General features: G+C 45.7%; 4 non-coding genes across 4 annotated transcripts; 3 read left to right on the top strand and 1 right to left on the bottom strand.

The window, feature by feature from the left end:
- The first annotated feature begins 26,582 nt into the window (after positions 1 to 26,582).
- On the top strand, positions 26,583 to 26,654 carry trnam-cau (transfer RNA methionine (anticodon CAU)). Its single transcript has one exon. It is a non-coding gene; the product is annotated as a tRNA-Met (tRNA).
- Positions 26,655 to 34,656: 8,002 nt separating this feature from the next.
- trnas-aga (transfer RNA serine (anticodon AGA)) lies at positions 34,657 to 34,738 on the top strand. The gene has a single exon. It is a non-coding gene; the product is annotated as a tRNA-Ser (tRNA).
- Positions 34,739 to 44,825: 10,087 nt separating this feature from the next.
- On the bottom strand, positions 44,826 to 44,897 carry trnaq-cug (transfer RNA glutamine (anticodon CUG)). The gene has a single exon. It is a non-coding gene; the product is annotated as a tRNA-Gln (tRNA).
- Positions 44,898 to 65,816: 20,919 nt separating this feature from the next.
- Positions 65,817 to 65,890, top strand: trnan-guu (transfer RNA asparagine (anticodon GUU)). Its single transcript has one exon. It is a non-coding gene; the product is annotated as a tRNA-Asn (tRNA).
- The last annotated feature ends 6,199 nt before the right edge of the window (positions 65,891 to 72,089 follow it).

Below are 72,089 nucleotides of genomic sequence, written 5' to 3'. Positions count from 1 at the left end.
GGTGCCCTGACTGAAGGTTAGTGTTCCAAAAGCCTCTTCACCACCCTGTCCATCTGGAACCTGTTTTTTGTCTCTGTAACCTGGGTTACTGAATGTTAAGTCATGTTTGACAAACATACCAGAGATTTGAGACTTTACAGGGGAAGTTGGAGAAGTTGTGATTTTGGATTGTCAGGACCCATTTGCCAAGGAGCCACATGAAAAGCTAGTGCACAAGACTAGAGCTCAGTACTGGGATGGAAGTGAGTTAATATCGACAGAAGACTGGTTATCATACTGAGACAATGTAACAGGTCTGTTTCAAGCTGGGATGACATAATTACTGGAGTGTCCCGGCAACCTGTTCTGGACCCTCAATATTTACTATTGATATTAATGACCTGGAGTAAGTGCAGAGAATGAGGAATCCATGATTGTCAATGAAGGGGAATGTGGTACGGGCATGCTCTGACTGGAGATTTGGTCTCTACAGCAGGATCTGGGGAAGCTGGTGAATCGGATACTTGGTAAATGGCGATTAATGTGTTAAGTGTGATGAAATGTGGTAGGAGGAATCAAAATTCACTACTATTCATATGGAGGAAAATTGTAAATGAAAGCAATAGAGGGGTCGAGGTGTGCCTGCACAGCAAAATAGAGAGGGATGCAGTGAGGAGTTCATAAGAACATATATGACCAAGGTTCAGAGGTGAATGGTTCATTGATATTTATTGCTGGGGTGTTGGTGCAGAGAAACAGAAGTGTTGTTACAGTGACAGACAAACGCAGAATGATGGATTTTGAGATGTTATAGCAGGTCAGGACACACACAATGAATGGCCGGATCCTGAAGAGTGTTAATGAAAAGATAAATCTGAGGCTCAGGTAAATAGTTCCCTGAAACTGCCAACACAGGTAGACGAGGTTGGGACGAAGGTGCACGACATGCTTACCTTCATTGGCAAAGGCTCTGATAGGAGTTGGGACATCACATTACTGTTGTGCAAATCAATAATTACACCACACCCGGAGTACCCTGTGGAGTTCTGGTCACCGCGAGAGGAAGATTGTGATTAAGCAGGAAAGATGCAGAAACGATTCACAGGAATGTTTCCTGGACTGGGGTCTTGAGTTACAAGGGAAGATCAGACTGACTGGGATTGTTATCCCTGGAGTGAAGGAGGCTGAGGGGAGACCTGAGGGAAGTTAATAAAGCTATGAGTGGTGTAGACAAGGTAGACAGTCGGAATCACGTCCCCAGGGTAGAAATATCAAATATGAGAAGGCACAGCTTTAAAATGCCAGGGTGGGAATTTAATGGTGGATTTCAGGGCAGGTAAGATTTCTGCTTCTGTACAAAGAGTGGTCAGGGATGGGTCTGGGCTGTCATGGGGGCTGGTGGAAGCAGATATGATAATTACAGGATAAGCCATGAATATTCAGAGAATTGAAGCACATGAATTATATGCAGGCAGAAGTGATTTAGTTTCATTTGGCATTGTGTTCAGCACAGACATCATGGGAAGAAGGGCCTGTTCCTGTGCTGTACTGTTCTGTGTTCTCGGTGAGCCTCAGTGACGGGGGAGTCTTTAGCCGGGGTCACAGACAGGTGTGCAGACAGCAAGGAGAGAGACTGCAGGTTGGCGCATTACGTCGATCGTACCAAAGCCAAGGATGAAATTGAACAAGTACAGGCCATTCTGAAAGGGCAGGGTGAGCAGTCAGAGGCCGTGTCCATGTTGGTTCTAACAAGAGACAAAGTCCTGCAAAGAGACTTAGGGAGTTGGGGAGAAAAGTAGAGACTGTTGGGGGGATTGGGGGTTTAATCCCAGTGTCATCTGCTAGTAAGGGAAGAAGTAAAAAGGTGCTACAGTTATATGTGTTGCTAACAAGCTGCTGCAGGACGGAGGGTTTTAATTAAATGGATCATTGATTTTTTTTACAGGAGAGATGACGGGAAGAGTGAAAGGTCAGTAGTGGCATTGACGGATGTGGATTAGCACAGCAATTAAGTCCAAATAGAGAAATTACAGTGTCTCAGTAGCACTACAGGTCCACAAATAAACAAATATTAGTAAGAGAAAGAATAAAAAGTTACCACGAACAGTCTGACATGAATGGCGTCATCAATTCGCCGGCTATAGGTTGACTCATTACAGATCCAAGGGTCAGATCAACTTCATACAGCGCTACTTGGAGCAGCACAGTGATGTTAGTCTGTTACTGAAGATGCTCCTCTGTTCAGCCAAGGAGGCATGCAGAGGGTGAGAAACATTGTCCAGAATTGTCAGGATTTTCCGTAGGGTCCTTTGTTCAACCACGGCCTCCAGTGTTTCTAGATTCACTCCAAAAACAGAGTCAGCTTTTCTAATCAGTTTATTCTCAGATGGCATCACCCGTATTGATGCCACTGGCCCAGTACACCACTGCATAGTTAGGCCAAGTTAATGTGCACAGTGGCACCAAGGGGCTGAAGTGTGTTTGTATCAGTGCCGTGTGTGGGACAGTTAATGCAGACGTATTTAGAGCCTGGATTAGTACATGGCACAGTGATTCAGCCATTACAGAGAAGGACAGGAGTGGTTGTTAAACATTCCAGGATTCAGATTCAGACAGTCCAGAGCGAGGTGAATGAGGTTTGGGGATCTATACTGCTGATCGGCCAGAGCGTCACAAACTCAAGGTCATCCCGGAGGCTCATCCAATGAGACAATGTGGGTGGAACACAGGAATGAGAAAGGTGCAATCACTGTGATGGGATTATACTGTAGGGCTACCAATAACCAGTAGGAGCGAGGAACAGATATTTTGGTAGGTTATGGACTGATGTAAAAACAACAGTGTATCTATAATGAATAATCTCCCCAGAGTGACTGGGATTCCCTTACCACCTGAGACCTGGATGCGGCATTATTTATTAACAGTTTTCAGCAAGGTTTCCTGAAAATGTAGACGATCCAACAGGGAGGGACACTTTCTTGACTTCGCCTTGGGAAATATGGGACTCACCAGATTGTGGCAGGAACAGCCAGTGTTCAAACAGGAATTAGATAGGTCCTTCAGGGGAAATAACCTGCAGAGCTGTGGGGACAGAGTGGGGAATGGGACTGTGGAAATGTTGCAGCAGCAGCTGGTATAAAAGCGATAGTCAAATAGTACAGATCATCCCAGGATGATCCTGTGACCTGTAATAATCTGAAAAAAATATTCTAGTCTCCAGTGAATCTTCTAAGCTCCTGGTTGGACAAGATCAATTGTGTAATAAGGACACACTTCTGTAAAAACACTGAAACCATATTCCAAGCACACTGAGCTGCCAGAGCAGAACACCGACCAGTGAGGACATAGACCAGTACTCTACTACAGAATTCCCGGAATTTTTCCCGGAATACTTCCCGGAACTCTACTACAGAATTCAAAGCTGAAAGTAAATGTAATATCAAAATACATTTCTGTCATCATGTGCAACCCCGGGATTTACTTTCTTCTAGGCACACTGCTGGATTGTTAGAGCTCTTGGGGAGGGTATAAACTAATTTGGCAGGGGCGTGAGAACTGGCCTGAAAGGACTCAGGATAGTACAGATGGTAAAGAAAGTAAAGATAGCATGCAGTCACACTATCAGGAAGAGCGAACAGATGGTAGGACGTAACTGCAGTCAGCAGAGTGATGCAGAATCAATAAGGGTAGTAAATCCAATACTTGAAGTGTTATACCTCAATGCACAGAGTATAAAAATAAGGTAGAAAATCTTATTGCCCTTTTACGGATTGTCATGTATAATGTGATCATCATGGAATCACGGCTGAAAAATATTTATAGATTGGGAGGTAAATACGCAGGTTAGACATATCTGAGGGACAGGAAAGTAGACGATAGGGATAGCATGGCTCTGCTGGTAAAGAATGGTATCAAATCAGTAGAAAGATGTGCCATGGGATCGGAAGATGTTGAATCATTGTGAGTAGAGTTAAAAAATACTGCTTGTGTGAAAGGACGTTGCTGCAGTTATAAGCAGGCCGTCAACAGTTGTTTGGACGTGGACCACAGATTACAACAGGAAATAGAAAAGGCATGTCAAAAGGGCAATGCAATTGGAGATTTCATGGGAGTCATGGGAGATTTCGACATCCAGGTCAATTGGGAGAATCACGGTGGAAATAGATCTCCAGAGAGTGAGTTTGGTGAATGCTTAAGAGATGGCTTTTTAGAACAGTTTGTCGTTGAGCCTGCTAGGGCATCAGCTGTACAGAGTTCTGTGTTACTTAATGAAAAGAAGGCAATTAGAGATCGCAAAGTAAAAGAACCCTTAGGAGGCAGTGATCACTGTATCATTAAGTTCAACTTAAAATTGGGTAGTGAGAGAATACATTCTGACATAACAGTGTTTCAGTGGAGTAAAGGTAGTAACAGTGGTATGAGAGAGGATTTGGCTAAAGTAAATTCGAAGGTGATGCTGGGAGAGATGACAGCAGAGCAGCAATGTTGAGAGTTTCTGAGAAAAATGAGGGAGGTACAGGATAAATGTATTCCAGAAACAAATAAATACTCAAATGGCAAAATAGTACAACTGTGGCTGAGATGGAAGTCAAAGCTAATGTAAAACCAAAAGACATGCAACAAAGAAATAAATACTCAGAATACAGAGGATCGAGAAGCTTCTAACACCTTACAGAGAGCAACCTAAAGAGGATAAAGATTAAATATACAAGCAAGCTAGCAAATATTATTAAAGTGGATAGTTTAAGCTTTTTCAAGTATGTAAAATATAAAGGAGAGATGAGTGCATATTGGTATGCTAGAAAGTCAGGCCAGAGAAATAATAATGGTATCTGGGGGTGGGAGGGGTGGGGGGTTGAGAGATGGCAGATGATCTAAATCAGGGTTTTGTATCAGTGGAAGTTCCTAGCAGTGTGCCAGTCGTTGAATGGTGTGCGGAAAAGGCGCTCAAAAAGCTGAAAGACCTGAGGGTATAGAAGTCACCTGGACCAGATCAACTGCACCCTAGGGTTCTGACAGGGGTAGCGGTAGAGATTGTGGTGACATTAGTAATGATCTTTCAAAACCTATTGGACTCTGGCATGGTGCTAGGGGACTGGAAAATTGCAAATGTCACTCGTCTCTGTAAGAAAGGAGGGAGGCAGCAGAAAGGATATGATACAGCAGGTAGCCTGACCTGAGTGGTTCCGAAGACATTGGAGTTAATTGTTAAGTATGAGGTTATGCGGTATTGGAACAACAGGACAAGAAAGGACAAAGTCAGCATGGTTTCCTTCAGGGGAAGTCTTGCCTGATGAACCTGTTGGAATTCTTTGAAGAGATTACTTGCTGGATAGATAAAGGGGATGCAGCAGATATCATATATTTGGACTTTCCAAAGGCCTTGACAAGGTGCCACACATGAGGAAGCTTACCAAGCTAATAGCCCATGGTATTACAGGAAAGTTACTGACGTGGTTAGAGCATTGGCTGATAGGTAGAAGGCAGCAAGTCACCAAGTGGGAAAAATCGGATCCTTTCTGGTTGGCTGCCAGTGAGTAGTGGTGTTCCGCAGGGGTCGGTGTAGCGACCACTTCTTTTTATGCTGTATATCAATTATTTAAATTATTTAACTTTGTTACAAGTTTGCAAATGACAAGATGGGCAGGTACTCTTCAGGAAACAGGAAGGCTGCAGCAGTACCTAGACATCTTAGGAGAATGGTGACAAATTAGGCGAATTGGCAAGACAATGGCAAATGAAATACACTGTTGGAAAATGCATGTTTGTGAACACTAGTAGTAAAAATAAATGTGCAGATATTTTCCAAATAGGGAGAAAATCCAAAAATCTGAGATGCAAAGGGACTTGGAAGTCTTTGTGCAGACCAACCTAAAGATAACTTGCAGGTAGAGTTGGAGGTGAGGAAGGAAAAAGCAATGTTAGCATTCACATCAAGCGGTTAGAATACAAGAGCAGGGATGTGATGCTGAGACTTTATAAGGCATTGGTGGGGCCTCACCCTGTGCATTTTGAAGAGTTTAGGGCTCCTCATCTAAGAAAAGATGTGCTGACGTTGGAAAGGTTCCAGAAGAGGTTCAGAAGGATGATTCTGGGAAAGAAACATGAACAGGAACATTTGATAGCTCTGGGTCTGTATTCATTGGAATTTCAAAGGATTGTGGGGGGGGGATATCATTTCGAATCGTGAAAGGCCTGGACTGAGTAGATGTGGAAAGGATGTTTCCTTAAGGTGGGGGAGTCTAGGAATAGAAGGCACAAACTCAGGATAGAGGGGTGTCCATTTAAAACAGAACTGGAGAGAAGTTCTTTAGCCAGAGTATGCTGAATTAGTTCAACTTATAACCACAGAGAGCTGTGGAGGCCACGTCCTTGGGTGTAATTAAGGCAGAGCTTGATAGGTTCATGATTGTACATGTCATCATAGGTTATTAGAAGTCCGAGGAGTGGGGCTGCATAGAGAAAAAAAGGGTTAGACATGATTGAATGGCAGAGCGGACTTGACGGGCTAGATAGCCTAATTCTGCTGCTTTGCCGTAGAGTCTTTCTCAGTAAATCCAAGAACCACAACAGAAAGACCGCACCCAACAGTGTGGCCAAATAACCAATGTGCGAACGACAATAACTTGTGTAAATACACGAGAGAATGTAGTAATAACAGGCATAATTAAATAATTAGAGAATATGAGATGCAGAATCATTGCAAGTGAAGTGATAGACTGTGGGGAACAGTTCAGTGGTGAATTAAATGACGTTAAATGGAGTTACCGCCAGCGGTTCTAGTTTCCGGTGGAGCCAGTGAACCTGTTTTTCTGGTAAATTAATAGCCTGTAACTTCCATTTCCACTTGAGGAAATTTGATGTGGCTGAACCGAGTCGACGCAGCTGAACCGAGTTGAGGCAGCTGAGAGTGAGAAAGACACAAAGTACGGTTGATTTAAACTCCGGGCTGAAATGGAAAAGTCAGGTACAGGTCAAATCAAGGTGGCGGGGACCAGGCCCCAGATCGTATCAAAGCAACTGAAACCAATGTCTGGATGACGATTTAGACAGGGGATCAGATTGAAAAGGTCAGGTTGTTCTGCCTGAGGCCAGGGACAAGGCGGTTGAGTTCGCTGATCCACCCTGCAATGAACTGAGCATTTATGCACAGACTCTCTTTGACCATTTCAGTTCAAAATGCTGCAGAATTTGCTTGTGTTTATTGTTTGCATGATTTGTCTTTCTTTCTGCCCATTGGGTGTTTGATGGTCTTCTTATTTTATTAGTGGGTTCTTTTGGCTTTCTTTGTTTTATGGCAGCATGTTTGAAACATACCTCAAAGTTGTCGAATGTATACGTACTTTGATAATAAATTTACTTTGAACTTTGATTCAAAAACCTGATGCTTGAGGGATAAAATAAGGGCAAAAATTTAACAAATCTCATAACTGATGCTCTTTTCATTACAGTCCAGGATGCAGAAAAGTGGAAAATGGCAAATATTCTTCCCCCTTTTAAGAAATGCAATAGGGACAAGACAGGAAACTATACCCTTAGTGGGAGGGATATTATTGGAAAAGGTATTTAATGATAGGATCAGCTTGCAGCTGAAAAAGCATAAACAATTTCAGAGTATCCAATATCACTATGCATGGGCAACGTCAAGTTTTGCAAATTTGGCTGAACGTTTTAAGTGACAGATTCAATTGATGAGAGCTAGGTAGTATGTTTCGGACTTTGGTAAAGCTTTCAACAAGAGTCCCCATGGTGGGCTGATCCACAGCATGGAAGCACATCGCTTAAAAGAAATTGGGTAAAATGTGTTCAAAATGCAGCTTGTTCAGAGAACACAGAAGGTAATGGCTGAGGGGTGTGATTCTGACTGGAGACCTGTGAACAGTGGGACCTCACAAGGAATTCTACTCTTTGTGTAATGATTTCGAAGAAAATGAAGGAGGACTGATTTGTTGATCTGCAGAGATACAGAAGTTGGTGCAGTTATGGATTGAGAGGAAACTTGCCAAAGGATTCAGCAGAACATAGACCAGCTGGAAATGTGGGCAAATAAATGGCTGATAAGTCGTTGTACTTCGGGATGTCAAATGTCAGAGGATTTCTTTGGAATTCCTCTCCCTATTGGAGTATCTGGAATTACAGTTACGGCAGTGGCATGCTCCATCTCAGGATGTGGGAGTGACTCAGTATCCCCGATAACTTTACATGAGGGACGTGCATCGAGATGCAGCTCCTGACTGACCATGTGAACGAAATGAATATGGAGATGGACAGAGCAGGAGTTTCCAGGATGCTGAGACCAGAGATCCAGTGAGTTGGTCACACCTGAGGTCAGGCTGCAGATTATTGAGTGACCACGTCAGGAACATGGGAACTGTACCCTGGTGACTCTGACATTAGTGGTAGGAATATTACTGCACTGGTAGGGATATATAGGATCAGCTCAGACTTTATAAGGCATTGGTCCAATCACACTTGGAGTATTGTGAACAGTTTTGGGTCCGTTATCTTAAACGCTACAACTTGGCATCGGAGAGGGTCTAGAGGAGGTTCACAAAAATTATCCTGGCAATAAAAGGGTTAATTAGCAAGGATTGTTAGATGGCTTTGGGCCTGTACTCTCTGGACTTTAGAAGAATGAGGGAATCTCTTTGAAACCGATCAAATATTTAAAGGCCTAGAATGGAGTGGGGAGTGTGATTCCGATAGTGGGGCCATCTAGGACCACAGGGCACAGCCCCAGAATATCAGGACATACCGTTAGGACAAAGAGAAGGAGCAATTTCCTTAGTAAAGGGTAGTGAATTTGTGCTGCCTATTTCAGAATGTTTTTCATTGACTAGAGCTCAGCGTTTAACACCATCATTCCCACAGTCCTGATCAATAAGCTACGGAAGCTGGTCCCTCTGCAATTGAATCCTCGACTTCCAAACCGGGAGACCACAATCTGTGCAGATTGGTGATAATCCACATAGATTTTGTGGATTAATGCAGATGGTCTAACCCCTATTGACAACAAAAGATCTGGGGTTGAGAGGATAAACAGCTTTAAGTTCCTCGGCAGCAACATACCCGAGGATCTCACGTGGTCTGTACGTACCTGCTGATTGGTGAAAACAACGCCTCCTTCACCTCAGACGACTGAGGAAGTTTGCTATGGGTTCCCGAATCCTAAGAACTTTCCACAGGGGCACAATTGGGAGCATCCCGACTGGCTGCATCACTGCCCGGTATGGGAACTGTACCCCCTTAATCGCAGGACTCTGCAGAGTGTGGTGCGGACAGCCCAGCGCATCTGTAGTTGTGAACTTCCCATGATTCAGGACATTTACAGAGACCGGTGTGAGAAGAGGGCCCAAGGGATCATTGTGGACCCAAGGCACTCCAAGCACAATCTATTTTAGCAGCAACTATCCGGGAAACGGTACCGCTGCATAAAAGACAGGATCAACAGGCTTCTGGACAGCTCCTTCCACCAGGTCATCAGATTGTTTAACACTCATTTGAGGGTATCTCACTGTTAAATTGGATGTTCTATGTATTATCAGTTATTATAAATCACTATGATTGCACATTGCATAGTTACATGGAGACATGTAGATTTTTACTCCTCATGTACGTGAAAGATGCAAGAAATAAAGTCAATTCAAATTCAAATATCTCCTCTTCGCTGACGATCAGCACTGCCCGGGTGCACCTCAAGGATGTTTGCTTAGCCAAACTGCTCTAATCCCTCTAAACCCATGACTATGTGACTGAATATAGCTCAAATGCAATCTATAAATATGCTGCATACAACAATTGTTGGTTGAATCTAAGATGGAGATGATTGGATATACAGGAGTGAGATATACCAGCTAATTGAGTGGTGTCGCAGCAACAACCTTGTGCTTAATGTCAGTGAGACAAAACAGCTGATGGAAGGAAGGGTAAGACGAGGGAACACAAACCAATCCTCATAGAGGGATCAGAGTTGGACAGTGTACAATTACTACTTCCTGGGTGTCAATATCTCTGAGGATCTAGTGATGCAGCTACAGTATAAAGAATTCAAGACAGCGGATATATTTCATCAGGAGTTTGAAGATACTTGGGTTTGTCAGTTTAAATCACCCAGAAACTTCGGTAGATGTATTCTATATATTATTTCTTTTACCTTTGTAATAACAATGGCAGTCACTTCTGTTCCGTGACGATCTCAGACTTCTATCACACTGCTAGTGTCTTCCGCAGTGAAGAATCAAGCAAAGTAGCCATGAAGTTCTTCTGTGTTTTCTTTGTCCCCCATTACTAATGCTCCACAGTTATTTTCTTGTGGTCCAATATCACCTCTCTTTTACTCTTTATAAAACTGGGAAAAACACTCTTTATATAGCCGTCATATCAGTATCTGTCGATGATTCTGCAGGATACTGAGGTACTGACTGTTTCCAGTGGTGTATGACATTGATCGATCACATTTCCGTGCTGCTTCCGGACCTCGGTCACACTGATTCCTCGCTCCGATGCAGTTCCTGGTATGTCCTGTTGAGGTCGCCATCCTCCGGCAGACACGAGACGCACAACACCCAGTGAGTAATCAACCCGGAAACGGACTGAAATGGGAATGATCCCTTCAAAATTCGAAGAGTTACACATCGTTTTCTGCCTATCGCATTATAAAAGCAGAAATAAAATATAAATATGATTATTAATAAACTTTCCAACAACAGAGAATTGCGCTTCAATGAGAGACGTTCGTTCGGCTAATCTTCGAGAGCAGTAAGTGTCGGAATGGCTGGAGAAACCTGAGACATTTTCTGTGGGAAAGACAAGAGTGAAAGGCTCCAGTATTGCAGTCAACAACAATCAAACTAATTCTATTTAACCTTTTGTATTCTTATATATACATGGCAGAGGTAAATGGCAACACCAGTTCCTCGTTATTATAGTGGTTAGCATCCCCTCCTGTCATGCGGGAGAGCGGTGCTCAATTCCCCGACGGAGAGTTGGTAATTCTACTGCATTATTATTCAAGAGGAATAATGAATTTTAAAAAAGTAAATGTTTTTGAAGCGATTATTTCTTTGGATATTGGAAAGGTGGAATAGCCCGGCTGCGGTGAGCTCGGTTCGGTGGATCACAGAAGAGAGTGACATTGCTTTCAACCTCTTTCCTCAAATATAACCGGAGAGGCTGTATCTCAGCGCGATTCGTTGTTGCACTCAGTGACAGATTCCATCACCCCGATCACATTTGAACTGGTGTTTTTGTTGTCAGCTATCAACACCCGCATGGTCCAAACACTTTAGCAAAGTTACTGACCAATATCAGACCTGATGTAGAGTTTCGGTCCGAAACGTCGACTGTTTATTCTTTTCCATCGATGATGTCTAGTCTGCTGAATTCCTACAGCATTTTGTGTGTGTTGCTTGGATTTCCGGCATCTGCAGATTTCTCCTGTTTGTGACCAACGTCGCCCTAGAACTCGTCATTTCCATCCTCATCTTGTTTTGGTATGGAAATGGCTCCAGGTATCCTGCTATGCAAAGGGGAACCAGGCCTTTAACGACCTTTCTTGCCGAGATTGTCTGCACACTATCTGTAAACTTTCCTTGCCATGTCACGACGTTAACTTGACTTGCTGTAACTTCCACACTCCCCACTTCCCTTTCGTCCTGTAAAGGTCAGCATGGATTGTGGCTGCAGTTGAACTGCACAGAGAATTCAGGTGTCCTCAGTGATCCTGTCGTCGTCTACCTGAAGAGGAGGATTGCTGAACTATAATGGAGGCAGCTGTTCTTTAAACCATCATTTCACCGAGTGCTCTCAGGAAAGACATTAGAACAAATTTCAAAACCAGCAAGAATACACCCTTTGCCCACTGTACACTGGAGTTACATAAACTTCCGAGCAGGGAATGAAGCTAATCAAATGGATTCCAAAAGTGATGATAGTGTGGCCTGTCTCTTCTGTCCAAACGTATTCACCTTAATAGCTTCTAACGGGATCTTCACGACTAAAGTGGGTGATGTTCCCAGATATAGAAAATATGTTTGTGGATCATTCCAGACAATGATGGCATAACTACCTCCCCTCTCAGCCAACAGAAAGTTTAATGCTCCAGTTTTGAAAGGCCACATTGCAGCTTTCTGCCACCTTGTCAGAAAAGTCTTTGGTGACCTGATTCGTTTCATATAGGATTATGGTTGTGTTGTTATCCAATTGCTGCAACACTGGGTCTATAGTGATTCTCTCAGGAGTCCGTCTGGTAGGTCTCCAGAACAGGAACACTACAATCCAGTAACGTTCATCGTTCTCCTTCATCCGTCAATGCTGGCAGGTGTTACATATTTGCTGCTACGTACGCCAATGAACAATAACCCCTTAACAGCTCTTGTTCAGGCCAAAGACCCCTTTTAAAGGTAAAACGGATATCCTTGGCAAACAAAAGTAGGCCTGCCAGCCAATATTGTAAGTGTCATTACCAGAAGTTGTTGGATCACTGAGGACATAGACATTGCACGTACTGTTAACTAAATCTGATCCCATTACTCCGTAATTGCAATAACAGACATCACCCTTATGCCCATAAAGCTTCTTCAGAGCAGAGGATGTATTGAGTCCATTATGAGCAGTTTAATGCTATCGGTCCATTGGCAAGTGTAATTTCTCTGGCCAGTGCTGCGTTCACAGCTCTGATCATGTTATCGAAGCGGAAAACAGATTCAAACTCAGTACAATTGAGGGGTAGAGACTACACTGTTAACTAACCTTCCAAAAGAATGTGACCCAGAAAGCCCACTCAACAACTTGATCGTTTAGTAACAACATGTATTCATAACCAAGGGTCATGTTCTTTGAGTGGAACAGGAGCTGTGTCGCCTCATCTTTGACATGAGGTGCACAAACCATATATCCACTAACATTTTCCCAGTATCACATCGGGAGAAGACGCCGTCAGGGCCAAAAATTGACACATGGGTTCAGGAGGCATTTTACAACGTGCAGAATTATATAATTGTACAAGTTCTACAGTACAGTTTGGGGTAAGATTATTTAAAGCAAACTTTGCAGTCGGTGGTGGTAGTGGTAGACGAGACTGAAAATGAGCTTTATCACACCTGCCTTGGCACTGAGGGCATCTGTGAGCTCAGTAGCCAGGCTGTCCATAAACAAGGTGCACCTTTCACTGACGTCTCAATCTTTTACCCCTACCGTGTCCATTACCAACATCCCCATGTTTGATGAAGTGAATAAAGGAACTGCACAATCCATACATTTAGAATGGTTTGTGTATTTATTTATTTATTTATTTCTACTGAATAACGCTATACATTCTTCAAAACAGAAATAGTACCAGTCACAAGTGGGTGACAATTCAAATGCTGGTAAAGCAGGTAACGTTGAAACGAAATATAGAACGAAATTGTAAATAGAATTTAATCTAGTAATGACCAGCAACAATGTGATCACTATCATTTTTATTAAATATAAAACAATGCAAGTTAAAATAACATTCCGATTGTTTAGGGAACCTGCCACAGTATGTTTAAACAACGGTCGATTTTAATGAGGGGCAATGGTAAAGCGTCCCAGGGAGTCCCCAATCCTCACACAAATATTATGCATTCCCTTAACATTTTGAATCACTTGATTTCATGTGGAATTATTATAAACATGACAGAATTTTTCCTACATCTTTTCATCTCGAAAATTAACATTCTATTTTTTTTTCCGGAAACCGGGCCTGTGACCCATTTACAATAACAGTCATTCCGTTAGAGTAAATCTGCGTACTTCTGAAATACCTTGTAAGCGTACTTTACAAATTCATTCATTCATCTTTTTTTTTGCAATACTGTGTATCTTGTGTTAACAGAGTGTGAAGGAATCACTTCATTGCAACATACCATATTAGTTGAGAGTGAATGAAAGTCACCATATCGCTCATTCTCACACAGTGCTATTCAGAGCCTCTGACTGTGGTTTACACCAGCCTCATCAAGTACTCAGGGATACTAGTTGGGTGAGTTTTGTTGTAACTGTGCCTGGGGGAGGCAGAGATACGGATAATTATAGACATCATTTCCTCCTCAGTCTCTGGAACCAGGTGTTTCCTGTTAGACACTGCGGTGGACAGTTCTTTCTATGCCTTTTCATTCTCTAACTTTAGTTCGCATTCTTTGCTCTTACTGCGAGAATCAACCAACTAGTTTCGCATTTCACTCTTCCAGTGAACAATCACAGGACAATCACAGAAAACATTTGTTTTCTCCCTTTTCTCTCCTTACATCTGCACTTCTGCAAGCACTCTCTTCTTCCATTCCACCCACTTCTCACAATATTTCATACTTTCTGCTCTATAACACACGCCAACGGAGCTTGCTCAAGTGACCAGGACAGGAACTCTCACGTGACCATTCAGGCACACAATCAAGGCACTCACTCATACTTCAGAATTCACTTTCTCACGGAATCGCTTCTTTCGTGGATCATGGAATCAAATCTAGCGCAAGGCACTCTCTATCCATCATGAGGCAATAGGATTCAATCCAACATGAAGCACCATCTTTCCCTATTGACTCATGGGATCCAGTCCGGTCCGAGGCAGCTACTGTTTCCATCTGTTCAATCACTTGATTCAAGCCCATCTAATTCTCCTGTGTTATTGTTGAAGCTTTCCTACATTTGACAAAGGTGATGGACTACTCCCCACAGATAGAATTCTGTGTGAGGACTGATCAGCTAGTGGGGATGAATTCCTTTCTATTGTACAATAATTCAAGGGTTCGGTAACTCAGTACAAGTGTGTATACATGAAGCAACCTTGAGATTCCTCTCCTAACGAGCAGCCACAAAAACAGAGACGCCCCCTCTCAAAGCAAAGAAACAGGAAGACCGTCATCACCCAATGTCGGAGAGAACACAAACGCAAGCGAACACCATTCTGAACTGAATTCCGCTAGCGAGCCCACAGTTCAAAGTACAGCCGAGTGAACTTGGGGAACAGTGATATGAGGGTCTTGGCTCCCTGATATTTTCCTCCCCTTGCTTCCGTTCTGCCACTGCGAATTACCTTATGGCCTAAGGGAAGTTACAGATTATTACTTGCAGTAATCCACTTTTAAGGAAGGGACGAAAGCTCGGCCTTGATGTTCTGAACATTCGAGCAACAACTATAAATCTTAGTGAGACCTACTGAATGCTGAAGAACCAGGATAAGGTGGACGGGGAGAGGACGTTTCCACAGGTGGGGGTGTTCAGAACTAAAGGGCAAAGTCTCTAAATTGAAGGGCGACCGTTTAGACTGAGGTAGGGGGGGATTTTGTTTTTAGCCCGAGTAACAAATCTGTGGAATGCTCAGCCGCAGACTGCGGTGGAGGCAAGTGTATGGGGTTGAGTTGGATCCGGGATCAGCTGTGATGGAACGGCAGAGCAGACTCGCTGACCTGAATGACCGATTTCTGTTCATATGTTTTATGGTCTTATCATCTGACTAAATGTTCCTATGTCGTGTGGTTTTATGGTCTAACTAAATCCCAATGAAGGGATTGTTTGAGGTACGTGCTTGCGATGAGAAAACCAAGTCAGTATCTAAATCCGCGAGTTCCGTTTACAGGAAGAGCAGGTAAACTTGTGGTTCAACTTGGAATCCAACATTTATTCAATAATCAGGACAGGGTGGGAACTTTAATGGGACCTCGGGATTGAACGTAGCGACTCCCGAGTGTGGAATTCCCCAACCGAGGAGAGATATACAGCAAGGAAAGATTCATAACTGTCCCACGTGACACAGGCTTATCCCGGCGTCTCAACGGCGGCAATGAAAGGCCAACCGTCGTGCGGAAAATTTCTTCATCTGGGTTTTTTCTCCCAGTTTTCAAACTTCACAAACAACAGTGTTGGAAATGATGGGTTTGAAACCTGGACTTCACACATGCGCTCCTCCACCGAGCTACGTCCCCAGTGGCAAACGAACGATGATATATTTTGTCTGAGAATCTGATCACAAAGGCTGGACGTTGAAAGACAGAATATAGAAGTCGTAGTAGGCTATTCGGCATTTCGAGACAGTTCCGCCATTCATTTCGATCCTGGTCGCTCATCTAAACTCAGTTTCTCTTTCCAATCACTACGCACGCACTTTCAGCCCTTATGTATATGAAGATATGTCTGACCTCTCCTCGATCTATTCTCATTGTGGGGAGCTGCGTCAGGGAGAAAAGAAGACGAGACTGTCTGACGGTCCAAAACCATTGACCTGTAAAATTTAAGGAATTTAAGGCAAAGAGCAGCAACAGGCTTTTTTAAATGAGAGTATTAATTTAAAAGACCGGCGTAAACGTGGATAAAGTAAATGTTTTACCAAACGCAAGACTGCACATTAGTCCTGAATAAAAACAGTATTTTTTTAGGAAATTTACAATCACACCAAATTAAGGAGAACATATTTCAATCGGAAATCACTTGTCAGATTCTTGCAGACTGAAACGGAACGATCATTAAATACCCTAATTAACAGTGTTCCCTGCAGTCTGGAACGCCGTCAACCGAGTCATGAGGATATCAAGTTGTGGATTTATTTAACTTGCACGGTGACGTGAACGAAACATCCGGGCTCTTGGTTCGGAAAATGATAGAGAGAGACACATTGAGGTCAATAAATCAGCCTGAAGCCATTGAGGGTCTGGGTCTTGTGTTACACCCACCAGCCACCTGAGGGCACGGAGGAGCTGGTAACCGCCGCAACACGTATTGGTTGCAGGACAAACAAGTCAAGTCACTTTTATTGCCTTTTCCCACCTCAACATTACCCACTCCTTCTACTTTCTCCCATCAGGTGCATTAGCACCACCTACTGTAATGGAATCCAAAGGAACACGACATAACCGTCCCCGCCTCAGGTGCCAGTATATCCTGCAAATTCTACGCCTGAGCTCCACCCATTACATGTCTAAACAGCTTCACACGTTCCAAATAATATCGGAGGCACATCATGATCACATGTTTCACCCTCTCTGAGACTTTACAAAAATCACGTGACACATTCCCCTACTACCCAACAAGTGACAATGAGAAGTGCAAACCCATATGTCCGACCATTAGTCTCATGAACCACACATCTTCCCTCCTATTCTTTCCCAAAAGCTGCCACTCTTGGACTAATGGAAGCAAACTATAATACCACCTCCCTGTGGAACTGTTATCCCAGACTCTCTGCAATTTCCCAACCCCAGACAACCTGGTGCAACATTTGACTCCATGCTTTCCCATATGAACTATAATATCTACCTCAGACTTAGCAAGTGTCTGTTTAGCTGTAACATCTGCCCTTTCATTACCCGACACAACCAGATGTGTAGGTGCCAATGAAAACTATACACACTGGTGAGTGTACTTGGGCCTTTCTCCTCTGAGCGATGGAGCCTGGGAAGTAACCTGATAAAGATGTATACAATAATGAGGGGCATTGATCCTGTGGATAGCCAGAGGCTCCCCCCCCCCCAGGGGTGAAAAAGCTAACACGAGGGTGCATAGTTTTAAGGTGCATGGAAATAAGTACTGGAGGGATATCAGGGTTAAGTTTTTCACACAGAGAGTGGTGGGTAAGTGGAATGCACTGCCGGCGGCGCTGGTAGTGGTGGATACAATGGGGTCTTTTAGGAGCATCTTGGAAATTGTAGGTTACATAGTCTGGACAACATTGTGGGACGAAGGGCCTGTAATGTGCCTTAAATGTCTATGGTCTGTGTTCTGTTTTTTTTTTATCGCACACTTCAGAGCATATAGATCATAATGCACTTCCATCAACAGATCAGCTGTGGACTTCTTAAAGACTTCGATTACAAACTCCACAGTACCGAGGCAGTGTCTGGGCAGATCACACCTCTTTTTGACTTGTTCTGCCCATTGCAGACTAATGATAATGGCCATATCTTCTGCTGTATAGATAAACAACCCTTTCCCACCTCAACATTAAGTCGTCATTTTATTGTCATTTCGACCATAACTGCTATCTTCTGTACACAGTAAAAATGAGACAGCGTTTTTCAGGACCATGGTGTTACATGACACAGTACAAAAACTAGACTGAACTAAGCAGGGCAATAGGGAAGTAAGGCGTCAGTCCAGGCCTGTGTATTGAGGAGTCTGATAGCTTGGAGGAAGAAACTGTTATCAAGTTTGGTCGTGAGAGCCCGAATGCTTCGGTGCCTTTTGCCGGATGGCAGGAGGGAAAAGAGTTTGTATGAGGGTTGCATGGGGTCCTTCATAATGCAGTTTGCTTTGCGGATGCAGTGTGTAGTGTAAATCTCCGTGATGGCGGGCATTGTCCCGTTGACATTCTCAACTGACCTCACTATCCGCTGCAAGGTCTTGCGATCCGAGATGGTACAATTTCCAGAACAGGAAGTCATGTAGCTGCTCAGGATGCTCTCAATACAACCCCTGTAGAATGTGATGAGGATGGGGGATAGGAGATGGAGTTTCCTCAGCCTTCGCCGAAAGTAGAGATGCTGCTGGGCTGTCTTTGCTCTGGAGCTGCTGTGGAGGGACCTGGTGAGTTTGTCCACTAGGTGAACACACAGAAATGTGGTGCTCTTAACCTCCTCTGCCGAGGAGCCGTCCATGTGCAGCGGGAAGAGGTCGCTCCGTTCTCTCCTGAAGTTAACAGCTGTCTCTTTTGCTTCGTTCACATTCAGAGAAAGATTGTTGGCTCTGAAGCAGTCCGTTAGCCGCTGCACCTCCTCTCTGTAAGCTGACTCGTCTTTCTTGCTGATGAGACCCAGCACAGTCGTGTCATCCGCGAACTTGATGATGTAGTTCAAGCTGTGTGTTGCAGCATAGTCGTGAGTCAGCAGAGTGAACAGCAGCGGACTGAGCACACAGCCCTGGGGAGCCCCCGTGCTCGATGTGATGGTATTGCTCCCGATCCGGACCGACCGAGGTCTCCCAGTCAGGAAGTCTAGGATGCAGTTTCTGAGGGAGGTGTACAGGCCCAATAGGCTCAGCTTTCCAATCAATTTCTGAGGGATGATTGCGTTGAATGCTGAACTGAAATCTTTGAACAGCATCCGATCATATGTGTCTTTTTTGTCCAGGTGGGTTAGGGCCAGGTGGAGGGTGATGGCAATGTCTATTGAGCGGTTCGGACGGTAAGCACACTGCAGTGGGTTGAGTGAGGGGGCAGCTGTAGATAAATATCCCTGAGCCCACCCTGTAACTAACTGGGTTTTTAGAACCATCTGTAAAGTTAGGCAAAAAGGAAATAATACTCGCTGCCTTAAATGACAAGACGCCCTCTCACCACCACAAGAATTTTTTTATCCTCTCGTAATCTTAAATCTATTCCCACAGCTGGAAATGTTCATGATGGACCTCCTGGCTATACCACTTGTCCAAAAATCCCCAAAACAATATTCCACCCATATTCTGTAAGTGTCTGCAGAAAACATTTATCAGCTCGGCTGGTGTATTACCAACAAAACATTAAAACAGAATTCGTCCGACGTGACGTCCTCACCCTGTTAATCAACTCCAGTTTGCAAGGCTCATTTTTTCCTCTCGGCATGTCGAGAAACATCTCGCCTTGTTTCACCTCCGATGCATCTCTCTAGCTGTGTTCGGGAATACTCCACTACAGGGTCAAAGTGGACTGTTCTGTAGAATATCCGACCTGTATAAAACTGAACGAGCTGCTTGTCTATAAATGAAACAAACTGTATTAAAGGACAATAACGATTCAACAGAACAGCCCTGGAAGAGCCACATTTATGCCCAGTTAACGACCTGTTTACATTCATCCTCTAAAAATGTTATATAAAACTATACATATGCTCACCACATCAGCCTAAGCTCGATATATTTAAACACAGGAACACTAGACAGCAAACTCTCATACACTGTAAGGTGAATATAATCCGCACCATGTGTCCGAGTAAAACACACACATCCAAAATGCTAGTGCAGCACAGCAGGCCAGGCAGCATCTATAAGGAGATGCACTCTCCACTATCTTTACATTCAGCTAGTCTGACGAAGGGTCTCGGCCCGAAACGTCGACAGTGCTTCTCCTTAAAGATGCAGCCTGGCCTGCTGTGTTCCACCAGCATTTTGCGTGTGTTGCTTCAATTTCCAGCATCTGCAGATTTCCTCGTGTTTCCTTTTAAAAAACACACACATTTTGATTTAGTCACAGAAAATTTTAAACCCAGTCCAAAGACCATTCTTCCATTGCTGTTAACACTGCTTGTACAAACCATACCACATAGACAGTATTGCAACCCCTTTTCCACAGACCCCATCATCAGCACATAAAGCCAAACTAAGCCGAGGCCCAACACCATCGATATGTTGTTAATCCTTAGATTAATCAATGTTGGACAAATAACACATTCTGGCCTGCGAGGCGTCTGTAAATTCTGATGACATTTCTTCACAATTCACCACCTCTTTGAATGACTGGCCTAAAAAAAAATAATACCCTGTTGTAAGACATGCCACCAGTGCGAAGAGAGGGGTCCGAAAGTGCTGTCAATCAGATCAGTTAATGGGAAACCTGCAAATGATGCAAATAATTCATGTTAAATGCCCGACATTTGGGGGTGGGTGGGAGGGGAGGTTATGTGTGGGAAAAGTCTAATCTCCAAAGCAGGCCGAAGGAAAGGAAAATAACAAATTGTATCGATGTAGTACATACAGGGCGACAGACAACGACACGCAGTCGGTAAGTCGTATCGAGGCCAGTTTATTCAAACTTCGCGGCGCTGGCATTAAATCCCTGGCGCCCGCCCTTTCCGGGCGGAAATGACGACAGAGGCATATGACCAAAGTCTCTCCCCGCGCGCTGGCTATTTGTGAGCCGGTACGCCTGCACAGAAAGTGGGTCGCCACATAACACCCCACCCCAGTATCGACGATACATCCCCCAATGTCCACAGCTTCTGTTTGGGAGGTCTACCTCTGCGCCGCGGTGCCTGAACCTCGACCGGCTGAGCCAAGTGCACATGGGCTGGTTTGAGTCGGTCCACAGTGAAAACCTCCTCTTTTCCCCAATGTCCAGAACGTACGTGGACCCGTTGTTGTTGATCACCCTGAACGGCCACTCGTACGGCCGCTGTAGCGGTGTCCGGTGTCCTCCCCTTTGTACAAACACAACCTTACAGGTGTTTGGCTACCTGCGTCGGGGTCCATCCGTGCTGTGCATTCAGTACAGGGGCCAGGTTGCCGATGCTTTCGCGTAGTCCGTCCAGGCCTGCTGCGGGTTCTTCCTCTTGCCCCCTTGGGGCTGGTATGCACTATCCTGGGACGAACAGGGGTGAACCGTACACCAACCCGGCCGACGGGGCGTGCAGTTCCTCTTTGGGCGCTGTGCGAATTCCAAGCAGGACCCAAGGAAGCTCGACCACTCAGTTAGGTCCTCTCAGGCGGGCCATGAGATCCGAATTCAAGTGACGGCGAAGTGATCCACTAGTCCGTTCGACTGTGGTGATAGGCAGCCTGTTGGTGTAGCTGCGTTCCCAGCAGCCTGCCACGGCCGACCACAGTCTGGAGGTGAACTGGGCGCCTCTGTCGGAATATTATGGGCCGGTACCCCGAAGCGTGCAACGCAGGTTGCAATCAGTGCTCGGGCGCAGGAATCGACAAATGTGTCGGTGAGCGGGACCGCCGCTAGCCACCTCGTGAACCGGTCAACCATAGTTAGGAGGTACCGCGCTCCTCGGGACATGAATGTGGTCGAACCTCAGGTGGGTGGGTTCGAACTGCTGTCGCGGGGGCTTTAGTGTGCCACTGCACCTTGGCTGTTTGGCACTGCGCGCACGTTCTGGCCCATTCACTGACCTGCTTGTGAAGTCCGTGCCACGCGAAATTGCTGGACACCAGCCGGACAGTTGTCCTGACAGATGGGTGCGGCAAACCGTGTATGGAGTCGAAAACTCGCCGCCTCCAGGCAGCCGGGACGATGGGGCGAGGTTGGCCGGCAGCCACGTCGCACAGGAGGGTCCTCTCTCCTGGGCCTACGAGAAAGTCTTGCAGCTGCAAACCCGAGACTGCGGTCCTGCAGCTGGGCAACTCGTCATCTGCCTGCTGCGCCACCGCCAGTGCTGCATAGTCCACCGCCGTGGACAGGGACTGGACAGCTGGTCGAGGGTACTTCCGCCACGACGTTGTCCTTTCCCGAGACATTCTGGATGTCCGTCGTGTACTCGGAGATGTCGGTCAGATGTCGCTGCTGGCGAGCCGTCCAGAGATCAGACACCTTCTTGAACGCGAAGGTTTGTGGTCCGTGAACGCGATGAACGGCCTGCCTTCTAGAAAGTAATTGAAATGCCGGATTGCCAGATACAGTGCCAACCTCTCCCGGTCGAAAGCACTGTACTTGAGTTCGGGTGGTCGTAGGTGCTTGCTAAAGAACGCAGGGGTTGCCAGCGCTCCTCTATGAGCTGCCCCAGCACCCCACCGACTGCTGTGTCGGATGCGTCCACCGTGAGGGCGGTTAGAAAGTCTGTTCTGGGGTGTACCAGCATCGCGGCATCTACCAAAGCTTCCTTTGCTTTAACGAAAGCGGCAGCGGCCTCCTGGACCCAAATAATGTCCTTGCCTTTACCCGACATCAGGGTGTACAAAGGACGCATGATACGGGCTGCTGTGGGGCAGAAAAGGTGGTAGAAGTTCACCATACCGACGTACTGCTGCAGGCCTTTGACTGTGTTTGGCCGGGCAATGTGGCTGATGGCGACTACATTGACGGGCAGAGGTATCGCCACGTCTTTGGTAATCCTGTGGCCCAGGAAGTCGATGGTATCGAGACCGAACTGGCATTTGGCCGGGGTGATTGTGAGGGCGAAATCACTCAGGCGGGAGTAGACATGGGAGTAGACGTTGATGTTGTTGGGATAACGGAGACATGGCTGCAGGTAGATCAGACCTGGGAAATGAATGTGCAAGGGTATACGTGCTATCGTAGAGACAGAAATGTGTGCAGAGGGGGTGGGGTGGCCCTGTTGCTGAGGAACGAGATTCAGCCCTTTACAAGGGGGGACAAAGGATCCGGAGTAGTAGAGTCTGTGTGGATAGAATTGAGGAACAGTAAGGGCAAAAGGACCCTAATGGGTGTTGTCTACAGCCCACCGATCAGTAGCATGGATATTGTGTGAAAGTTGAAAAGGGAGTTAAAATTGGTATGTGGCAAAGGTAATATCGCAGTAGTTATGAGGGATTTCAACATGCAGGTGAACTGGGAGAATCAGGTTGGTGCTGGTCCCCAGGATAGAGAGTCTGTAGAGTGCCCAAGGGATGCAATATTGGAGCAACTTGTACGAGAGCCGACGAGTGACAAGGCCATTCTGGATTTAGTATTATGTAATGGAAAGGATTTGATAAGCGATCTTGAAGTAAATGAGCCATTAGGAGGTAGTGATCATAATATGATTAAGTTTTTATCTGCAATTTGAGACCATGGAGCCATGAGTGAGGAGCTGGCCAATGTTAACTGGACGGATATCCTAGCAGAAAAGACAGCGGAACAGTAATAGCAGGTATTCTTAGAAATAATGCACAAGGTGCAAAATCAGTTCATCCCCCGGAGAAGGAAAGATTCAAAGGGAGGAAAGGGGACACAGTACTTGACAAAGGAAGTCAGAGATTGCATAGCATTAAAAAAAAGGGAATATGACAGAGGTAGGTGAGTGAGAGGACAGATGATTGGGAAATTTTTAAGGAACAACAGAGCTGAAAAGGCAATACGGGGAGAACAGAGAGTAGGTACGAACGGAAGCTAGCCAGGAATATAAAGGAGGATAGCAAAAGCTTTTTTTTAGGTATGTGAAGAACAATGAGAACAATGTTGGGTCCTTAAAGAATCAGTTGGGTGAAATTGTTATGGGAAACAGAGAAATGGCAGAAGAATTCAATAAGTACTTTAGATCTGTCTTCACTAAGGAAGACACAAGCAATCTCCCAGATGTATGGATGGGCCAAGGACATAGGGTAACAGAGGGAATTAAACACATTGACATTAGGAAGGAAACGGTGATGAGTAGACTGATGGGACTGAAGGCTGACAGATCCCCAGGTCCAGATGCTCTGCACCCTAGAGTACTGAAGAGGGTGGCCCTGGAAATTGCGGAAGCATTGGTAATAATTGTCCAATGTTCCTTAGATCCAGGATCAGTTCCTGAGGATTGGGGAATGGCTCATGTTATCACACTTTTTAAGAAAGGAGGGAGGGAGAAAACAAAGAACTATCGACCTGTCAGCCTGACATGGGTGGTGGGGAAGATGCTAGAGTCCATTAATAAAGACGAAATAGTGGCATATCTAGATAGCAGTGATGGGATTGGGCCAAGCCAGCATGGATTTGCCCAGGATAAATCATGCTTGACCACTCTATTGGAGTTATTCGCGGATGTAACCAGGAAGTCAGACAAGGGAGATCCAGTGGATGTAGTGTACCTCGGTTTTCAGAAGGCATTTGATCAGGTCCCACATAGGAGATTGGTGGATAAAATCAAAGCTCATGGCATTGGGCGGAAGACATTGACAGGGACAAATAACTGGCTGGCAGATAGAAAGCAAAGCATAGCGGTGAATGGGTTTTTCTCGGAATGGCAGATGGTGACTAGTGGGGTGCCACAGGGCTCGGTATTGGGACCACAGCTGTTTATAATTTACGTCAACGATTTAGATGAAGGCATTGAGAATAAAATCAGCAAGTTAGCTGATGATACCAAGCTGGGTGGAAGTGTGACATGTGATGAGGATGCTCGGAGATTTCAGGGTGACGTGGATAGGCTGGGTGAGAGGGCAGATTCTTGCCAGATGACGTTTAATGTGAATAAGTGTTAGATTATCCACTTTGGGAGTAAGAACAGGAAGGCAGATTATTATCTGAACGGTGTAGAGTTGGGTAAGGGTGGAATACAAAGAGATCTAGGAGTCCTTGTTTATCGTCTCTGAAGGTGAATGAGCAATTGCAGCAGGCAGTGGCGAAGGCTAATGGAATGTTGGCCTTTATTACAAAGCGAATTGAGTACAAGAGTAAGGAAAGCCTGTTACATTTGTACAGGGCCCTGGTGAGACCACACCTGGAGAATTGTGTACAGTTTTGGTCTCCAGGGTTAAGGAAGGAAATCCTGTCTGCAGAGGAAGTGCACCGTAGATTCACAAGGTTAATTCCTGTGATGTCAGCACTGTCTTACGCAGAGAGCTTAGATAGAATGGGCTTATACACACTGGAATTAAGGAGATTGAGAGGGGATCTGATTGCAACAAATAAGATAATTAAGGGATTGGACAAGATAGAGGCAGGAAATACGTTCCAGATCCAGTACCACAGGGCATGGTTTGAGAATAAGGGGTAGGTTATTTAAGACAGAGTTAAGGAAAAACTTTTTCTCCCAGACAATTGTAGGGGCCTGGAATGAACTGCGTCGGAAAGCAGTGGAGGCCAATTTTCTGGATGCTTTCAAGAAGCAGCTAGACAAGTATCTTATGCATAAGGAAATCAAGGGATATGGGAACAAGGCAGGAACTGGGTATTGATAGTAGTTGATCAGCCATGATCTCAAAATGGTGGTGCAGGCTCGAAGGGTCGAATGGTCTACTTCTGCACCTATTGTCTATTGGCGGAAGTGGGACAGATGCTCCTGACGACTACTGCAGGCTATAATTTAGAATTTTAACAAACATATAGTTCGTGTTTCATTAGCCACCAGCCAGAAATCGCTTAAGTTCACCATCACCATCTTAATCCCGTTTCGAATCAACACCCTCAGAGAGTATCCTGAAGTCACACATAGTGATAACCCCGTTGTTGTTCCTTCCTATAATCTGTCTCTGTGACTGATGGAGATGAAGCTGTGTAACATAATCCCATCAGATTGATTCCCCGTCGTTAATTTTGCAGACTCACTCTTAATGCTTTTTACATTCAACTGAACAAATCTCAATCCATCTTTCCTGTCGTTTATATCCCCGAGCTCCTGCCCATCTATCATACAGTATTATTGCTCAAAATGTCGTATTTTGTAAGAAGCCCCGGAAGAGGAATGAATTGTCCACGATAAAAATTAAATAAGATAAAACACATTCACTGGCGGAGTATGGGGAACGAGGGGCAAGGTGGGATAAAGCATGAACGACACAGCGGGTTGTCCAGAAAGTAAGGAAGAAAGAAACGAAAGTGGAGACAGAATGAGGTAAAACAAGGAATTAACGACAGAAAGTTAAGTAAGTGAGTAGGAATAAGGGGGAAAGATGGAATTGATGCAACATGGACAGACACAGACGGAAACCCAGACATACACAGACGCAGATAAGACCTAAACATTTACAGGCACCGACACAGGCATAGAAAGAAACAGACAGAGAGAGGGATGCAGACTTTATACAGACACAGAGACATAGAGGGAGACAAACACAGACATTGTCAAGACAAAGACATATACAGGCACTGACAAAGAGACAAACAGAACCGTAGACCCTGACATATACAGATACGCAAAAAAACACATCCACACCAAGACACACACGTGCAAACACCCAGAGACTGATCCACACACACACACACACACACCCGCAAGAGATTGCACATCATTCATGGAAGAGCAATGTTGTTTTCTTATAGCAGAGTGGCGCAGCGGAAGCGTGCTGGGCCCATAACCCAGAGGTCGATGGATCGAAACCATCCTCTGCTATGTCAGCTGCGGCCAACGACAATTTTCCGTCAGTGCGCTTTAAAACAAGAGGCCATCTCATCATTGGTAGATTCAAGGAAATCCACTGGCTTTCGCCTGGAATGTACTAAACTCTGTTATCTTTTTCACTATTTACTATTTGGTTGGAAAGATTAAACCATCGTGCGTTGAGGTATCTTATTGTCATCTATTTTCTACAGGGCAGCACAAGAGCGCACTCCGCCTTTCCGGCCGAGAACCTTCATCAGGACTGGAGAAAAAGAACGAGAAGACCTTGCCCAGGAGTCTCTTTCTCGATATTCCAAATCGTTCGCTGTATCGATTTCTCAGACAATAAATCCTGCTGGAGAATGCGCTTCATCCCATTGCAGAAACAGAAACAAATAGGAGCTGACTAAATCAACTAAATCTGTTGAATCAAGAAATGACTCCTCAAGAGAGAGAGTGGACCACCAAAGTCGCCCACAGAGATCACCAAGACATCACACCGGTGTGTCCAGCTCCTGAGGAGACTGAAGCCAGTGAGACTTCCCCTGCCACTATTCTAACTTAGCTTTTATTTTACATGAGAACTAAACACTCTTAATTTAGATCTCTTATTTCACAAGAGATCTAACCACTTTCTAAACCGTCTGGTATGAGAATAGCAAGGCATCCGACGGCAAGACCCTACAAATGATAGAGTTTCTAACATTGAGACCCAGCGATCTCCGGTCCATTCAGAACTGACGGAATTCTGACCTCATTCGATCATATGGACGGTCTGGGAGGTGAAAGAGTCTCGGGATTGGTAAAATAAATCCCGGAGTGTGGGTGTATTCCCCGCTGCACCTCAGACTACCGTCGCTGCTCTTTCCGTCGAAGACAGACCAAAGTAACATACACAAAGTGGAGGAGAATTTCAGCGGGCAAGGCGGCATCTCCGCCCGAAACATCGACTGTTTACTCCTCCCCATAGATGCTGTATGACCTGGTGATTTGTTCCAGCATTCTGTGTTCTGGATTTGCAGCATCTGCAGAATCTCCTGTGTTTATAACCTAAATAACAGCCGCAGACAAAAATGAGGAAGACAAGAAGACACAGAGGGAAATAACCTGTGTGTCTGACTACAGGGCCGTAGGAATAGGGTCAGAATCATAATGAAAATCATATCCGTTGCTGAAATGTCTGGACGAGATATCCGGCTGGGTTGGAGCACAGCGACCGGATAATAACCGGATGGCGTAGGAAGTGATGAAGAGGGAAAGTAGGACGGGGAGGAAGGTAAAAGCGTGAGAGAGATGTGAGGGAAATTAGACAGGCAAAATATCCCAACAAACAAAACAATTGATAATCGGGGAAAAGCAGAAACATTAACAAATAAAAAGACAGGAGAAGAACGGAGATATGTAGCGATCAGCAGAATGGCGCGGTGGGAACGTGCTGCGCCCGTTATCCAGAGGCCGGCAGATCAAAACCTTCGTCTGCTATTCTTCAGCAGAATATTTTACCGCAAATCGTCGTCACGTCACCTGTGTACACAACACACTTTTCACTAAAAATTAAAAACTTGTGCTTCCAATTTAAGTTTCCGTCTACTCACTCCATCATTTTCTGGGATTTGTTGGGAATTTCGCGGGTAAAAGGACAATTCCTGTCGTGCTCGGCAATTGCCCAACACATCTTGTTCTCCGCAGCATAAAGCTGTGTCTGGTACTGAACTGGTTGAACAGAGAATACCGGAAAAACTCAAGAAACATCTGTGAGTGATAAAACGGGATTAACCTTTCTGATCGTGACACTCAACTGGAAATGGCGAGTAAGAAGATAGTTTTCAGTGTCAAAGAAAGTGAGAAGTTGGGTGGGAAGTGAAACGGGGGACTTCTCTGATAGGACAAGACCAACACACGATGGCCGTAAGACATGTGGAAAGAGTAACATTGGGCTAAAATGGCAGACGAACGACGGGCAGAAATGTTCATTTCATAGTGAAGGAAGTAATGTGGCTGAGTGATACCCGGCCGAGATGTTTGTGAGACAGGTGCTGGAAAACAGGTACAACACATCGCGATCGCCTGAAATGGAACCCGGGAGCGTTGATTGAAAGGCAGCTATGCTCATCCCTATACTACTATCGCACCATGTTGCAGGAGTTTCGAGTAGTGTAGCATCTCCCATCTTCCATGTGATTCCACTGACCCCGAGCTGTTCTCTGTCGGATCAATCCTCACTCTGCAGCAGGTTTTATTGCGGCCAGTTGACATCGCCATTCTCAAACAGAGGGAGTTATACAACAGTTATCCAACCGTTCAAAGGGACGGTTTACACCTGAACCGGAGCGGTACTAACATTCTTGCAGGGAAGTCTGCTAGTGCTTCTTGGGGGGGTGGGGTTTATATTAAATTTGCAGGGGGCGGGGATCCAGAATGTGAGAGCGGATAGCGAGATGAAGAATAAAGGACAGGTGGGGACTACACGGTTCCGGAATATTAATTGTGTAGTAGAGAAAGGTGAGGCGGAACAGGTGATAAAGAGGACACATGTACAGAGGGATGGTCTCATGGAACATGGAGTTAAAAGTGCAGAAAGAATAAGTAAATTTAGGAATGACAACGAATTTCTACGTGCGTATAGCACGGTGGGAGTTCGGGGAGCTAGGTTAAGCACAATAGGCAGAGATTCAAACAGAGAGAAGAGAAACCGGCTAAAAATTCTATATCTGAATGCAGGAAGTGTCAGAAATAAGGCAGATGAACTTGAAGCTCAAGTACGAATGGGTAACTATGATGTTGTTGGGATAACAGAGACATGGCTGCAGGGAGATCAGATCTGGGAAATGAATGTACAAGGGTATACGTGCTATCGTAGGGACAGAAATCTAGGCAGAGCGGGTGGGGTGTCCCTGTTGATGAGGAATGAGATTCAGTCCTTTGCAAGGGGGGGCGTAGGATCAGGAGAAGTGGAGTCTGTGTGGATAGAATTGAGTTAAAGTAAAGGCAAAAAGACCCTAATGGGTGTGTTCTAGAGGCCACTAAACAGTAGCATGGAAATTGGGTGCAAGTTGAATAGGGAGTTAACATTGGCATGTGGCAAAGGTAATGTCGCAGTAGTTATGGGGGATTTCTACATGCAGGTGAACTCGGAGAATCAGGTTGGTGCTGGACCCCAGGATAAGGAGTTTGTAGAGTGTCTAAGGTATGCATTCTTGGAACAGCTCCTACGAGAGCCAACCAGGGTTAAGGATATTCTGGATTTAGAGTTATGTAATGAATAGGATTTGAAAAGCGATCTTGAAGTAAAAGAGCCATAAGGAGGTAGTGATCATAATATGATGTTTTTTATCTGCAATTTGAGAAAGATAAGGGTCGCTCGGAGGTATCAGTGTTGCAGTTCAACAAAGGAGACTATGGAGCCAAGAAATGGAGCTAGTCAAAATTAACTGGACGGATATCCTCGCAGAAAAGACAGTGGAACAGCAATGGCAGGTATCCTTGGGAATAATGCACAAGGTGCAAAATCAGTTCATCCCCCGGAGAAGGAAGGATTCAAAGGGGGGAAAGGGGCCACAGTGGATGACAAAGGAATTCAGAAATTATATAGCATTAAAAAAGGGAAGTATGACAGAGCTAAGGTGAGTGGAAGGACAGATGATTGGGAATTTCTTTAAGGAGCAACAGAGCTTAACTAAAAAAAGCAATACGGGGAGACAAAATGAGGTACGAACGCAAGCTAGCCAGGAACATAAAGGAGGATAGCAAAAGCTTTTTTTTTAGGCATGTGAAGAGAAATAAGAGAGTTCACAACAATATTGGGGCCTTGAAGAACGAATTGGGTGAAATTGTTATGGGAAACAGAGAAATGGCAGAAGAATTTAACAAGTACTTTAGATCTGTCTTCACTAAGGAAGACACAAACAAACTCCCAGATGTATGGATGGGCCAAGGATATAGGGTAACGGAGGAAATAAAACAGATTGACATTAGGAAGGAAACGGTGATGAGTAGACTGATGGGACTGAAGGCTGTCTAATCCCTAGGTTCAGATGGTCTGCATCCTAGGGTACTAACGTAGGTGGCCCTGGAATTTGCGGATGCATTGTTAATCATTTTCCAATCTTCCTTAGATTCAGGATCAGTTCCTGAGGATTGGAGAATGGCTAATGTTATCACACTTTTTAAGAAAGGAGGGAGGGAGAAAACAGAGAACTATCGACCTGTCAGCCTGACATCGGTGGTGGGGAAGATGCTTGAGTCCACCATTAATGATGAAGTAGTGGCATATCTAAATAGCACTGATAGGATTGGGCCGAGCCAGCATGGATTTGCCAAGGGCAAATCATGCTTGACTAATCTATTGGAGCAATTCGAGGATGTAACAGGAAGGTAGGCCAGGGAGATCCAATGGATGTAGTGTACCTCGATTTTCCGAAGGCATTTGATAGGGTCCCAGATAGGAGATTGGTGGGAAAAATCAAATCTCATGGCAATGGGGGGGAAGATATTGACATTGATAGAAAACTGGCTGGCAGATAGAAAGCAAAGGGTCGCTGTTAATGGGTGTTTCTTGGAATTGCAAGTGTTGACTAGTGGGGTGCCACAGGGCTCGGTAGTGGGACCACAGCTGTTTACGATTTACGTCAACGATTTAGATGAATGCATTGAGAATAACATCAGCAAGTTTGCTGATGATACTAAGTTGGTTGGCAGTGTGACATGTGATGAGGATGTTAGGAGAATTCAGGGTGACTTGGATAGGCTGGGTGAGTGGGCAGATACTTGGCAGATGACATTTAATGTGAATAAGCGTGAGGTTATCCACTTTGGGAGTAAGAACACGAAGGCCGATTATCAACTGAACGGTGTAAAGTTAGGTAAGGGAGAAATGCAATGAGAACTAGGAGTCCTTGTTCATCAGTCACTGAAGGTGAATGAGAAAGTGCAGTAGGCAGTGAAGAAGGCTAATGGAATGTTGGCCTTTATTACAAAAGGAATTGAGTACAACAGCAAGGAACTCCTTTTGCATTTGTACAGGGCCCTGGTGAGACCACACCTAGAGTATTGTGTACAGTTTTAGTCTCCAGGTTTAGGGAAGGACATCCTGGCTGTAGAGGAAGTGCAGCGTAGATTCACAAGATTAATTCCTGAGATGTCAGGACTGTCTTACACAGAGAGGTTAGAGAGCCTGGACTTGTAGACGCAGGAATTAAGGAGATTGAGAGGGAATCTGATTGCAACATATAAGATTATTAAGGGATTGGACAAGATAGAGGCAGGAGATATGCTCCAGATGCTGGGAGAGTCCAGTACCAGAGGGCGTGGTTTGAGAATAAGGGGTAGGTCATTTAGTGCAGAGTTAAGGAAAAACTTCTTTTCCCATAGAGTTGTGGGGGTCTGGAATGCACGGCTACGGAAGGCAGTGGAAGCCAATTCTCTGGATGCTTTCAAGAAGGAGCAAGATAGGTATCTTATGGATAGTGGAATCAAGGGATATGGGGACAAGGCAGGAACCGGGTATGGATGGTAGTTGATCAGCCATGATCTCAAAATGGCGGCGCAGGCTCGAAGGGCCGAATGGTCTACTTCTGCACCTATTGTCTATTGTCTATTTTCCATAACACCCGAGAGTTATACAACAGCCAATGAGCATTCACCAGCGACCGGACTGAGTGACAGCCGAACTCTCAGATAGTCGAAAGGACTTCAAATGGTGCCTGTTGCACACATCAGCAACTGGGAAAACAAATCCAGATTGTGCATGTTCTTTAGAAAAAACGATGTATATTTACGAAGGCGATTGATAAGTTCGTGGCCTACGGTAGAAGGAGATGAGTTATACAGCTTTCGCTATATCCACAAGCAAGTTAAGTCTTTGAGTGATAATTCGGAAAGTTTGAAGTTAATAACTCATCCCTTTCCACCGTAGGCCACGAATTTATCAATCACTCCAATGAATTATTATCTTCTAACGTTCTGCACAATCACTCTGAGACTTGAACAGCGTGTGCATGCAACGAGCGCAGTGTAACTCATCTCCATGTGCCTCAGTCCACGAACTTAGCAATCGCCCCTACTCTGGACTCTTTCTGGAGGTCCAAGATCGGTATGCTCCACAACTCTGGACTAAGTGTGTAAATGTTGGAGGGGACTATTTTGAAAAAATAATGGTGTTCGGTTTTTATAAAACTGACTCCTTCTATCTTAGGGCACGAAACCCCTCGTAGGTGTCAGCTGAGTTTAGGAATAAATAAACTAATAACCAACAACCAATTTGCTGGGATAATACTGCGATTCCCTCCATAGTTGGTAGAAGATTGAGGAGCAGATCTGCTGGCAAATCACACAGAAATGTTACGTGGATAGAGTTACAAAGATCGGACATTTCAACTTCTGCAAAATTAACCAGACCATTTTTTTTGTGTGTGTAAGATAAGAAATGGTATTTTTGAAGTGCATTTGGAAGAGTATTTTTGTTCCAGGCCATCGATCGTCCTACTAGTGTTGACAATGGAACTAGCTTTCGAAAATCGCTCTGTAACCTGTAATAATCAAATCTCGCACTTTACTGTCTCCGGGTAAATAACAACGTAACTATGTCAATACCGGGCCAGCAACTCAGAAACAAGAATTCTGCTGTTCCCTCTGTACCAATACTCACTCAGACTACTTTCCCCAACTATATCACCAAATTAAGGCAGCTCAGGTGGCCACGTGATCGATCCTTTCTTCTCCCAGTCACTGACTTGGTGGATTCTTCCTTGCGATGGTGTGTTTCAGAACAGAGTTATCGCTGCTAGCACATTCGGTTTCCACTTTTATATTCATAATTTCCAATTCATTTATCCCATTCCAGTGTCATTGGCCGTACGTGATCTGATCGGCTTGAAATCTCCATTTTGTTGACTCTTCTCCAGGCCAGCACCCATTTATTTTCCTCTTCCCAGTAAGCGTCAATTGGTAATTTATGGATCTTTGTTCCCTTTAGAAACCAGTTTAAATAACTCCAGACAGACATTGACCCCAACATTCACACATGTGCATGTTATATCAAAAACACTTCACAAATAACTTCGAATTTGGAAAAGATCTCTTAAACCCGAGATGACCTGAAGCAACTTTGTGTTTGTTTTAAAACATAGAAATTTTCCTCTCACAAAATGGAAGATGTAAAACGGTTCCACAAAATGACATCTTCATTTCCATGCAGTTGGCTGGTACAAAGACACTTGATCTGTCTGCTTCCACTGTCCTTGAGCCATTCGAGTTCGATGTTATCTTACATATTTTATATCCTCCGTGGCCAACATCTCATCTTTTTCTGTCCACGGAAAATCCTGGAAATAACATTACCGTTAATATGTATCAGTGAATATGGCACAGAAGGAACAGCAGCATTCATGACTATATGAAAAATACAAATAAGTGTTTAAAATATTATCCGAACAAAAGCATGAAGAAACATGATAAGAGTACCCTATTTCATACCATACTGTGCATCGGTTATTTAACAGGAACTAGTATTATTGCTATATGGAGTTTAGAAAAAATGGTACATGGATCGTAGTAAAATAGAGGGCTATGCGTAAACCAAGGTAAATTCTAAATTTAGTACATGTTTAGCACAACATGCGAGACGAAGTAAATTCATTGTGCTGTAGGTTTTCTATGTTTATATATTGAAATGGAATATACCTGTATGAAATCAAACAAAATCAGCAATAATAAATGTGTAAAGGCATGGTGCTCCAACACACTGAAGTTATTAAAGTTGCTCCAAAACACATACTAGGGAAAATACCATGGGTAACCACTAGAACAAAGAGCAATGCAATGACGACATGTGAAGTAATACACGTCAAAGGATGTAAATTAACATCTAAACCCCAGTTCCAAACTTTATTCCAAAAGGGATGTATTCTGCAAAACGTCATTGGCTAAACCGACGTGCCCGTTGTTTAATTTGGTAAATAACTCTATCTGACTCTACCGTAATATAAATTATAGGTGGAAGAACACGAGAGCACTTGTAGTCGTGGCCGAGTGGTTAAGGCGATGGACTAGAAATCCATTGGGGTTTCCCCGCGCAGGTTCAAATCCTGCCGACTACGTGTTTATTTCTATTTTGACTCTCTGATCCCTCTCACGGATACAGATTGTAAAAAGCCAGTCGTAATACCGATCTCTGTTCGGCTGTTATCCAAAATGTTGGTGGTTCCAACCTATCCAGGGCGCTGCTGATCCCGTGGCCTTTGCCTTTCGTTTAGTGCGCTCGATGCTGTCCCTAATACATTCATTAAAAAAGACATATATCCACATATAGAGAGAAAACCACTTCCACGACCCGTCTTGCTTACGTTTCTATTGACTGAATAAATATAAACTAAATATATTGTACATGGACGATCAAACCAGCAGAAACTCGTACAGGGCACCAATGTATTTCACGTTTAAATTTATGTTATCGTCACTTGAAACAGAGTGATTAATTCAGTCAACTTCACTCACAGCAACACTGTCTGTTTCCACAACTCACTTTCAAAATCGACATTTCATGCTGTCGATATTTTTGCTTTGTTATTATTATTATCACTTTCTCAGCTCAAGCGTGTAAAACCTGAAGTCCGGGCGTACTGACGATAACACAAACCTCAATAGCTGCGGACTGCCGACCATTCTAGTGGTGTAGAGTATAGTGGCTTTGTCCTTGTGTAAGTAATCAGATTGAGTTCAACTGCTGCTCAATCCTGTAATGTGTTAGATTGTGCCTAGTGGCTCTTGTCATTTTTTGCATTTATCGTCATTAATTTGTGGGACGTTTATATGTATTTCTAATGTTTTTCGGTTAACCACCTGGCCCAGTAATTCCACAAGGAACTCCTCTGTTTCTGGGAAGAGGTCTCCAACTCTGAGCCAAGCGTTGCACGTTTGCTTCTTCACATCTTGTCTGCCCAGCTCATGGGGATGTTTTCCATGGAGAGATGCTCCCCCATTGGTTAACTTTATATTATTATTATTATTATTATTATTATTATTATTATTATTATTATTATTATTATTATTATTATTATTATTATTATTATTATTATTATTATTATTATTATTATTATTATTATTGTTGTTATTATTTTATTTTATGTTTTTGTATTTTCACAGTCTGCTATGTTTTCTACATTAATTGTCCGTCTTGTGTGCCTCTTTCATTGATTATATTCTGCTTATTTGCTCTTACTGTAAATCGCCGTAAGGAAACGCATCTAACGGTGGCATATTTGTGCTTTGGTAATGAATTTACTTTGAGCTTTGAAGTGTTATGCGCTGCTGCCCGGGACCCAGACACTCGGTGCCCTCTAGTGGCCGGTGGTTGCCTCACGGATCTCACATCCACTTGTCGTTTTGTGAACCAGGAGCCGAGATGTTTCACATCTTGTTCACATCAACGTGTAAGTCAAATAAAGCAACGACTTGCTGCTCCACTGCGAAGTTTACGCACGTCGGTGACATTTGTATAAAGGGAAACAAATTTAATGTTTCAGGTGACCCATTCGTCCCCACTGGGAAAGGGAGAAAATAAGGTATTTTTCAGTTTCAGAAAAAATGGGCCAACGTGATCGGGCAAAGGAAAAGCCGCGGATCTGAGTGACTGTGTCTGTTATAATCGGGGCTTTTATTTCTATATTGTATGAACAATAAAACTGCGGGAAACGTCCAGCACGGCAGACTATGGTAATGAAAGAAGGGGACGAAAGGAGTCAAAGGCCGGGTGGGCGACGGGGGAAGATGGGGATTTTTTTGGCACAAGGATCAGAGTAACGCACACAAAACACTGGAGGACTTCAGCAGGTCAGTCAGCATCTATGGAGAGAAATAAAAACATCGAAGTGTCAGGCCATGTTCTTTCATCAGTACTGGAAAGGAAGGTTGAAGAAGCCAGATTAAGAAAGCTGGGGAAGAGAAGGGAGTTCAAGCGACAAGGTGATTTGTGAGGCCAGGTGAGGATGGAAGGTAATATGTTGGGGAAAGGGGAGTTTTGAAAACTGGGAGATGATAGTTGAAGCCAAGTAAGAATAAAATGTAGACATTTTGGAGAAAGGGAAACAAATGAGAGGATGGGTGGTGATTGGTGGAAAGGAAAAAAAAGTTGAAAAGCAGAAATTAGATTGGATGACTAGAGGGAGGCGGTAGACGTGCGAGGAAAAGTGAAGACGCAAGAGGGAATCCCGAATGGAAAATTGAAACAAAGAGAGGAGAATGGAGAAATTCCCGGATGAGAGAAATCCTTGTTCGTACTATCAGGCTGAGGGCTACCCAGACGGAATATGAAGAGCTGCTTCTCCATCCCGAGAGTGGCTTCATCGTGGCAGTAGAGGAATCCATGGACCATCATGTCAGAATGGGAATGGGCAGTGGAAATAAAATGTTTGACCATTGGGAAATCCTGCTCGTTGCGGACGGAGCAAGGTTGCTCGACAAAATGCTTCCCCAATTAATCTTGTGTCTCGCAGTTGGAGATGAGGTCGTATTGGGAGCTCCCTAGACAGTAGATGGTCCAGGCAAACTCACAGCTGAAGTGCTTCCTCTGCTGGAAGGACTGCATGTTGTGTGTTAGGAGGTGAATGGACAGGCGCAGCACTTCTTCCGTTTGGATAAACATCAGAAGGGAAATCAGAAGGGAGTGTTTAGTCGTGGCCGATTTGTTCGGCGATGGACCCGGGATCCATTGGGAGTTCCTCGTGCAGCTTCGAGTCCTGATAACCGTGTATTTCCAACATTTTCAGATTGATATTGTCCGTAACTCTCTGATGCAAACCGGTCATGTAGACTATGAAAAAACGGGTCAAGACCAGCAGCAATTGTTGGTCACGGTCTACAACACAGAATTGAACCATTTATTCCTACTTTTCTCAAAATCCGCCTCTGCGTCGCATCGGTGAGCGCGTACGGCTGTTATCCGAAAGGCTGGCGGCTAATGACTCGGCAGATGTTTCTTCTCTGTTGTGTTTCATTGCCAGCTGGTAAACGCTGCGCTGAACGTAGGCCGGGGTTCCCCTCTGCTGCCGCGTTGGGAATTTAAACTGTTATATTTCAGACACGTACCGAGATACAGTGAAATCCTTCTCCGTTCATACCGATCATAGGGTTGAAATCATTACACAGTGCATTGAGATCGCACAAGGTAAAGCAGTAACAGAATGCAGAATAAACTGTAACAGCGACAGGGAAAGAACAGTGCAGGTAAATAATAAGCTGCAGCATCAGAGCGACGTGGCTTGTGAGGTCAAACGTACACCTTATCGTACCAGGAAACGATTCAATAGACAAAACAGCGGGACGGCAACTATCCATAAGACTGTGATAAGTTGGTTCAGGCTCTTGTGCTTTCCGCCCGGTGGAAGAGGGGACAGGAGAGAATATCTGCGACGTGGGGTGTCTTTGGTCAGAAATCTGTCTGTTCGATTTGACCAGAAAGTGCGTGTTTCCTCGAGCGGAATCCTTGGAATTTACGAACTTGCCTGAACAAGTGTTGTGTTTTTCATTTAATTTGGGGTTCTCGATCGTTCAATCGGAGTCCAGTTGGTTTCATCCCAGATGAAGGATATGAAATAAATGTCTGATCTACTACACTGAATGATAATTAATAAAACACAGCGACTCACAGAAAATCGCCCATGAATTAGTGTGAGTGGTCGACTTGGTCCCAAGAGTTCCTTGTACATAGTGTTCTAAAAGAGGTTATTTTTATAGCCTGAAATTGTAAATTTTTAAATGGCCGAGAATCGAACTCAGGTCTACTGGTTAGAAAGCAGCTATGCTCACCACTACACCGGAATCGCCTGATGATGCAGTGGAGATTCGGGTAGTTACCGTCTCCTTTGCTATAAGATTCAGTTCTGTAACTCGATTATCAGTTTCCGAGCTGCTTTCTGAAGGCTCATGCCTCACCCCGTTGCAGTTCCTATCCCGACCAGTGGATGTCGCGTCATTCCAACAGACCGAAGAAACACAACTCTCTGTTTGGTCTGCAGGGAAAAGCAAGTCAAGTCAAGTCAATTTTACTGTCATTTCGACCATAACTGCTGGTACAGTACATAGTAAAAATGAGACAACGTTTTGCAGGACCATGGGGTTACATGAAACAGTACAAAAACTAGACTGAACGACAAAAAAAAACAGAAAAAAAATACACTGGACTACAGACCTACCCAGGACTGCATGAAGTGCACAAAACAGTGCAGGCATTACGATAAATTATAAAGTCGACAATGGGGCAAGGTGTAAGTCCAGGCTGTGGGCATTGAGAAATCTGATATCTTGGGGGAAGAAACTGTTCCATAGTCTGGTCGTGACAGCGCAAATGCTTCGGTGCCTTTTCCCAGACGGCAGGAGAGAGAAGAGTTTGCATGAGCGGTGCGTGCGGTCCTTCATAATGTTGTTTGCTTTCCGGATGCAGTCTGTGGTGTAAATGTCCGTCATGGCGGGAAGAGAGACCCGGATGTTCTTCTCAGCTGACCTCACTATCCACTGCCGAGATGGTGCAATTTACCACCCAGGCAGTAATACAGCTGCTCAGGATGCTCTCAATACATCCGCTGTAGAATGTGATTAAGTTGTGGGGGGGGGTGGGAGTTGGACTTTTCTCAGCCTTCGCAGAAAGCAGAGACGCTGCTGGCGTTTCTTTGCTATGGAGCTGGTGTTGAGGGACCAGGTGAAATTCTCCGCTAGGTGAACACCAAGAAATTTGGTGCTCTTAACGATCTCTACCGAGGAGCCGTCGATGTTCAGCGGGCAGTGGTCGCTCCGTGCCGTCCTGAAGACAAAAACTATTTTTTTCGCTTTGTTCACATTAAGAGACGGTTTGTTGACTCCGCACCAGTCCTTTAGCCACTGCACCTCCTCTCTGTCAGTTGACTCGTCCTTCTTGCTGATGAGACCCACCACACTCGTGTCATCGGCGAACTTTATGATATGGTTCGAGCTGTCCGTTGCAGCACAGTCGTGGGTCAGCAGAGTGAACAGCAATGGACTGAGCACACAGCCCTGGAGGTCCCCGTGCTCAGTGTGATGGTGTTGGAGATGTTGCTCCTGATCCGGACTGACTGAGGTCCCCCAGTCAGGAAGTCTAGGATCCAGTTGCAGAGGGAGGTGTTCAGGCCCAATAGTCTCAGGTTTCCAATCAGTTTCTGAGGGATGATTGTGTCGAATGCTGAACTGAAGTCTATGAACAGCATCTAAACATGTGTGTCTATTTTGTCGAGGTGGGTTTGGGCCAGGTGGAGGGTGATGACATTGGAGTCGTCTGCTGAGCGGTTGGGCAGGTACCCAAACTGCAGGGGTCTAGTGAGGGAGGCAGCAGGGTCTTGATATGTTTCATGACGAGCCTCTCCAAACACGTCATGAAAAATGGACGTGATTGCAACGGTACGGTAGTCATTTACGCAGGACACTGAAGACTTCTTCAGCACCGGAACGATGGTGGTGACCTTGAAGCACGTTGGAACGATTGGTCTGCTTAGGGAGATGTTGAAGATGCCAGTGAGAACATCTACCAGCTGGTCTGCACGTCTTTTGAGCACTGTATCAGGAATGTTGTCTGGTCCAGCAGCCTTCCGTGGGTTGACCGTGCTCAAGGTTTTTCTCACATCGGCCACGGTGAGACACAGCACCTGGTAACTTGTCTGGGGGGGGGGGTGGACTTCCTCGCCACCACGTCATTTTCCACCTCAAAACGGGCGCAGAAGTTATTCAGCGCATCTGGGAGGAGGCATCACCCGCAGTCAGATGACGTCCTGTATTGGTGATATCCTGGATGCCCTTCCACATGCGCCGCGTGTCGCCGCTGTCCTGGCAGTGACTGTCGATTCGCTGGGCGTGTGCACGCTTTGCCCCTCTGATGGCCCGGTAATATTTGGCCCTTGCTGTTGATGGGGCTGCCTTGTTGCCTGCTATGAAGGCGGAGTCACGGGTCCTCAGCAGCGAAAGCACCTCCACGGTCATCCATGGTTCTGGTTAGCGCGTATAGTGATGGCCTTGGACAGAGTAACATCATCAATTCACTTGCTTATGTAGCTAGTCGCTGATGCCGTTTACTCTTCTAAGTTGGTAGAGTCGCCATCAGTTGCAGCCTCCCTGAACATGTGCCAGTCAGTGTGCTCAAAACAGTCTTGAAGAGCAGAGATGGCTCCTGCTAGCCTGGTTTTCACCTGCTTCTGAACTGGTCTGGAGCGCCTGACCAGCGGTCTGTATGCTGGGGTTGGCATAACAGAGATGTGGTCTGTGTAACCGAGGTGGGGGCGGGGCTCCGCCTGGTATGCTTCGGGTATATTTGTATAAACTAGGTCCAACGCCTTCTCCCCCCTTTTTGCAAAGTTCACATCCTGATGAAATTTGGGGAGCAAATCGGCTCTTGAGTGAGTCGGAGCTAGAAATAGTTCCCTGCCTCACGCATCAGCGAAGGGGGAAACAAATCCTGATTATAAATGTTTCAAACAATGGAAAGAACACGCAGTTGGACGTTAATGGGAGCCCTTCCTTTGGCCAGTCATTGAACTCACGGAATTGCTAAAGAATCCTGAGGCCACTCCAGTCACAAAGTGAGAGGGGACGGGTGAAAGGCGCCTGATCTACACTCAACAGATATCAAAATGACTCTGTGAGCTCTAATATACCCTGGCATCCGTATGATGGCCCTGATGAAGGGTCTCAGACAGAAACGTCGACTCATTTCCATCGATGCTGCCTGGACTGCTGAGTTCCTCCAGCATTTTGTGTGAATTACTTTGATTTCCGGTTTCTGCAAATTTTCTCTTGTTTGTAATCCGTGTGACAGATTCCATAACCTCCATTATTTCTCATTAGTGTGGTTTCTCATTCTCCCCTCCAAACAATCGGTAGACCAGGGTTCGATTCCCTGACGCGGAGACTGTTTTCCTGCTGGAAATTAAAATTGGAAATACAAGAGAATTTTTTGAACAAAACAAAGCTGTGTTGAAGTGGTCATTTAGAATATGAAACAACCCAGTCAGCAGATAGCCCAGGACGGGAGAGATCATCGAGAACGTTGTGTTCAGCACCTTTTCTCTAGTAATCCATGAACGGGTCTATAATTGAGCGCCGTTCGGCGTTACACTCGGTCACCGATTCCGTCACTTCGAAACATGAAATACGGGCTGTTGCTGTGAGATATTAACTCACTCACTTCGCAGCACTCATGCCGATTCCCTCAGTCTGTCCGAGTGACTGTCGAATGCAGGGAGAACAGCTGAAACACTTTGGAAAGAACTAAGCCAAGTGGGCAATATGTTTAATGCCCGTTTTAAACCCACCCTCACCCTCCCGCAGCCTCGGAACCTCCGAACAGACGCTCAGAAAGTGAACTGTGGTAAGGAACAGCGATGTTTCGGTCTATGACGTCATTCAAACATGAGAGCATGCGCAGCGCCGTTCCGCCCCTTGACCTGATTGACAGGACAGCAGAACACATCACATGCCCGAGAGCGGTTTTACAACAGCCGCGAATAGAGAGCTCATGGGCCCGGGAGTAGGGCGCTACAGGTGTCCACCTTCCAGCAGCAGCTTATCGCTCTGTGAGCAGCTCTCCAGACAGAATCGGAGATCGGCACTGACTCCGGAGATGGCGTTTGCGAGAAAGAGGCGGAATGTAACAATGACTGAGCACGGAATGCGGAGTGAGTGGGTAGGGAGACGCTATTCCCGGGTTGGGTTAGGTAGGGCTGTGAAGGCGGGGTGGGAAGGAGCTGCCGGTGATGTGCATTGCTGCCTCTTCTCCCCAAACCAGGGAGGAAATCCATGTTTGGTCCCGATCTCCTTGTGTTTGTTTCTGCAGGACACGGAGCCAGACAGGTTTACAAAGAGCGGCTGTTGCAGGATCCCGGAGAGAAGTGTGGCGGACACAGTTTACAATGGCAGCATACACAAAATGCTGGTGGAGCGCAGCAGACCAGGCAGCATCTGTAGGAAGAAGCACAGTCAACGTTTCCGGCCGAGATCCTTCGTCAGGACTAACTGGAAGGAAAGAGAGCAAGAGATTTGAAAGTAGGAGGGGGGTGGGGAAATCCGAAATGATAGGAGAAGACCGGAGTGTGTGGGGTAAATATGAGCGCTGGAAAAGTGATTGGCAAAATGGATACAGAGCTGGAGAAGGGAAAGTATCACGGGACGGGAGGCCTAGGGAGAAAGAAAGGGGGGTGAGAGCACCAGAGGGATATGGAGAACAAGTAAAAGTGCGATGGGCAGAGTGAAAAAAAGGAGGGGAAAATAAATAAATCAGGGATGGGTTAAGAAGGGGAGCATGGGCATTAACGGAAGTTAGAGAATGTAATGTTCATGCCATCAGGTTGGAGGCTACCCACTTGTTACTCCAACTTGATTGTGGCTTCATCTTGAGAGTAGACAAAGCTATGGATAGACATATCAGAATGGGAGTTAAAATATGGGCCACAGGGAGTTCCTGCTTTCTCTGCTGGACAATGGGACGTGGATTTAAAATGTGTGGCCACATCCTGCTTTCTCTGGCTTTTTCTGTCTATCCACGGTCCCAGAACAGGATCACTACAATCCAGTAACGTTGTTCAGTCTCCTTCATCATTCAACGTCGGCAGATGGTATCTATTTGGTACTGCATACGCCAAATTGTAATAACCCATTGACACCGATTGTTCAGACTAAAGACAACAGTTATATAGAAAGGGGATACCCTGGTACAATAATACAGTAGGCCGGCCAGCCGACTTTGTCAGTGCTATCAACAGGAGTTGTGATATTACTGGTGACATAGGTATTGTACGGACAGTTACCTAAATCTGATCACATTACCCGTAGTAGCAATAACAGACACCACGTTCATCCTCATGAAGCAGCTTCAGAGATGAGGATTCATGCAGTCCATTACAAGAAATTTAATGTCAGCGTTCAGAACAGTTCCACTGGGAAGTGTAATTTCTCTGGGCAGTTCAGACCAGTGCTCCCTTCACAGATCTAACTTTGTTACCAACGTAAAACACAGACTCAATTTTGCCCGAAACTCATTACCTCCATTTGGCCTTCAGCAGAGCGCTGGCATCGATCGAAGCTTGTGTCCTCCTCGCTCTCAGCAAAGGATCAGCTGCCTCGCCTCAGTTCAGCCACATCGAATTGTCTTCAATTCCAAAGGGAAGTTACAGACTATTACGTACGATGGTCAACCCACACACATTCCTGGAAGAACTCAGCAGTTCAGGCAGCATTTATTGAAGAATTATTTTTCCAACATTTTGTGTTTGTTAATCGAATTTCCAGCATCTGTAGATTTTCTCTTGTTTGCCAAGTGCGATGATCATTTGCTGGAAAACGTGTAGTGAAAAAGCAGCAATGAACCTCAGCACACTGACTACCACCCCCTTCCAGTGAAGATGCATACCATCCCTTTGGTATCGATCACCTCTGCACAGATGAAGTCCAAGTGATTGGGTAAATGCAAGCGGGCTTTTTCAACGAGGGTTGGGAGGGACTACAAACAGAGGTCATGAGTTAAGGGTGAAAGTTGAAAGTTTATGCAGAACAGGAAAGGACAATTCGTCACTCAGATGGTTGTGACAGTGTTGGAACGTGCATGCAAGTTTGATTTCAATATTTAAGGGAAATTCGGATAGGTGCGTGCATGGTAGGGGTATGGAGCGATATTGCTCCAGTGCAGGTCAATGGGATTATGCAGTTTAAATGATGTAGCACGGATCAAATGGAATAAAGGGCCTGTTTCTGTGCTGCACTTTTCTATGACCCCATGATTCTATGATCCAGAATCTTGAAACCCTGCCCTTGCACCAGCTCCTCAGCCACACATGCATCTGCTATGATCACTCACATCTGAAAACGCCAACAGGAATATAAGACTTCAAATCCCAACCAACCCCGCCCCCCCCACACACACTCAATAAAATAACATGACGCCAACAAGAAAGAAAACACTTTCTTTAAAAAAAACTGAAGGAGAATAATATAAACTACAGACATCATGTATGTCTTCGAGTTTCGAAAATACTGTATCCTCCATCAGCATCACGGAGCTCGTACTCCGTTCAGGTCGTATACTCGTACCCAATCCTTCTGTAGGGCCTTCAGACACAAAGGCGTGGTCTCACGACCGAAGAGCCCTCTCACTAAAATTGTCACAGATAATCCACTGGGTATAATTCAAGTAATAGGTTCCACCGAGACTCGAACTCGGATTGCTGGATTCAGAGTCCAGAGTGCTCACCATTACACCATGGAACCAGATGTGCTTACTGCCAAGGACAACAGGAGGATGAATCTTAGGTTAGTATGAGGTGACAAGTGTAAACATTGACTGTAAATTTACATTGAACTTTATAATTCATAAAACATGTCTTGTGAGAACATGTTGAGGAAAGGAGCAGTTTTCACTTTCGAAGGATCAGGAGGAGACGTTACTTGAAAGAGGTATAGAAGATGCGGGCTGACTGGGAGACCTCAGTCAGTCCAGATCGGGTGCAGTATTTCCAACACCATCACACTGATCACGGAGTTTCCACAGGGCTGCGTGCTCAGTCCGCTGTTGTTCACTCTGCTGACCCACGACTGTACAACAATACACAGCTCGAACTACATCATCAACTTCGCCGATGAGAAGACCGTGGTGGGTCTCATCAGCAAGAACGACGAGTCAGCATACAGAGAGGAGGTGCAGCAGCTAAAGGACTCGTGCAGAGCCAACAACCGGTCTCTGAATGTGAACAAAAACAAAGAGATTGTTCTTGACTTCAGGAGGGCACGGAGCGACCACCCTGCGCTGAACATCGACAGCTTCTCGGTAGAGATTGTTAAGAGCAACAAATGTTTTGGTGTTCATCTGACGGAGAATCTCACCTGCTCTCTCAACACCAGCTCCGTAGCCAAGACAGCACATCAGTGTCTCTACTTTCTGTGAAGGCTGATAAAAGTCCTTTTCCCACCCCTGTCCTCATCGCATTCAACAGAGGATGTACCGAGAGCATCCTGAACTGCTGCGTCACTGCCTGTTTCGGAAATTGCACCATATCCGATCACAGGACCCTGCAGCGGATAGTAAAGTCAACAGAGAAGATCATCGGAGGTGTCTCTTCCCGCTATTACAGACATTTACACCACACTCTGCACCCGTAAATTGAACGGCATTGTGAATGACCCCACGCACCCCTCATAAAAGATCTTCTCCCTCCTGGCATCCGGTAAAATATTACCGAAGCAATCGGGCACTCACGAACAGACTGTGCAACAGTTTCTTCCACGAAGTCATCAGAATCCTTAATACTCAGCGTCTAGACAGACATCTGCATCATTTATTATTATATTAAAATGTGTCCTCTGATATAACTTTTGTCTTATTTATCAATTATTGTACTACCCTGCAATGTTTTGTGCACTTTATTTAGTCCTGTGTAGGTCTGTAGTCTAGTGTAGATCTTGTGTTGTCTCACTTAGTCTGGTGTATTTTTGTCCTGTTACATGAAGCACAATGTTCCTGGAAGAACGTTGTTTCGTTTTTACTGTGTACTGCAACAACAGTTTATGGTCGAAATGACATTAAAAAGCGACTTGACTTGCTGATGGAAGGCCTGTATAGATTAGACAGCCCGAGCATTTCTCTTCGAGTGGAAGTTGCGGAAAGAGGGTAGGAGGTGTAATTTTAAGGAGATTGGAAGAATGTCTAGCAGTGGGGGATGCCATAGGTTTTTTTTTTAACTCTCAGAAAATGAATGGAATTCGCATCTCGGGATAGTGTTAGAAGCAGATACATTAGAGATATTTAAGTGAACTTACATTGGGGCTTGAGCCTTGCAACTGTGGAATTGCTGTGAGAGACTATTTTGAAAAAAGTAATCCCCAAATAAGCACACAATCTTGGGGGAATTTACTAATCTGAGGGCAAGCTAATGTGAACTGAATTTGGCAGGAACTGGGGACAGAAGAGACTGGGAGCTGTTGTTATTGGGTAAACTGACATCTGGGCTCTGGGACTTATTTACATTCAGCTGTTCAGGAATGTTGCAAATTCAGTCAAAAAGGAAAAGGAACCACAAGGAATATTCAGTAAGTGGAAATTAGACAAGGCCATTGATAAATTTTCAGCAATATGCAAATTATTCAGAGAATCAGTCGTACGGAAAGATGCTGGGGGAGGGGGAATGATTCTGCAGAGCAAGACTGGGGAGAATAGCAAGGCACTTTGCACATCCATTAAAAACAAGACTGACATCACAGGGAAGGTAGGAAAGTGGAACATCTCAGGGGCAGAGAACGGAACGAATGCCTCGTGCCAGAGGTTTGGGGCAAAGCAACAGATGATGAGTTCATGTCAATATTCCTCAAACTGAAAGTGACGCAGTAAAGAAATTTCAGGAGGATACGTGGATGTTCCGCGGCATGTTTATAGAAAGCTGGTGGGAGCGTTGGGATTCTCACCGGTCTGGATGGGATACATCGGAGATTACTGAGTGAATGAGGCAGGATAGCGGATTTCAGCGGCCCTCATGGAGATCCTTGTAGATTATTTTTAATTGCACAGGTGACTGTCTCTTTAGCCAGCGGCTGAATATAGGGGGTGATAACCGCCGGCCCGGCCGAACTGAAGAAATCTTGTTTGGGTGGATGCTGCGCGATGTGTCCCCGGTTACAATTCAGTACCGAAATAACAAACAGAACACAATATGCGATTAAACGATTCAGCTTTATAGTTCTTACTTGGACTACAGCATGTTACCCTTCAGCATGTTACACACAGGTTTTTGCAGAGGACTGTTGATGAACCAATAGTGTTTCCCTGTTTATCAAGTCAATAGAGACAATGCAGGAAATGGTTGACTCGTGCATTAAGCTCTACATTAATTCTTACTCATACAGTCAACTCACACCGGCAAAACCATTTTTTTTTCAGGGTAGTCAACATGGCTTTGTGTGGGTGAGATTATAGTTTACAAACCTGATCACATGTTTTATGTAAAATGGTTGTTTGATGAGGGCTGAACTGTTGATATTGTCTTGATCAAATTTGAAAAGCTGTCAACAAGGCCTTTCATAGTGGTCACATCCAGAGCATTTAGGCTTGGTGGAGATTGTAAACAGAAAGCAATGTTTGAAGGCTGGAGATCTGTGGACAGAGGCGTTCCAGGAGGATCAGTGCTGGGAACTGAATATCGAATTGAACTGAACTGAATTGTAATGTCCTTATTTTTTGCATCTCCACGTACATGAGGAGTAAAAATCTTTACGTTACGTCTCCTTCCAAATGTGCAATGTGCAATCATGGTAATTTATAATAATTTACAATAAATAGAATAGTCAGTGTTTTCTCGTGTGCACTAAATCAGCGTGAGTTTTTTAGTCTAAAGCCCTGGTGAAGAAGCTGTCCCGGCACCTATTGGACAAAGCTATTATGCTGTGGTATCGCTTCCCGGATGGTAGCCGCTGGAATAAATTGTGGTTGGAAAGGCTAGAGTCCCCAAAGATTCTTCGGGCCCTTTATACACACCTGTCCTCGTAAGCATCCTGAATCATGGGGGGTTCACAACTACAGATGATAAGTATGCAGATGGTACTAAGGTAGGTGGCGTTGTGGATAATGAAGTAGGGTTTCAAAATTTGCAGATCGATTTAGGCCAGTTAGAAGAGTCGGCTGAGCGATGGCAGTTGGAGTTTAATGCTGATAAGTGTGAGGTGCTACTTTTTGGTAGGAATAATCCAAATAGGACATACATGGTAAATGGTAAGGCAATGAAGAATGCCGTAGAACACAGTGATCTCGGAATAAAGATGCATTGTTCCCTGACGGTGGAATCTCAAGAGGTTAGCATGGTGAAGGAAGCTTTTGGTATGTTGGCCTTTATAAATCATAGCATTGAGTAGAGGTGGGATGTAATGTTAAAATTGTACAAGTCATTTGTAAGGCCGAATTTGGAGTATTGTGTACAGTTCTGATAATCGAATTATAGGAACGATGCCAACAAATAAGCAGAGTACAGAGAAGATTTACTGGAATGTTACCTGGGTTCCAAAACCTAAGTTAAAGGGAAAGATTGAACAAGTTAGGCTATTCTCTGAAGCATGGAATGTTGAGGGGGGACCTGATAGAGGTAATTAAAATTATGAGGGGAATAGATAGGGTTGACGTGGATAGGCTTTTTCCATTGAGTGTAGGGGAGTTTCAAACAAGAGGACATGAGTTGAGACAGGTGGCAAAAGTTTAAGGGTAACAGGAGGAGGAATTACTCTACTCAGAGATTAGCTGTGTGGAATGAGCTTCCAGTAGAAGTGGTAGAGGCAGGTTCGGTTTAGTTATTTAAAGAAAAATTCGATAGGTATACGGACAGAAACGGAATGGAGGGTTATGGGCTGAGTGCGGGTCAGTGGGACAAGGTGAGAGTAAGCATTCGACACGAACTAGAAGGGCGGCGATGGCCTGTTTCCGTGCTGTAATTGTTATATGATTATATGGTTATATAGATGCGCTGGACTGTCTGCGCTACTCTCTGCAGACTCCTGCGTTTAAGGGAGTTACAGTTCCGATACCAGGCAGTGATGCAGTCAGTCAGGATGCTCACAATTGTGCCCCTGTAGAAAGTTCCTAGGATTTGGGCGCACATAGCGAACTTCCTCAACCGTCTGAGTCGGAAGTGGTGCTATTGTACGATTTTCACCACACAGCTGGTGTGCACAGAACATGTGAGGTCCTCAGTGATGTGTATGCCGAGGAATTGGAAGCAGATTAACCTCTCAACACAGAGGTGGCAACCGGATATACCCCGTCTCTATTCCTCCTGTAATCGGCAAGCAAATCCTTTGTTTTTGCGACATTGAGGGAGAGATTGTTTTCTTGACACCACTGTATCAGAGAAATGACTTTTTCCCTGTAGGCCACCTTGTTACTGTTTGAAATTAGGCCAATCAATGTAGAGTCGTCGGCGAATTTAATTAGTAGTTTGGAATTGTAGGTGACGATACAGACATTGTTGTACAGGGTGTAAATGAGTGGGATCAGTAAGCAGCCCTGAGGGGCTACCGTATTGAGAGTCAGAGGGTTTGAGTTTAGGGAGCCCAAAAAACAAAGCCCAACGGGCCTGGCCGGAGTTCAATCGTTTGGCGGTCTGAATATACCCCAGGTTCTGATGATCTGTCCACACCACAAGCGGGTGTTCTGCAGGTGGAACGCAGCAGGCCAGGCAACATCTATAGGAAAAAAACACTGTCGATGTTTCGGGTGGAGACCCTTCGTCAGGACTAACTGAAATAAAAGATAGTTACAGATTTGAAAGTAGGTGGGGGAGTGGAAATGCAAAGTGACAAGAGAAGACTTGAGGAGGTGGGTTGAAGCAAAGAGCTAGAAAGGTGATTGGAAAAAGGGATACAGAGCTGGAGAAGGGACGGGACCATGGGACCGGAGACCTCGGGAGAAAGGAAGGGACAGGGGAGCATCAGAGTGAGATGGAGAACAGGCAGAGTGATGGGCAGAGAGAAAAAAAGGGCGGGGGATTAAATAAATGAGGGCTGGGGTAAGAAGGGGAGGGCATTAACGGAAGTTAGAGGAATCAATGTTCATGCCATCAGGTTGGAGGATACACAGACGGTATATATGTTGTTGTCCCTCCCACCTGAGTGTGGCTTCATTTTGACTCTAGAGGAGGAGATTTATCGACATTGTAGAATGGGAATGGGACGTGGAATTTTAAATGTGTGGCCATTAGGAGATCCTGCTTTCTCTGCCGGACGGAGCGCAGGTGTTCAGCGAAACGGTCTCCCAGTCTGCGTCGGGTCTCACCAATATATAAAAGGCCGCACCGAGAGCTCCGGTATACCACGCCAGCAGATTCACAGGTGAAGTGTCGCCTCACCCGGAAGGACCATCTATGGGGGACTATGAAGGTCCACTATGGTGGTGAGGAAGGAAGTGTCAGGGGAGGTGTAGCACTTGTTCAGCTTAGAAGGACAAGTGCCCGATTCCCCATGTCGTAATTCCGCTTGGCGGGGTACAGTCGGCGAGTGCAGAAGGCGCATGTGTGAAGCTTTTTGTCCGAACTTGCCCTTTGGGATAGGACCGCTCCTACTTCGGAGTCAGAGGCTTCAACCTCAACGATGAATTGACGGGTTGGGTCCGGATGGTCCAGAATGGGAGCCGGTGGTGAAACGTCTCTTCCGTTCGGTGAATGCTGAGTGCGCTTCGGATTCCCAGCTAAACGGTGTGGCAGGCGTGGTAAGGCGGGTGGGGTGGGAGGTGCGCAACTCGACTGCAGTCCCTGATGAATCTGCGGTAGGAGTTTTCAAACCCCTGGAATCGATGAAGTTGTTTGCGTGTCGTGGGTCTGGGCCAATCCTCTACTCCCCGGATCTTCTCGGGGTCTGTTTTTACCTGCCCGCTTTCAATGATATCACCTGGGAAGCTGACGGAAGGGACGTGGAACTCGCATTTTTCCGCCTTTGCAAGTAACCGCTTTTCCCACCGTCTCTGGAGGACTTGACGGACATGGTGTACGTGTTCCTGGGGTCTGCCAGAAAATATCAGGATATTGTCAAGGTAAACTAAAGCGAACCGATTGATGGTGTCCCTCAGTACTTCACTGATCAGGGTTTGGAAAACGGCGGGAGCATTGATGAAGGCCAAACCGCATGAACAATTATTAAAAGCGTCACAGAGGTGCGTTGAAGGCCGTCTTCCGTTCGTCCCCCTCCCTCTTCCTGACTAAATGTTTGGCGGTGCGATTGTCCGTCTTTCAGAAGATTGCGGCTCTACGCAGTGGTTCAAATGCCGAACTAATGAGGGGTAGAGGGTACTTATTCCTAACTGTTATATTATTTAGGCCTCGGTATTAGATACAAGAGCGAAGCGTCCCGTCCTTCTTTTCTACAAAAAATAAACCGGTTCCTACCGGGGAGGATGAAGGTCTGATAATGCCCGTCGCGAGGGACTCGCTAATGTATTTCTGCATGGCATCTTTCTCCTGTAGGGATAGATTAAAAAGGCGACTGGTGGGTAGCAGGGCCCCGGGGAAAAGGTCGATGACACAATAATATGGGCGCTGCGGAGGCAGGGAAAGGAACCGCTGTTAACTGAACACACGTCCCAAGTCATGGTACTCTGTGGGGTCGCGGGACAAGTCAATTGGATCCAAAACAGGTGGGGTCGCTGTAGCTTCTCTGAGAGATAGGGCGGACGGCAAACAGATAGCATGGCTAGACGGGCTCCATTCCGCCGTAGACCGGTCGATATGGGGATTGTGTTCGATCAGCCATGGATACCGTAGAACTACCTGGACTTGTGGTGAATGAATGGGACTGAATCGTACCTCCTCCCGATGATTGCTCGATAAGATCAAGATCAGGGATGGCGTACAGTGGGTGACCCGAGCCAACAGTTTTCCGTCCAGGGCCCGGGCCACCAGTAGGTTGGTTAGAGGCTCGCGATGTATTCCGGCCTGGGTGGCTATCTCTTCGTCCAGCAGATTGCCCTCAAACCGGAATGCACCAAAGCGAATAGGGCCAGGGACTGTTATTGATAATTCACGGTTGCCGGGATCCGCATCCGAGTCTGGGGTGCTGAAGGGAGTATCATTCGGCTCAGCAGAGCTCACTTTCTCACTGCTGAGCCCTCCCTCTTTGGCCGCTGAGGGCAGGTGACCTGTAAATGCCCTGGCTGTACACAATAGTAGCAACCCCAGTTCTCCACCTTCGATTTCGTTCGGCAGGGGAGAGACGGCTCCGTCCCAGCTGCATAGATTGCTCCCCCAGGGGGGCGGGGACAGTCGTAACAGGAGCCACACTTGGAGCAGCTGGTGAAAGGGGGACTGGCTGAGACTGCTAATGTGGACTGTGCTCTTCCCCGAGGAGCGGGGCAACTAGTTCTCTCTCTTCTCTGACGCTCCTGAAGCCGATAATCTAATCGAATGGCTAGCGAGATCAGAGAGTCCAGACAGTCCGTGTCGTCCCTCGCGGCCAAATCATCCTTTATCTGACCCGAGAGGCCCTGTCGAAACACCTCTCGCAGGGCCTCGTCATTTCACCCGGAGACTGCGGCTCAGGTCCGGAACTCAATGGAATACCTGTCCGCACTCCACAAAGCCTGACCAAGAGTAAGCAGCCGCTTCGCGGCGTCGTTACGGCGAGTGGATTGTTGGAAGACTTTCCTCATTTCCGCGACGAAGGAGGAGTAGGAGGAACAAACCACTGGACGGTTATCCCATATCGAGGTTGCCCAAGCCAGGGCATCCCCTCGTAGCAGCCCCATGATGTAAGCAAACTTTGATTTATTCGAAGAGTAGGTACGTGGCTGCAGCTCAAAGACTAGAGAGCATTGCAACAGGAAGGCCCGGCACGTACCTAGGTTCCCGGCGTAGGGTTCCTGCTCGGGTACATACGGCTCTTGAGGGGATGGTGGTGTTGATTCCGGGGTCGATGCCATCCCGAGCGGTGCGGTTTGGATAGCCGGGGTTCTTGGACGGGACAGAGAAAAATAAGCGGAGACCCGGTCCACTTTTTCCCTGACCTTCTGCACATTCGTGGTTAGTGTCCGAATGTTTTCCGTGATCTCCCGAAGTAGTTGGTCGTGAGATCCAAATAGGTTACCCTGGCTAAACAGGGCCTGTTGTACGGAATCCGTGTCCGCTGGGTTCATCGTGGCCAGTTCGTTCTGTTACAAGGACGTGGCGGTGGAACGATGCCCAATTGCTGAACACGGGCGCGGTATTGGTGCCAAGGGAGTCTTTATCCGGCGTCTTTGTTTTAGTAGAGAATTCAGGAACGATGCTAGACTTAGAACTGATAGTCCTAAGAACCATGGAAGGAGGTTAATCATACACGAGTCGACCAAAGTACTGGCAGCTCCTTGTTGTGGTCACAGGATTTTTATACTGCAGTTGCTGTTGGAAAACAGGAATTTGTTGTTAGTGGAACCTGGGAATGATTGGTTGAGGCCTAGTTCCTCAGGAAAACAGCCAGGTATCAGAAGTAACCATGACAGTGTGGGGTTGATTCTCTACCGGTCTGTGTCTGCTATAGAGCGAGAGTGTGGGGTTCATTCTGTACTTGTCTGTGTCTGCACAGAGTGAGAGTGTGGAGTTGATTCTGTACATGTCAGTGTCTGGTGCAGTGTGAGAGTATGGGATTGATTCTGTATCTGTCAATCTCTGTTACAGAGTTAGAGTGTGGGAAGGTATTCTGGAGCAGAGATTCTGGAACAACAAATCCTAACCTTTGAACCAAACGCTGTTCTTGTGATAAGTAATGTAACCTCCCTTGAGCCATTGAGTTTTTGAATGGTGTCTTTTGTTTATCTCCATTTGGCCCAAAGGAATTCAGGATTATTATGTAATCAGTGTGCCCACAGTGATCAGTGAGGGGGCCTCTGTCTGATCAGATTAAAATACACACAGGCTGATCAGATCACCGATGACGTGAATATTGGATCAGTTGTTGGTGGCGAGGAAGGTTGTCAAACAGACAGAACTGGATGTAGATCAGGCAGAAACATGTACAAATACTTCGCTGTGCCACATTCCGAGTAAAGTGTGCAGCTCTGTTTGCCTTATCACAGCGAGGACGTGGACACTTTGGAATGGTGTAGAAGAGATTTCCCACGTGTTCTGTGGATCAGTACAGGGAAAATTGGATAACACTTAGATTGTATTTTATATAATTTTATCGATAGATAAAATTGAGCCACACTGCCCAGCAAGCGCTGGCAAACCGAATTGAACCGTAATCTATTCACAGGATATTTGAGAATCATGAATTAACTTACTCTGTACATTTTTGGACTGTGGGAAGAAACAGGAGAAGGTGAAGAAAACTGACACAATCGACAGACAGAGGCTCTTTGAAGAAAATGCAAAGGCTGAATTCTGAACATCAATGCCCTGAGCTGTAACAGCGTCATGCAAATCGCTACGCGGTCCTGGTGCACCAGAGTCAGCAGAGGTATTGTCGGCAGAAAGGGCTGTTCATAATCCTGTTTGCAGCTACGTGCAGAGGACATGAAATGAAACGTAGGTTAATGCAAGAAGCTTTCATGAAGAAAAGAGCAATAGCAAGGAGATTTATTAGGAATGCTATAAGGCAGCTTGAAGTGGATTTTTACATTAAATGGATTCTGTCCACAGTTTCCTCTCTTAAAACACCATTTAGTACCGCAACTCAATTTCTGACAGTGAACTTTGACCCTTACAGTACGCAAGACTGGAAGATGTTCACAAACCATACCATCAGCCTTTACATCCCTCATACTGTCCAGCTAATGAAGCATAGAAAAGAGTCAAGTCCAGACAAGAACCCCACCATTGCCAACATCCACTATTACCTCCCTTCCATCATTTAAATAGACTAAATCAGACTCTTCCAGAAACTCAACTACTGACATTCCATTTGCTTCTGTAGTCTTACTGGCCAGGACCATGATATGTCTGAAAGTCATCACAAAAAAAATAATTTTACAAGAGTAAGTATAGAACATTCCCCCCAAACATTCGATAGAAGCTCCAGGCCTGCAATATATTTAAAAAATCATAATTTTGATCCGAAGGCGTGGATATAATCATTCAATAATCATCTATTTATCATTCTTTGGAAAAGGCAGAATTCTTCAAAATAAACCCTCCTTCACAAAGGAGGCACTCTCTCCCCCAGAGCTGTGTGTCTATCATTCCCCACAACCTATTAACCTGGAATCGTAAACAATATATGTGATTGCTACAAGTTTCCTGTACTGATATAACACTGAAGCGAGCAAAAAACAGAGTATTTAAATTCCTAGTCTTTGACTAACAACCGTCTTTCACTCAAGTGAAGAACTGTGAGTTGATTGGGAAAAATCAATGAGTAGCAACCTGTGTAGAATTACCTTCCGCTACCAGCACATTCATTTAATTTCATCCCTCAATCACCCTCCACTAACAGCCCCATCCCAGTCACCTTCCAACAATTAAACCATCCGACAACCACTCTCTACCACTGGTCCATTCCCTCCACTACCCAATCAATCTCCCCCATCAGCCCTTAGCCAAATACTCTCCAACAGAATATTTCCCAATCACACTCAATAGGGAATTCCCCTCTACTATTATTCTCTGAATCTACTCTCTAGTCTAAAGAACTTCATGCACCTGCTCTGGAGTAATGCCCAATAATCCCAAGTAGCTTCATGCTGTATCCGTCACTATTCTGAGTCTACCAGATTTCTTTTCCACCTGCACTTTTCAATTAATCGCAGCACATAGAGCCACAGGAAAATCTAAAATTTGAACAAAATCAATACCTCAGTAGATTTCACATCTCCCACACTCCCCGCTTGCAGAACTTCACTCCACGGTCTTCCTCCATCTGAATCCCTGTAGTTGTCTGTCTTAACCCGACGCCCATCAGATGTAGTCGAATCAAATCTTCTCGCAGCTTCAGCATGAAAAATGTTATTCGCTATATTCACCTTCTGAAATTCTTGGGCCTTTTGTAAAACCCGAGAATCAAAATAGGCAGCTCTCTGAGCAGGCGCACAGTTGCAGCATCTTGCCTCAGCACCAACGTCACAATCCCAATGTTCACGTTACCTCCGCATTTTGCATTTTCGCTATTTCCCGCTACGAGAAGCAGAAACATGTCCCACCCTTTGGGATTTAAGAACCCGCAAGGATGGAGGGTCATACCGTCTGACAGAATATCTAATACAGCCTAAATGTACTTTTTAACTGCAGTCAATCATCAGAAAAACACAACAGAACAGGGAAAAACTTCCCCTTCTCTCCAAGTCTGGAATCTCTTACCCCGTCTCGGGTTGTCCTACTATCCTCCACACACACGCGCGCACACACACACACACACACACACACACACACACACACACACACACACACACACACACACACACACACACACACACACACACACACACAGAGAAACACAGATTCGAACAAAGATACAATTGGGAGACAGACGTTAACATGGAAACGGTCAAATGAACGCGTTGTTAATGTTCAAACAGGAGAAAATCTGCAGGTGGTGGAAATCCAAGGCAACCGACGGAACTCTGCGAGTCGCGCAGAGTGGAGGAGACAGAGGCAGAGTGACAGACAGAGCCGAGAGCGGCCTCTCGTCATCCAGCTCCTCTTCACTCTCCCACAACCACCAGTTTCCAATGGTTTATCCGCAACAGAACGTAAACACAGGGCTCGGATAAACCTTCAGATGCACAGCTTCAATAATGGTCAGTCTGTAAAGTTAAGACCTATGACTCTGGAGTACTGACACATAAAAACACTGAGTTACTGCTAAAATCTCCTAAAACTAAATAATTGTAATCTGGAACAATGAACTACTTCAAAGATGGTAATTCTGACATTCCAGTAAAACACTGAGACAGCTGCAAACACGCAGCAGTCAGACAGCGCCCATGGACAGAGAAACACAGTTAACGTATCAGGCCGAAGCCCCTTCATCAGATACATTATGTTCACATTCCGAATTCCGTCTGGAGTTGCGAATGGATTTTGCGGATGATGCAGCAGATCTCCATGTTTCCTCTGCACCGCGAGTCCCTGTTGTCTTTGAACAATTAGAGAGTGCCTTGTATTAGTTATTTTTCCTGTCAAACTGTACAAGTTCACAGCCTCCCTTCCCCACAATATCGCAGCTGCCAGACCTGTGTCCAATTATATCACCCTTTGTTGACTCCTCACAGCTCTTCACAACTCAGTGCCCATCTCTGCTTGTCATCAGCAAGTTTGGAAATCACGGTCAGCTCACAATTTCCCAATCCCCTGTGAAATGCAGCTCATCCAACATGTCCTGGACATCTCAGTTCAGAGCGTACCTGGATCCCTTTATCCACAGTTGGTGTTACTGCTCCAACAATTCGATTGTACTTGTTAGATGTGCAGTCATTTTCACCAAACCTTCTTGATGTTGCCTGATGGTTTGAAGTTTTGCAGGTTTGCAATAATGCCCTGCTTTGTTACAGTTCCAAATGTTTTCTCGGTGGAGGTGGTGATCTGACAGGTCTGGAGTATCCTGTTTTCTGCTTTTCCTTCCTACTACAGAATCTGCAGCTTTTATTGGAATTTTTATTTCTTTACAATTTACTTATTTTTCTCCTATTTGGAGTGAAGGAGTTACTCAATGTGGTCTCCCGTCTGACACAGACTAGTTTATTGGTGCTGATCATCCTCACCCAGGTCTGCCATCACAGACGGAGTTTCTTGATACGGTCCATATGGTCCTCAGTCAGGCCATTTAGTAAACTGGATCCAGAATTGTCTTTGCAGTAGGAGACAGAGTGATGGCAGAAGGCGATTTTGTGATCAGATGCTGGTGACGTGCAGTTTCACTTGGATCTGTTCTGGGACCTTTGCTCTTTGTGATACGGCTGAGTGATTTGGGAGTGGATGTAGGGACCGTGAGCAGTAAGTTCACACTGAGTGTGAGATGGGTGGAGTCATTGCTGTGTGGAGGGTGGTTTTATGCTAAAGGGCGACATCGATGTGGTGGTGAAATAGGCTGAGAGCAAAACAAGTAGATCAGTTTGTGTGAGAGCTGGGATTCCCCATTAAACAATCCCAAAGCCCCCACAGGGGGAAGTCGGGGATAATCTGTGTCAAGTCTGCTATAGTGTAATGAGCAGGATGTGACAGCCCTTTCATCTGCCAAAACAATGGCTCTCAAATGATCCTTTTGATGTGTTTGGTTCCGAGGCCAGGCTTAGGCTCACTTCTGTCTGATGCACTGGGTCATCTGAATGTCTTTTGGCACAGGGGTGACTCGCTTGGTGTGGATGGTGCAAAGAGCCTGACCAGGTAAGATTCGCTGACCTCCTGCCGGCCTTTGATGGCCGAGTTCTGGAAGCGTGGATCGGTTTTGAAGTCCTGCGTGATCTTCTGCAACAGATGCTGGAAGGGAATTTTGTGGATCAGCAGCTTGGTGGATTTCTGGTAGCATCGGTTCCTCCCACCCCTCAGTGTTACTGTAATGGGCCAGTAGTGCCCCAAGAATACGTACACAAACACCCAAGGATCTGCAGTGCTCCTTTACATTTATCAATTATTTTACACAGCTGGTGCTTCCATGTCGGCTCATGAACCAGCTACATGAGGCAAAATCTTACCACTGCCACTTATTCAAGAGCTGGACAATAAAATTTCAAATCAATTGATATTGAGAATGATATGGATCACTAAATAAGTCTATTGTTAGCTACAGAAAGCTTAAAACCACAACTATTCGCCCACTGTTCAACATTATTAATCATGAATCAAATTCCATATACAGTTAAACAGAATGTTCTTCCTCTAATCCATTAAGATCAATTCATCTGCAAAAAGTGATTTCCCCACCTCCGTACCTATCTCAGAGAAAATACCTTTAGTCATAATATGAAACAATAAGGGCTACAAGCTGGGGTCTCATTCTCCAGCACATGGAACCCCAAATATAACTTAACCACCCTTAGTGGCCTGGAACATACATAAAAAGCTTTGGAAAAATACTGCATTTTGCAACTTATTATTTACCTGTGATTTCCTAATATCATCTTCCAAACATAACGTCATTCAGCTTTTTTAAAATTTGCACTGATAAAATGCTATATCATCTTTCTTTCCCAAAATAAAACTCAATTGTTCGATTACCATATGTTCCATATGTTTACCTAAATGATGTTGGTCTATAACTAGAAGGATTCCATGACCCTTTCCAGGTTTTGGACTATTTTCTCTGAGGAGCCAAGATGGCCTAAGCTCCAAATATGATCCAAAATGGTAATATTATCTCAAAAGTTGGAAGGCATCTGCTTAAACATACAATAACATATATCACCCTTTCCTGGAGCAGTCTGACCTGTACTATTAAAAACTTTCTTAAATTTGCACAAAGAAAACCCTACATCTCTCTCATCGCTGCAACCGTCTTCCAACACATCAGCGTATCACTTAAAACCTCATCCCTACATCATTTAGGCTCTTAAAATTAAATTATATTGAATTTCACCAAATTACTAAGCCACTGACTCAACCTTCTCTGTTTCAGTAACAATCACCTTCCTTAATCAATAGTGGAATGTTATTAACTCTATGTATCCCCACGCCCACAATTTTCTTAATCTTTCCCCAAACATCTCTAAGTTTAATATTGTGTCAACACTATCACAAGATGACCTCCAGTAAAACTCTTTCCGAAAGTTAACCAATTTCCTCACCACAACCTGTGGTCCTTCATAATTAATAAGATCACTCTGAGAGTGATAATACTCAACTCTCCAAAACACCTTTTTTCTCTCCTTAATTGCCTCTGCATAGTCCTCCATCCAGCATGCTACTTTCTTCGTCCTACTGATGGCATTTTTACCAGGAGTCACTTACACAGCAGTGTGATGAATAATATGATGTAACCATTCATTGCAGAAACCCATATCATCCACAATGTTTAGCCCTGATCGACGTTCATCACGTAAAAACTCTCCCAGTTTGCTTTACCAAAATTCCAGCTCCCAGAAGCAGACACCTGTCGCCTATATAACTCCAAACACAAGCTTAAAAATATAGGATAATTCTCACTCCCCAATGTTTTATCACCCATGCTATCACGCACTCCAGCCAGAATGCTTGAAACTGGAGTTAAATCTCCAGCAGTTTCTGCACTATTATAAACATTAAATCTCATATCCCTCTCATCATTAAGGCACAAAGATTGGAAATACTTAAAAATACTCCTACCAACAAACCATTCCATGAATAGGCCCACAGAGAACTATGTGCACAAAAATCCCAGACAAACCTTACTGAGATGGAACTAGAACTGATTGGAAAATACACTTGGACTAAGATGTTAATGGACCTGAGCTATCAACAGTGTTGTCATCAGATGATCTGCCACCTGTCCTCAGGTGTTTCAGACCGCTGATGATCAAAAGTCCCTTGAGGTGGTGGCCTGCAGTGCTAAAGCACCACCCCCACTGGTGAGCTTAACAACTTGGCATCTGCTTCTATCAGAGTTGTTGGTCGCTTCCATCCAGCAAATAGTTTACTCTTCAGGTGTCTATGCAACTACTGAGGGATTTGCAAACGATGGATACACTATCCGACTATCTTCCCGTTAGGACGTACTTGGTCCTCTCCATGATGATCCTGTTTCTGTGCCTCAGTGACAGCCCTGCTGGTTGACTTGATCTCTCTTCTAGTGAAGTCAAGTTCACGCATCCACTTCTGGAAAGTGAACACAATATAGCCACGGCAGCCTACTTCGAATGGATAGCTTGAGACATTCAACCCTCTGCCCTGTGACCACACAGTTCAATTCCACATCCCATCCCCATTCTGATATGTCTATCCCTTCTCCAGGTATGCATTCCTTTTGCCATTTACCATTCCGGCTCTCAGCTTCACCTCCTCCCCCCCCCCCCACCGGTCTTCTCCTATCATTTCTTATTTCCACTTCCCCTTCTACTTTCAAACCTCTTACTATCTCTCCGTTCAGTTAATCCTGGCAAAGGGTCTCGGCCTAAAACGTCGACAGTGCTTCTCCCTATAGATGCTGCATGGCCTGCTGCGCTCCAACAGCATTTTGTGTGTGAAATTCCAGCATCTGCAGATTTCCTCGTGTGTGGTAAATCTGGATCTGCTGGCGATCAGACTAGCACTGGAAGAAAGGAGGCGCTGGCTGGAGGGGGCAGAACACCTGTTTTTGGTGTGGACTGATTATAAGAACCTCGGGGATATTCAGACCGCCAAACGATTGAAGTCTCGCCAGGCTCGTTTGGCATTGTTTTTTGGACGGTTCAAGTTTACCCTCACGTACCGTCCAGGATCCAAGAACGGGAAGCCGGATGCGCTATCCCGCCAGCATGACTCCCAGGATGACGCCTTCAATCCCGAGACTATCCTCCGACCATCCTGCGTGGCGGTCTCCCTCACTTGGGAGATCGAGGCCAATGTAAAGGAAGCACAGCGGGACGACCCCGACCTTGGCAATGGACCCGGCGATCTCCTGTACGTGTCCGTCTCTGTCAGCTCTCAGGTTCTCCAATGGGGCACACATCCCGGTTCACCGACGACCCCGGGAGTGATTAGACCCTGGATCTCCTGAGGAAGTAGTTCTGGTGGCCGTCCATGAAGGGGTACACCCGCTCTTATGTCTCGGCTTGTTCCATCTGTGCCCGGGGAAAGATCTCTCATCGACCTCCTGCGGGTCTTCTTCGTCCTCTACCTGTCCCTGGCCGTCCCTGGTCACTCATCGCCCTAGACATTGTCACCGGTCTACCCCCTCCCACGGAAATACCACTGTCCTCACCGAGGTTGATCTATTCTCCAAGGCAGTCCACTTTGTTGCCCTCCGTTCCTCTCAAGAAACCGCAGATCTTCTCATCCCACGATTCTTCCACCTCCACAGAATCCCCGCGGTCGTCGTCTCCGATCGAGGTCCCCATTTCGTCTCGCAGGTATAGAAGGCCTTCTGTCAAGCCTTAGGTGATTCGTCAGCCAGTCATCCGGTTTCCACCCCCAGACGAACGGGCAGACGGAACAGGTCAACTAAGACCTGAAGGCGACGCGACGTTGTGTAACGGCAAATAACTCGTCGATCTGGAGCGACCACCTCCTGCGGGTTGAGTACGCCCACAATTCTCGGGTGAGCTCTGCCAGTGGGAGGTCTCCGTTCGGGAGCTCACTCGGTTACCAGCCCCCGCTGTTCCCCGCGCAAGAAGTAGTGATTGCGGTACCGTCGGTTCGGGACCATATTGATGCGTGACTTAAAATTTCAGATAAAACACGGACACCCTACTCAGATCAACGAATCGAAATGAGAAGACTGCCGACCGACAGCGGACTTTGGCACCGGAGTACCAAGCTGGTCAGACGGTGTGGCTTTCCTCCAGGGACATCCCGCTCAGAAACGAACATAGGAAACTCGCCCTTCGCTTCCTGGGACCATTCAAGGACGATAGGATTATCAATCCGACAGCGGTCCGCCTAAAGCTGCCAAGTCCATGCACATTCACCCAATTATCCATATGTCTCACTTGATGCCATTTTCCGTCAGCCCCTTGTATCCAACAGCTGAGACTCCCCCATCCTCCCTTTCTCATTGACAACCAACTGCCATTTTAGTGTTGTCGCACAGGTGTAGAAGAACTCTGAAGTAAACACCAAGCATAAGCCAGTCAATGAGGCGGTCCCAATAAGATTAACCGTTTACTGTTCACTCTTTTGTTTTCTTCTTGACATTACATTTACATAATAAATACTTGCAAAAGTAAAACTACAACAACTATATCACAGTAAAGTGCAACATACAGTCAGAATCTACCTACGCCATCAACTGAATTTAAATACACTTGAATACAAACTATCCGCAAATCTTTAAGTATCAAAAACATAAACTTTATCAACATTCATTACTCTTAACAAAATCAACGTTAATATTTTTAATTCAACACATCGATTATCTCATGAACTTACGGCGTTGCTTCACTGATGTTTCTAGTGCGTAGAAAGAAAACTTTTCTAGGGCTGATCCTGCACACACAGAAGCCCCCTCCTTCCCATTTCTCCAAACCGGTATTTTCCCACAAGACGCGGTGGAACCGGGTGTGGCGTCCTCGCATGCCGCGACATATCACAGACAACGAATTAACTTCAAACAATCTTAACTTTAACTAGAAAACGATAACAAACGAATTACTAAAGCGAAAATATAATAAACTAAACAAATGCTTTAAAGGCGACACAGGATGTGTCCGACGACGACTAGATGTAGTCCGACGACTACTAGATGTTCGGGGCAGTGTTCCAACACCTGGTGGACTGGGAAGTGTAAAGTCCAGAAGAGCGTTATTGGGTTCACCGGGCCTTTATCCTACACCCTTCCCTCATTCAGGACTTTCATCTGGACCGTCCAGATAGGGCTGGAGGATTGCTGAGAGGCTCCCATTGAGGTCTGGGTGGGGGTATTCTCATGGTCCCTTCTGACACCTGGATAAAGTCATCAGGAATTGGGCCTCAATTACCTCATTTAGTTCCAAACATTCCCAGGCTCCACTAACAACAAACACCTGCTTTCCAGCAGCCCAAGCAGTATAAGATTCCCGTGATCACAGCAAAAAGCTGTCAGTTCGTTGGTCGACTCGTGTCCGAGTAACCTCGTTCCAATGTTCTTAGCACTAACAGTTCTGAGTCTAGCATCGCACCTGAATTCTCTACTGAAACCAAGACTCCGGTTAAACACTCCTTTGGCACCCATTCGGCGCTCTCTACGACCGTAATGCCGCCCGACTCGGCCTCCGCTCCCCTGTTCAGCACTTGGTTTCGTTCCACCGCCACGTCCTTGTAACAAAACCAGAGATACAACTCATATCAAGATCTGTCTCTGGGAGGGAAAGGGACAATTTATTTAATCAAAAAAGTTATTTTAAGTACATTTTCTGTGGCTTGTTTTGGTACGTGCTAATAGATTTCATTCAATAATCAATTGAAATATTATTTTTACAATATAAGAACACTTCTCAGAATATCTACTTGATCAAAGATTTGGGAAGATGTCATGTGAAAATAGGTTCACTGGTGTGGTAAGTGAGATAGAAGACACGGACCAACACACTCAAAATGCTGGAGGACCTCGGCAGGCCAGGCAGCATCTATGGAAAAGAGAACAGTCGAGGTTTCGGGACGAGACCCTTCAGAAGATGACTAGCAGAATTAAAAGTAGGAGGGATGAAAAGGAGAAGCAAGGCGATAGGTGAAACTGGGAGGGTCTGGGGTGAAGCAAACTGTTGGGACGTTGTTTGGCAGAGAGATACAGGACTGGAAAAGAGGGAGTCTGATAGGAGAGGACAGAAGGCCATGGAAGAAAGCAAAGGTAGGAGGAGCTTCAGAGGGAAGCGATGAGCAGGCAAGGAGAAAAGGTGAGAAACGGAACAGGAAATGAGAAATGGTGAAGGGAGAGGGTGGCATTTGCAGAAGTTCGAGAAATCGAGGCAGGATCGGATTGAATGGCGGAGCAGGCTGCAGAAACTGGATATCCCCTCCGACTTCTGTTTTCCACCGTTCAATGTTCGCTCTTTGTGCTTGGTGACTCAGAAAGAGGATTTCCAGTACGTTTGACAACCCAGATATGTTTCAATGAGAAATCGTATGCTTGTATGTAACGAAGTCCAGATTGGTGCCTGTGAATTGAAAAATCGGCGATAAATCCCAGACGGCGAAATTCCGAGCAACATTCACAAAATACTAGAGTAACTCAGCTGGCCACGGAAAGAGCAACTGCCAGTCTGTCTTTACACCGTCCTACGTGGGAGAGTTAAAACCCGACTTTTACTGTATCAGTCACACAGCTTTGGTGGAGGAATGGAAAAACCGCCCCGTGTGGCAGGGAGGGGAGGAGCTTCAGCGATCCTCCACATCTCCCCATCCGTCACTAACTGGTCCGGCTGTGATGGTCTGAACAGGACAGCAACAGTTAATCCCGGTGGAGGAATTGTTGCATTTGATGTCAGCGTTTGCAGTACATTATTGTCGCGAGTTCCACTTCACCAGTTCATCTGCTGTTTCAACATTGAAGGAACTCCGACAGTCTTTCAATCATCAAGACAGGATTAGGAAGTCAATGGCACCTCGGGTGAAAACATCGTTATTTACTAAAAAAAGAGGCACCCAGTGGGATGAATTGTCCGACAGGACAATTAAATAATTTAAACCGCATTTCTGTTGCGAAATATCGGGAACGAGGTGCAAGACGGGATAGAGTAAAAACGGCACAGAGAGATAATAACTGGATGGGTCAGAGAGTAGGGAAGGTGGAGAAAACGAGAAAGAGGAGAAACAGGGAATCAACAAAAGAAAGTGAATACGTGGGTATGAAACGGGAAAAAGACGGAATGGACCCAGAAACACACAGTCACAGAACAAGACCCAGACATGTACAGACACGGACACAGACAGAAACGCATACATACACACGAAAACACGCAGCATTCAGGCTCAACAACTGATTATATTTCCTGTAGCAGAGTGGCGCAGCGGAAGCGTGCTGGGCCCATAACCCAGAGGTCGGTGGATCGAAACTATATTCTCTGCTGGCGGCAGCTTGTATTGAACTTTGTTTTTTTTTAAACAGTATGCACCTATAACAAAAAATTGCGCTTCAATTGCAATTTATCATTTATTCGTACTCTTTTAAATAGTCGTCTCTGTGGCGCAATCGGTGAGCGCGTTCGGCTGTTAACCGAAAGGTTGGTGGTTCGAGCCCACCCAGGGACGCTAGTGATCCAGTGCTTTATTTTCTCTAGTAGAAGAGAAAATTGTGGAGCAGCATCTGTGGAATAAAGTACACATTCGATTTTTCAGGCCGAAACCCTCCTTCAGGATCACGAAGCAGCCTGTGTGCTGAGCTCCTCCAGCATTTTTTGTATGTTGCTTGGATTTCCAGCATCTGCACATATTCCCGTCTGTGATTCGACTGCTGCACTGCGAAGGCTCTTCCGTGGAATTGAATTCAATGAACTTTATTAATTACGTCCTTCACATACATGAAGAGTAAACATTTTACGTTGCGTCTCCGTCTAAATGTGCAATATACAACTTATAGCAATATGTAATAAATAGTATGTACAACAGGACAGTCAATATAACATAGAAATACGATTATATCAGCGTGAATTAATCGGTCTGATGGCCTGGTGGAAGAAGCTGTCCTGGAGCCTGTTGGTGCCGGCTTTAAAGCTGCCGTACTCTTTCCCGGATGGTAGCAGCAGGAACAGTTTGAGATTGGGGTGACGCGGGTCCCCAACGATCCTTCAGGTCCTCTTTCACACCTGTCTCTGCCCTGAATACTGTGCAGATCATATCAACAGACACGTTAGGCTGTCCGCACCGCTCTTTGCAGATTCCTACGATTGAGGGAATGACAGTTCCCATTCCGGGCAGTGATGCATCCATACAGGATGGTACCCTGTAGAAAGTCTTTACGATTTGGGGATCCGTGTTAAATTTACTACAACCGTCTGAGGTGAAAGAGACGCTGTAGTGCCTTTTTCACAACGTAGCCGGTATATACAGACCTCGTGAGATCCTCGCTCATGCTGATACCGAGCAACTTAAAGACGTTCACATTTTCAACACCAGATCCATTGATGAATGGCGGACAGAGGGTAGGTGTTCAGCGAAACGGTCTCCAAGTCGGCGTTGGATGTCACCAATATATAAAAGGCCACACCGGGAGCACCGGACGCAATATACCACACCAGCCGACTCACTGGTGAAGTGTCGCCTCACCTGGAAGGACTGTCCGGGACCCTGAATGGTGGTGAGGGAGGAAGTGTAAGGGCAGTTGTCTCACTTGTTCCGCTTACAATGATAAGTGCCTGATACCTCACCTCGTAATTCCGCTCGGCGGGGGGACAGTCGGCGAGTTTAGAAGGCGCAGGGGTGAAGCTTTTCGTCCGAACTTGCCAGTTGGGATAGAACCGCTCCTACCCCGGCGCAGAGGTATCTATATCAACGATGAATTGACGGGATGCGTCCGGATAGACCAGGATGTGAGCTGCTGTGAAACTCCTTTTCAGTTCGGTGAATGCTGAGTCCGCTTCGGAGTCCCAGCAAAACGATGTGGTAAGCGAGCTAAGCCCGGTAATAGGGGCCGCCACTCGGCTGCAGTCCTTAATTTATCCGCGGTAGAAATTTGCATACCACAGGAATGGATGAAGTTGTTTGCGTGTCGTGAGTCTGTGCCATTCCCCAGCTGCCCGGATCTTCTCGGGGTCAGCTTCTACCTGCCGTCTTTCAATGATATCGACTAGGAAGCTGACCGAAGGGAAGTGGAACTCGCATTTTTCCACCTTTGCAAATAACTGGTTTTCCCACTGTCTCTGGAGGACTTGACGGACATAGTCTACGTGTTCTTGGGGGCTGCTAGAAAATAACAGGATATCGTCAAGGTAAACAAATACAAACCAATTGATGATCTCCCTCAGTACGTCATTGATCAGGGTTTGGTAAACGGCAGGAGCACTGGTAAGGCCAAACGGCATGACCAAATATTCAAAGTGTTCAATATGTGTATTCAAGGCCGTCTTCCTTTCGTCCTCCTGCCATCCTGACTAAATGCTAGGCGTTGCGACGTTCCAGCTTTGAGAAGATGGTGGCTCCATGCAGTGGTTCAAATGCTGAACTAATGAGGGGTAGAGGGTACTTATTCTTTAATGTTATATTGTTTAGGCCTCGGCATTCGATACAAAGGTGAAGCGTCCCATCTTTCTTTTCTACAGAAAAGAAACCGGCGCCTACCGGGGTGGATGAAGGCTTGATAATGCCCGCCGCGAAGGACGCGCTAATGTTTTTCTGCATGTCCTCTCTCTCCGGTCGGGATAGTTTAAAAAGGCGACTGTAGGGTTGCGGGGTCCCGGGGAGAGGACCGATGGCAGAATCAATTGGGTAGTGCGGAGGCAGGGAAAGGGCCCGCTTTTACTGAACACCTGTCCCAAGTCATGACACTCTGTGGGGACGAGGGACAAGTCAAGACTTTCCAAAACAAGCCGGGTCGCGGTAGTTTCTTTAGGTGATGGGGCTGCCGTAGACAGTTGGCATGGCAAGACGGGCTCCATTTGGCTGTCCTCCAGGTTGACCAGTCGCTATGCGGATTGCATTGGGTCATGCATGGATGACCTAGAACTACCGGGGCTTGAGGTGAATGAGTGAGACCGAATCGCACCTCCTCCCGATGGCTGCCGGACAGGATCAAGGTAAAGGGTGGCCTACATTGTGTCACCCGAGCCAGCAGTTTTCCGTCCAGAGCTGGGGCCCCCAAGGGGGCTGGTTAGCGGCTTGGGAGGTATTTCGGCCTAATGGCTATCTCTTCGTCCTGCATATTGCCCTCAGCACCAGAATCCATCAAAGCGAATGGTATAGCGACGGTTGTTGGTAATTCAGGGTTGCCGGGATCTGCATCCGAGTCTGGGAGGCTGAAGGGAGTATCATTCTGCTCAGCAGAGCTCTCTCTCTTACTGGCGAGCCCTCCTTCTTTGGCCCTGAGGTCAGGTATCCTGGAAATGTCGCGGCCGCCTACAATAGTAGCAATCCCCAACTCAAAACTCCGATTTCGTTCGGCCTGGGAGAGACGGCTCCGTAGTCGGAGCCACACTGGAGCGGCTGGGCTAGTGCGACTGGCTGAGACTGGTAAAGTGGAATGTGGGCTTCCCCAAGGAGAGGGGCGGCTGGTTCTCTCTCTCTGAAGCTCCTGAATTCGATAGGCTAATCGAATAGCTCGCGATGTCAGTGCGACCAGACAGTCCGTTACGTCCCCCGCTGACAACTCATCCTTTATCTTGTCCGTGAGGTCTTGAGTAGAACAGCTCCCGCGGGACCTCGTCATTCCACCCGGACATTGCGGCTAAGGTCCGGAACTCAATACCTGGCCAGACTTCGCGAAGCCTGACGTAGAGTAAGCAGCCGTTTCGCGGCGCCCTTACCTCCAATGGATTGTTCGAAGATTTTCCTCATTTTCGCGACAAAGGAGGAGTAGGAGGAACAAACCCCTTGTCGGTTATCCCATATCACAGTTGCCCAAGCCAAGGCATCCCCTCTTAGCAGGATCCCCTCCAGGCATCCATGTCGTACGCAGTCTTTGATTTATCGGAAGTGCAGCTGCGTGGCTAAAGCTCAAAGACTAGGGAGCATTGTAACAGGAAGCCGCGCCAACTACCTAGGTCCCTGGCGTAGAGTTCAGACTCGGGTACATACGGCTTTCGGGGTGTTGCTGATTCCGGGGGCGAGACCATCTCGAGCGGTGCGGATTGGGTCGCCGGGATTCTTGAAGGGGACGGAGAAAAGAAGCTGTGACCCGATCCGCTTGATAACTGACATTCTGCTCATTCGTGGTTAGTGTCCGAATCTTTTTGTGATCTCCCGAAGTAATTGGTCGTGGGCCCCCAATAGGTAACCCTGCCTAGCTGGGGCAGTTGTACGTAATCCGTGTCCGCTGGATTCATCGTGGCTATATCGTTCTGTTACAAGGACTTAGCGGTGGAACGAGGCCAAGTGCCGTACACGGACGCGGAATTGGTGCCAAGGGAGTCTCTTGGTTTTAGTAGAGAATTGAGGAACGAAGCTAGACTTATAACTGATAGTCCTAAGAACCATGGAAGGAGGTTACTCATACACGAGTCCACCAACGAACTGGCAGCTCCTTGTTGTGGTCACAAAATTGTTATACTGCATTTGCTGTTGGAAAGCAGGTGTTTGTAGTTAGTGGAACGTTGGAATGATGAAGAACTAAACGAGGTGATTGAGGCCCAATTCCGGAGGAAGGTAGCAAGTTGTCAGAAGGAACCATGAGAGTGTGGGGTTGATTCTGTACCTGTCAATCTCTGGTGCAGTGTGAGAGTGTGTGGTTCATTCTGTACCTGTCAGTCTCTGGTACAGTTTGCGAGTGTGGGGTTGATTCTGTACCTGTCAGTGTCTGGTGCAGTGTGAGGGTGTGGGTTTGATTCCATACCCGTCAGTCTCTGTTACAAGGTGAGAGAGTGGGAAGATATTTTGGAGCAGAGGTTCTGGAAAAACAAATCCTACCCATTGAATCAAACGCTGTTCTTGTGAAAAGTAATGCAACCTAACTTGAGCCATTGAGTTATTGAACGGTGTGTTTTGTTTAGCAGCATTTGGCCCAATGGAATTCAGGATTATTTTTAACCAGTATGTTCACAGTGATCAGTTACGGGGCCTCTGTCTGATCAGATCAACATGAACGTTGGTTCAGTTGTTGGTGATGAGGAAGGTTGTCAAACACACAGAAATTGATGTAGATCAGGCGGAAACATGTGCAAACACTTTGTTGGGCCACAGTTCAAGTAGTGTGTGCAGTTCTGTTTGCCTCATCACAGGAAGGACGTGGAGACTTTGGAAAGGGTGTAAAAGAGATTTCCCATATGTTCTGCGTATCAGTACAGGGAAAATTGGATAACACTTAGATTTTTTTAATATAATTTTATTGACAGATAAAATTGAGCCACACTGTCCAGCAAGCCCTGGCAAACCCGATTGAACCCTAATCTATTCACAGGATATTTGAGAATCATGAATCAACTGACTCGGTACATCTTTGTACTGTGGGAAGAAACGGGAGGAGCTGAAGAAAACTTGCACAATCGACATACAGAGACTCTTTAAAGAAGATGCTGGGGCTGAGTTCTGAACACCAATGCCCTGAGCTGTGACAGCGTCATGCAAATCGCTACTCGGTCATGGTGTAGTCTCACCTGACACTGTCAGCAGAGGTATTGTGGGCAGAAAGGGCTGTTCCTAATCCAGTTTGCGGCTGCAAGTGCAGAGAACATGATATGAAACGTAGGTTAATGCAAGATGTTTTGATGAAGAAAAGAGCAATAGCAAGGATGGATATTAGGAATGCTATAAGGCCGTTTGGAGTGCATTTTACACTAAGTGGATTCTTTCCCCAGTTTCCTCTCTTAAAACACCATTTCGTACCACAACTCAAATTCTGACAGTGTACCTGGACCCTTACAGTACACAGGACTGGAGAATGATCAGTAACCATCCCATCACCCCTTGCATCCCAGCTACCGTACCAGCTAACGAAGCATAGAAAAGAGTCCATTCCAGGCAAAAGCCCCGCCTTAGGCAATATACACTCTTAGCTTTCTTCCATCATTTAAATAGAATAAGTCAGATTCTTCCAGAAACACAGCTACTGCCATCCCATTCGCTTCTATAGTCTTAGAAACATAGAAACATAGAAGATAGGTGCAGGAGCAGGCCAGTCGGCCCTTCGAGCCTGCACCGCTATTCAGTGTGTTCACAGCTGATCATCCAACTCAGAACCCTGTACTTGCTTTCTCTCCATACCAACGATACCGTTATCCACAAGGGCCTTATCTAACTCCATCTTAAATATAGCCAATGAACTGGCCTCAACTGTTTCCTGTGGCAGAGAATGCTACAGATACACCACTATCTGTGTGAAGAAGTTTTCCCTCAACTCTGTCTTAAAAGGCTTCCCCTTTATCCTTAAACTGTGACCCCTCGTTCTGGACTTCCCCAACATCGGAAACCATATTCCTGCATCTAGCCTGTCCAATCCCTTTAGAATTGTATACGATTCAATCAGATCCCCCCCCCCCTCAATCTTCTAAATTCCAGCGAGTATAAGCCTAACCGATCCAATATTTATTCATATGAAAGTTCTACCATTCCAGGAATCAATCTGGTGAACCTTCTTTGTACTCCCTCCAAGGCAATAATGCCTTTTCGCAGATTAGGGGACCAAAACTGCACACAATTCTCCAGCTCTGGTTTCACCAGGGCCTTGTGCAACTGCAGGAGAAACTCCCTACTCCTGTACTCGAATTCTCTTGCTGTGAATGCCAATATACCATTTGCCTTTTTCTCCGCCTGCTGTAGCTGCATGCCCACTGTCAGTGACTGGTGTACAATGACACCCAGGTTT

This window comes from Hypanus sabinus, chromosome 31, assembly GCF_030144855.1.
Source record: "Hypanus sabinus isolate sHypSab1 chromosome 31, sHypSab1.hap1, whole genome shotgun sequence".
In the NCBI taxonomy this organism is placed as follows: domain Eukaryota; kingdom Metazoa; phylum Chordata; class Chondrichthyes; order Myliobatiformes; family Dasyatidae; genus Hypanus; species Hypanus sabinus.
This window is presented reverse-complemented; position numbering and strand designations above follow the sequence as displayed.